Below are 52,650 nucleotides of genomic sequence, written 5' to 3'. Positions count from 1 at the left end.
CCATGCCAACGGTTAAGCCCGGTATGAAACACGCGTAGAGGCAGCAGGTGTTAAAACAAATCATCTATAAATACCGATGCCGGCAGGAGTGGTTCGTTTGGCTCAGAAACACGGCAATCATTCGTTGAGGTGGCGTACCGTGAAAAACGTTCTCACCCGAAATGCTCGGTGGCTTGCGATCACTGGCCGTTAAACCCACCCCTCTACGCCTATGCAACGAGAAGTTGCCTTAGGGAATTCACTTCGGTCTAAGGGGGGAATTATTTATACGACTTCATCAAAGCGACCATATTCACAATCATGTTAACATCAGCTGGCAATGTGTGCAGTCCGCGGCGGTACAAATTGACACCCTTGGGTACGCTTTAGTGACGCCATATTGACCGTCTCTTAGCGTTGGGGTAGTGTAGTATCTCCGTCTGGGTTGGATTCTTCGATTGCCACCTACTGGGGGTGTTTACAGAGTATCTTGACAAGTGAGATAAAATACACTTAACGCTGTAATTTAGATTACATCGTAAACAAACCATAAGCGTCAAGTTTGTAGTAAATAAACTCCCATTTCTAATAATCGGTCTACTAATGTGCGATATATGTGGGAGAATCTAATGAGCGAGTAAGCTTAGAAGATATACTTCAAGCTGTTCCTCTACTACATGAGGCAGGATAACTTTTCAACAGCTTTTCTGCCCCATGTGTTTGCTGTTACTTATCTGGAATTATGGCGAAAGCTTCGTTTGGAGGTTTGGATTGTTGATTGATTTTTGTTGATTGTTTCCGATTCTTGAGTATACGTATACGCATCGATACGTTTTATTATTTCAATTCTTGGGATTCTTTCGTGATGCTTCTCACTGAATCCTTTCCGCTGCGTATTGTTTAGTTGCGTATGCCACGATAATGGTATGAAAGATCCGAATTGTTGCAGCTTTTGTTCATGTTTTCCAAGGGCTTCCCACACGAAACGCATGATTTTGCAGCAAAAGTTATGAACTCGTTAAAACAGCAGTATTACTCATTAGCAAAATAGAGTGCATATGTTTCCTTATTACAGCACCTTTCTCTTGGGCAACCAAAAACCGGCCAGTTTGTGGTCCCACTATATCTCACCCCCGTATCGTGTGTTTAACGTCAGCGAAAAGTTTGCACCATCATAAAGTAAGCAAATTCACTGGCACCACCAATCAACATCGTGTTGTCTGCCGCAGTTAGTTTGCTTCTCGATTTTCACTGCCTCCCTGGTCGATTTTCGCCCAACTCGATTTAGCAAAAAAAAACCGCAACACATACAGGCCTCTCCCAGAACAGAAAAGAACGCATAAAAATAATCAAGCAAATTAATATCAAGAAAGTAATATTCAACACCCAACCCCTTCCCCTAATTGGGGCAGCATTGGTCGGTGGAGGCAAGGGGCCCCAGGCAGCGCACCTCCACCTGCCAAGATCTCGCAGTGTGCCGGATTTCTCCCGCCACGCCACGGTTTGGTGACAAAGTAGGAAGGACGGCAAACCACAAAATAAGTAATAATATGCATGCGAGAAAACAAAATGATCACCATAAAACAACAAAACTGGAACGGAATGCCTTCATCAGAAGGTGTTTAATTTAATGCGTACCGAGTACGGACAGGTTCAGTTAACTTTACGACCAATTCACTGATAATGGCACCATCGTGGCCGACGGGTGAAGGGGCAGTTTTATGCTTCGGTAGGGTTACCTTTTTCTTTATCTGCTTTTGCAAACCGCTGCTTCTCCTTAACTTTCGCGAGCGACATAAAATTCGCGTACCGCATAGTACGATCGAGTGTGATCATCGATTCGTTGATGCGATGAGATCGCGGGAAAACGAATGTGCTTCGCCGGACGCATCCTTATGGGGCGCTTTCCCGCCAGGAGTAACGCCCATTGCTACCGGTAATGTGGTAATGTGCATTTGCCCACCCATCTCGGGCCTGCGATCGTGTCTGACTGGCTCAACCATGATGCCATGGTATCAGCACAATAAATTCCAATTTGCATACAATGGGGCCCCCATTTATGGGCATGCTTTCCACACTACGCTTCACGCGCAGAGAGGGCAAACGCGTTTATTCTACCCCGATGGCATAAATCGTTGAAATACGTTCGGCAAAACGCAAAGGATCGACCCGGTTTTGGTTGTTGTATTGTGTGAATTTGGGGCTAATCTGAAAGTCGGTTCCTTGGTTCATCCGAGCACCGGGCAAAAGTGTGCCATACTTTCGCACGGGTGACGTATGGACACGGGCGCCCGTTTTGCATATTTTGTGCGCCTTAAAAATCGAGCCTGGCTTTAATTGCTACACGATAAGGAAAACGTGCGAACCAGCGGTTTCACCTCCAGCGTCGGTAATCAGCGAACCACTAGACCAGTACCTTTTACCACACTAATGAAAGCACGCAGTGCAGCCCTCCCCCCTTCCCCTTTTCGAAACCCGGTTTCCGGCAAGTCGAATATCATGAAGACGCCACCCCCTTTGGGGGGCTCGATGCAAGTGGGAAACGCGCCATTTTTATCTCCACCGCGTGACGATGTTTTCGTCGCCAGCGTAACCCGATCCTGGCCCGTCTGATTAAGTGATAGTCATCTTGTCGCAAGCCGTGAAAAACTGCCACAAATCCTGCAAAGTTACGAGATAAGGCACTGGCCAGATGGAGAGGGTGAAAAAAATGACCCAAGCATAATGAAAAAAAAAGAAGAAAAAACGAAGTGGGAATTTCGCGACCTTGCGAAGGAGGGTTGGTCGGCTTGCTTTTGGGTTTGGAGACGGGAGACGGGGGTTGGTCCGCTTTTTGGTATCTTAATTATCCAAATGCAGGCCCGTCAAAATGCCGGCCCTCCCGTGTACCCCCATCGATCCCTCCTATGCACCCCCGCAACGGGAATCGCGCACGCGAAAGGGGCAGCGCTGCGTTTGATCCTTTCAGCGTCCAGCGTCCAGCGGGTCGGTTACTTTCACGCCGGCACATTACCGTACCGGGCTGCAGGTTTTGTGGGTTCGGCTTTATTTTTATCCGCTTTATCCAATCAGCCCGGGCCATCAAGCCGGGGCGATCCGGGAAAGAATTCCGGGCGCAAAAAGGGGGTGCGCTGGGTTTGCGCGGGAATGGCGAAAATATTTGCCGAAATATAACAATCAGAAACTAATAATAATTTTGATTATCCGTCCCGTCACGGTCCGCGTGATGGTGAGGGTGCGGAGAAAGTGGGGCTCAATTACGGCCGCATTTTAAAACATTTTTTTCTTCGAGCATTTTACCGTCGTTCTGCTCTTCTCGGTAGGTGCATAATTTCCCAAGTACAGTGACTGCAGAAATGCTCTTTATATACTGCATTCGTTTTGTAATATTTTTCCAATGAAATCTCTTGAGAACGTATGTTTTTCACTGAGCCTCGATGAAATATTTAGAACAACTTTAATGCACATTAATTTCAAAAGACGTTATTTCAACGCAGATTGGGTAGTACAAATTCAATCGATGGCGATTTTCGGCTAGCGCTGCATGGAAAGAACTGTAAAACGAGCGCTAGTCTTAATTCGAGCCGGACTGTACGCACCCTGATCACTTGACTCGGTGCCAAATCGCAAAATCGGTGACCCACGTCCCTTCCAAGCCGGCTGGTAGGGATTTTCCTCCCAGCGACCGCTGGCACAAAACGAAGATTGATTAAACACCGGGCGTTCGGTAAGAAAAATGTAAATTTCTGTCAGTCATTTGCATAAAATAGTGTACTTTACGATAATCGTCGAGGCCCCGGTGGGTCGATTGAGCGATACACGATGCCTTATTTTCGACGGTTCGATCGAACCCGGTCCCGGATTCTGCCCATGCCGGTTCCTCTCGAAAAAAAAAAAAAACGCCGGTATGAGGACCAGGTTGCGGTTCGCGGGTTCGGTTACATTCCTGCACCGTTGGGTTAGCGCCTTATCCTTCGCGGCGACAGCACTTCTGGCACGCAATCGAAGCTAATCGTTGAAGAAAAGCAAAACATTCCCAAAAGCGCTGCTGATCCTGCGTATTGATTCGCTGCGTATTCCGTCCTGAAGCGATGGGGCTAAACGTGCGGACGGAAAACGGATCCCGCCGGTGCTGGTTTTCGCTGCGTAATAAAACATTTTACGACATTTTAATTATGGATCAATTGATTCCGGCGATCTCGTGTGCCAGCGCGGGATGAGCTACGGGCTTGGGGATGCCATTTAGCATGCATTATCTCGACTTTTTTTTGTCTCTCCCCTTCACGAAACGAATTCCCTTCGCGAGCGTAACATGAAAATGGCTCCAAAGGAGAGAAAGACGGAGTGTAAAATTTAGCAAACTAATGTCATTAATTTAGGATGGAGGATGTTTGGCGTCAGGAAAATATTAATAGCACACATATTACAGACAAGTTGATGGGTGGAGGAGTTTGGCTAATGACATCATTTTTAGCTAAAGTTAAGTTAATACAACTTGCTTGGGCAATATAAAACTGCACGAAACTTTTTAATGCATTTTGTCTGCCATGCACAGTAGTGAAGGTTTTTATCGAGCTCTCTTTTCAACCCCGATTTACCGGAGATGGGGTTTCACCCCCTGACGAAGAAAAAACACCCCCTAGTCGGTGTAACTTTCCGCGCGGGCGTAATCTGCTCTTCTTTCGTGCTTCATCTGTGTCTCGTTCAACCTATTCGGTTCAGATCGGGAAGATTGCTGCTCGAGCCGGACACGGAAGATCGCTTCCACTGGTGGTTGGGGTTGGAAAACAGGAAAACATCGATACGATGCATCGTGGCGCACCCACACGCGACGTGGAGTGATTTGTAGGTGTACGGTGTACGGCCTGTTCGCAGGATACTGTTTCCCGTGCAAGCAGGCCGAGGTCAAGTGACGATCTATATTTTATCGGGTTAAAGCACAGCTTCTTGGGAGCCGTTTCCCGTGGATTAAGAAATGTGCGATCGTTCGGATGGCATCGGAACAGTCGTTATAGTGGCGATCCGTGTAACCGTTCTTGGGAGTTTTTTTTGTGTCTTATTGAAGGCGCTTGAGCTGAAGAGCTCAAACAGCACGATGGGCATGTTGCATTGTAGATTAGTTTCTTTAGTTTGGCTTATTAACAGTTTGTGTTTTTTTAAATATTTAAATATTTTTGCATTCAATCTAGAACGAGCAATCCATGTAAAGAAGCAATAAGTTTTTGAGTCAAAATGCTAAATCATTCGCTGTAATTTGTTTGATGAAATTCCACCGCCATTTCACGCGTAAAGGAAGTACGCTCTCAAGGAAAAAAGTGAGCCGTTTGAAAGTCTTCAACTACTTCACTTTGTTCTGAAAATTCAAAGTCCAATAAATGATCCCAAAAACCGTTCTCGCTGGTTCCTCACGAGGTTTCTCCGGAGCGATCGTGAGCGATATAATAACATCGAAATTCTTTACCTCCCCATTAGCCACATCGCATTCGTAATCGATCCTCGCGGCACAGAGCCACAAATTAATTGACTGCGCGATCCGCCGGCAGCCTTCTGGGACGCAATCGCCCCCAGGGTGCAGTTGCTGGCGGCTTTCGGACTCTGGACAATTTGTTCGAGCATAGCTTTTTCCTTTTTTTTCCCGCTCGCTGCCGCCGTTCGCTATTCGCCGTTTTCACTGCGTACCTACTCCCCTACTTAGCACCTGACCGGACCTGACAGGCGGCACTAATAGAAAGCTAATGCTGCTCAAATTGCGCGCGTTAAAGCTACACTTGTTTTCGTGCCGGAGTCTTACGCGCCCGTCCGTAGACGAAGTCGCGCAGCCAGCTTCCAAATGCGCCTCAAGCACGCGCACACGCGCTAACTGGCGTAACGAAGCAGCCGGTCCCGGCGTCCAGCTTCCCAGCGTCCCTCTTCGATCCACCCTCCACCGTGGAAATGGGAGGGGTTTTCCCGAGCCTAGGACGAGTTTCCAAATTTGTCGCGTGCGCGCGCGCGCGCCCAAGCGCACACTCAATGTGCTGATAATTGACCGGCACGGAGAGTGTGCACGTGTGCATGAGGACGATAAAAGGGCGACCCTTCTGGGGGTCCGAGTCGTCTGCAAAAGGGTCGGTTGTATGGAATTTAGCACTCGCACCGGAGGCTGGAAGGCAAAAAGCCCAGCCAGGAAGGCAAATCAATGCACCCCCAATTGCATGCTGCTCCCTCTCTCTCTCTCTCTCTCTCTCTCTCTCTCTCTCTCTCTTCATCTCTCCTTTCTCTTCCTTTTCATAACCAGCTCCTATTTTGGCGGTAAACAATGTCGTGACTATTAATTTGACGCTAGAGTGTTTTGCCATGCGTATAATGTACGTGCGTGGCGGCACGCAACCGAAGCCAGGCAGAGTTTGGAATCAGCTGTTGATGTTGATGTTAAAGTGATGTTATTTTTTATGCCTCACCCTCCCCACGATCCCCTTCACGTCACACACCATTGCACGGTGGCGTTCGAGGGCTTGAATAAATAATAAATCATTGCCGGAATGACACGCCACTCCATGCGTCGCCACGTGGGGAGAATGGCGCGAAGCGATCGTAACATATCAGCCCACCGCCATCAAGGGGGGATGTATTTATTATTTTTTATGTCTATTTGAGCGGCCTCTCTGGCCACCCAGCCCCATGGAGGCTTTAATTGCGGATTTGTTGTCGGATTGGCCGTAAACAGGGCGTTATCGGATGAATCTCGTAAACAGGCGGCCGCGGATTTGCTGTCGGATTTGGATGAAAAGTATGGATGATTAGAATAGGAGAGGTCGACAAAACACACACACACACACACACACACACACACTAAAAAGGGGTGCTCCACTTCCGGTTCAAGAGCGCAGGTGAGCGCGGTGGTTCGGTGGTTCATAAATATCAACGCTTGGACAGGCGTGAATAAAGCCACGCAACCGGTTTTTTGGAGCAAGCGAGTCAAAATGTTTGATTAAATGAACGGCCGTTCATAGTACTGTCGAAGCAGGTGAGCACATTAAGTTCGTCGTTCCGTTCCACATCAATTTGGGTGTGTGGCAAAAGCATACCCTAGTGGTGCATCGCGAAGAAAAAAATGCGCTTAAAGCCATTTCAAAAAGCTCTACCCTTTCCAGTGCCGGTGCGTGCACAGAAAAGCACGCTAAAAAGTGAGCAGTTTGCACATAAATTTTACTTAATCGTGCCTCCAGCGCTAAGACCACCGCACTTCCTTTCCACGCTCGGTTGGCCGCGTGTTCGGCAAGGAAAAGAAAAAAGGCGTATAGGATAGGGGAGAGAAAAAAAAAGGAAACCGAACGGCTTCGTCGAGCTTCTGGGCCTGGGCCAGATTTTTGCTCGACCGCCTGCTACAGGTTTTACACTAATCAAGTGCACAACGCAAGTGCCCCTAATCCGGATTATCGAAAATTTATGTCGCTGTCGCGCCCGCAGCCCCTTCGGAAAACCCCGGGCCAGGCCAGTCTCTCGGTGGCGCCCTTATCGTGGGCTCCTTTCGCACCGGGAATGACTGATTCCTTCCGTTCGCCGTAGCAACACCCGGCAGGAGCAGATGCATCGGCCAACGCATGGTTGTACGCATTCGTAATACCGGACAGAAATAGAAGAAAAATCAGATCGACCCATAGTGAACCGCGGAACCTCACGGGACATTCCCTTTCGTCGAGTTTTCTCGCCAACATGTCGCGCGCCCGGGTCGAGGTAACTTCCGTTCGCCACGCGCCCCGGCGAGGCGTTGTTTATTTGAATTTAATCAACAGCATCAACATTCCCTCCCATCTGGGTGACGCGGAACGACGCGGCGAAATATTTAAAGATGCCCTGGTCTGGCCTGGTACCAGGACACCTCCTTCGCGGGAGTTTGGGAGGAATTCGCGCCGTTTCTCCGCCCGTGTACGTGCACCAAGAAGCAACAGGTGAGTGAATCGAGGGACGTTAGAAAAATATATGCTAGCAAACAAGCATGCGGAAGCATGCGCGTCTATCCGTGACGATTTCGGTATGCTGCGACGTCGCAGGCCAAGAGTGTCGAACACGATGTGGCCATTTGCTTGATTGTAATATGAAACCAGAGAGTTTAATCGTTTAAATAATTGTATTTGGGTACTAAAATGACAGTAAATGTATAAGCAAATTATACAATAAAATGATACAGAAAAAGTCCTTAGAAAAAATCAATTTTATGCAGTACAAAATTATTACACGAACCACGTGGTGTGAGATAAAATTATAGTGTGAAGCTAAATAGGGTAAAACGATGATAAAAGTATTCAAACAAAAGCCCATAGTAGCTAGTTCTGGAACACTATTTCGTCGTGGGGCGTATCGTAGGTGGAGACATTGTTGTGTTCGAACACGTTTTTGAAAGTCGTTACAGCGTTCGGGCAACAGAAATTAGACAAATGGCGGGAAAGAGCTGTCTTATCCAAAGAAGAAACTTGTTTTCATATGATATCCATATTAGAGTAGCCATTTTTTTCAGGATCGAGAGATGGGTTGACATTTAAACACATATCATAGAAATGGCATCCATGTCGATGGTAATTATCGTATACAAACCTTGCTGATTCGAGGACTATCAAATGTATGTTTCAGTATTGCTCTTAGCAAATCATGTTTCAAAAGTCGATTTGATTTTGCAACAGATGTATTTGATAAAATTATTAAATCGTTATTGTTACTGAAGTATGTATGGAACATTTGGTCTAGAAAGTTGTTCAGCTTCGTGATTTAGAAGACAATCAATGTCTAGCTTATATTTGTTCCCTTGAAGGAAGTTTGAAATTTTCCACATTAAGTGCTCTGGGAATGTGAAGCATAATCACTTATGATTCACTTTTGTAAAGCGCAATGTTGTGCAAATTATTGGCGATGAAGGTGATGAACCCTTTAAAAAAGCGTGATTGAACAACACAACATATTTTCCTTTTATCTAATAAAAATCATTCTTTTTTATTGCACCAATCACATTTTCCGGATCCTAAAAGAAGCGTGACCCCATCGCACGATGCTCGAATATTTTCCGTGCGGTTTCAGGTGCAATGAGGCCGACGTCGACTCTTCACGAGCATCACGAGCTCTGACACCACCCCCATCCGGGTGGCTGCGAGCAATGCGTTAATTTACATTAAACAAACAAAAACTCTAACCAGAAGAAATGCGACTAATGCGAGGAGGCCCACCCACTCGTGCCGCCGTTCGTTACGATCGCATCCCACACCGGGTGACCTCGCGGAGGGCCAAGTGGGGCGGAATACGAGCAGAAAAGCGCGGCCTCAGCAGAGATGATGCCCGGAGAAAGCGGCGCCGAGAGCTACGCGGCACGAGCGCACAGTGGGTCATTGGCGTATCGAATGTCCGAAAAGGAAAAGCGCCAAAAGGTTGGGACTGAAGCAAAAAAAAAACGGCCGTAAAGGTGTACGAGAATATCCCAAAGCAAATCAGCAAATAGGTTGTAAAAATCGTCTCCATATATTTCCAATTAGTTCGAAAAAACTTTAGGGCTTCACGATTTTCATCTCACCGGCTGGCCCACTGTGAGAGGCGGGATCGTGAGCAACCGGCGGACCCAAAATGCCGCCGGAACCGGCTGCTGCTGCTGCTGCCGTTGGTTGTCGATTGCGTTCGGGGTTGCGTGGTCGCTCGGTCGCAACACCCAAGTCAGTTGGAATCCGTAGGTCGTGTCGGCCGGTATCGCTTGTTCGGATGCTTTTCCGCTTTGCCGGGGTTTCCAGAGTGAGTGAAGTTCCGTTTCCGCGATGGAAACGCCATCGACGAAGCGATAGCGTGGGAAAAGTGCACGATTAGAGTGTTGCCGGTCTTTCGGTCTTTTGATTCAACGATACAAGGTTTTTTTTCTTCCTCCCCTATCCGTACATCGCTCGCGTGATAAAGCGCCGGTTCGGGGTGTGTGTGCAGCGCGAGATGGAGGAGCTTTTTATTGTCCGCTAAGGGCGAATAGAGCCCTCCCCGAAGGGACTCCCGGCGTGCGGTATGCCCAGCGTGGATCGTATTACTAGAATCACGCGCGCCTCCGCAAGGACGATGTAATTTAATAATCCGTGCGTACAACCGACGACACCATTTGTGAGAAGCATAAAGGAAGGTGGCGGGATGGAAAAACAAAAAAGCTGTCCCAAAATCCGCCACACCGCACCGGGGGCAGGATGGACACACGCATAATGACACGGCACGGAAAGAGCGCACGGATTCGGAAGCTGGTCCCGCGTGACTCGATTTGTTTTAGTCAAGCTGCGGGTAATTTATGGGCCTAGAGGTGCTGCTGCTGTGTGCCGGATTTTTTTTGTTTGTTGTGCTGCTTGCTCTCGTCCCCTAAACATGTTCGTCACTTTGTCGTTACCGTGCTCACTTGGGCCAAATTACGGCCCAGTTGTTGAAGGGAATCGGGCGCGCGCGCAAGAAAAGAAAAATAACGCGCATAAATAACTACCGAGTGCTTAGATGAGAACGCGTGGCCCGGTGTCGCGTTGTAAAGGCGCCGTTACGTGTGTTTCTTTTTGTTTTTTCTCGCCCGCCAACGATTCCGTGACCATCCGGCCAGCAAGTGGTCGGAAATTGCGTAGCTCATGGGCCACTCCGGGCCAGCCGGGTGGCTTGTGGAGAATCAGATTAAAAAACAACACCAGCACAAGAGTACGAAACTTGCGTGCGTTTTTTTTTTTGGTTGTTTTATGTGGCACGCTTTTATTCCTTCACCACCATCGTACCGGCGCGTGGATAAGATTTTGAATATTTGTGTTTGTCCGGCTTGATCACCTTACGGTCGTCGGCGGGTTGCCGAGACGATCTACAGGGAAGCGTGGCATGGTGGATGCTCTTAGACGCCATCGCCATCCACCCGGCCAGCTGCTCCGAACGCAGGCAGGCGATTGAAACAATAAAGCGCCGCTTCGTCGCCATCGAAAGCGAAAGTGAACCGCACAAAATTCGCATGCGGTTTTGCTTTATTGGTGCCGCTGCTTTATCGCCACTGAACGGACGGCGATAAGTTAGGCGAATTCTAGCATCCTGCCGGGGGGGCGGGTGCCAATGATGCCGAATGGATTTAGCTGCTCAATTTGAGAGCGCGCACAGTCTCGTAACCGCTGGGCCGCTTGAATGAACTCCAGTGGCATTAGAATGCGGTGAAGTGAGACCATTTCGTTCTGTGTGTTGCTATTTTGTTCCTATTTTCTGACGTCAGGAGGAAATAGAACCAGTGAGCTGGAGCGTGTTTTCTGCAGCCGGTTTTTGGTCGCTTGTCTTGGACCTTCAAGTGCAGCCAAGAGTTTGAGATGATTGTTAGCCTCGAAAATTTCGTTTTTCTTTCGCTGTACTGAGAGGCGGTGAAAGCGAAACGACTTTTACGCAGGTGATAAGGGAAGATACATGACTCCTGCTCCTACACGCGCCGACAGGCAAATGATGCTTGAAAAGGCACAGAATTAAAAGCAAATTTATACGCGAACACACACTGGAGTGTTGGAGGTAATTGAGTGTAGTCCTAATCAGGAACGTCAGTTTGGAGCGACTTTTTTCGATTGCAAATTAACACCCACTTGAACCCACGTGTGTGTGTGTGCGTGCCTGAGTTTAAGGAAGCGAAAAAGGCCACTCGCGCTTAATTTATGCATAATGGAGGCGCCCGGTGCCACACGTTGGTTTGAATCATTTTTGGTCGTAGCTGTCTTTCACTTTCTCTTTGAGGGGCGTCAAAATATGCCCTCTTCCTGCCCCAAATGAGCAATTGTTTTGCATATTGCTACGAAACGTTGCCGTTATTTATAAATGATGCGTCTCGCGAAAGGGATGACCCGACCCGTCAGCCCACAATGGGGCACGCTAGATTTACAACCTTTATAAACGCTTCAATCGAATCGAAAACACGCCTTAATTATACCGACACCCTCCCTGGGGACTCGGGACGGGAAAAGCATGTCGGGGGAGTGTTTTTTTATAACTTCTGCACCCATCTTTTCTCGCCCCCCCGATGCATTCCCTAGAGGGAATGCTATTTATAATGCGCTCCACATAAGATACGTTCTTTCCTTTCCTCGTAGAAGTTTGCGAAAAAAAAATTTCAAACAGCGCATCGTGGTGGTGCATTTTTTGTTTGTCTTCGCTACACTGCGATGCACTTTGGCTGCAGCCAGTGCAGCCGGTATCAGCGCGTAGTGGCGCTTGCCGTCGGAGGAGGAAAATAAAAAAAAACACTGCAAACGGTGACTGTGCAACAATAAACTGTAAACGGTGAGGTGAAAATGGTATTTATACTCCATCAACCGATGATGCGAAAGACGAATCCCTCCGTAAGCTGGGGACGCGTGTGAACTCGACCAGGAGACGCGAACGTGGTGTAGTGTTTGCGTGTGAGTGTGTGTTTGCGTGTTTTGTACCGCGTGGAGAAAGAAGATTTGCTTTCCCGGTTAGCGGTTATTCATAAACAAGTCCGTCGGGGGCTGCTTGTGGCTCCGGGACAAAGCGCATTTCAAGATCGCGGCCCGATTGCGCAGTGTTTCCGAGATTCCAGTGAACGAAAGTCATCGTGGCGATCGGGAAGGGTGATTCCTAGTACGCCCAAGTCGATAAGGTAAGCTTACAAACGGGATCGAATTGTTAAACAATTAGGTTGAAGTTCAGTTGAACCACGGAGCAAAACGCTGCTCTCGGAAGTTTCTGTCAATGGACGATATCCTGCTCATTGATAGAACAATAAATTTCGCAGAACATAGATAAGAGTGCTGCTAGAAAAACCTCTTCCATTCGCGTCGCAAATTATTCTCGTTATTTTGAGCTTGGGAAACGCAAGGATCTTAATCTAATCTTTACTTTACAAATAGCTATAGAGCTTTAATCAATTACAGTATGATCAGTGGGACGATGCTCGTACTTCTTCCAGCAAACACGTAATAAACACCGATTATTGCTTTCCGACGAAACGACATAATTTTTTTCCTGGTGAAACGCACGGCACTAGAGTGCCACCTACAGGCTTGGTATCGCATCTTTGTTGAGACGAATCCTTCGTTTGTTGTTGACGTGTACTTACGCTCCGTTAGGACTGCCGCGAGCTGTCCTTGTGTAATCAAAGCCGATGGTTCGTGGAATAACTCCGCGCAACGGAAGCCTCGTTTACTCTGCTCTGGGGCAAAAGGTTGACTTCGTTCCATGGTAGTCTAGACTTATCGTTACTGTGACTCGGAATCTTCCAGTAGATCATTACAACACCTTGCTGCTGGAAACTATTTTGTTATCTCTACACCGAGAAACTGACAGCTTTTTCCTATGATTGTGCTCTTCAACATTTCGAATTCCAGCGCCACGTGTTGCGTTAAGCCTTTGGAGCGACGTTTTTTTTTTGTGTGAGTAAACGAACGCACGGTGTAACGCGCTATGATTTTTATGCATGCTATGTTGCATGTTATTTGCAATTTCGTCCCCAACAACCAACTGTTACTGTTACTGCGAAATTTTTCTTCGCCCTCCATAGCTCAAACGGCTGTTAAGCATTTCTTCCGGGAGACGGAAATCCATCACCCGCTCGGTTCGTATCGTTCGCTTCACTTTTCTTAGATAAGGTCGTGACAGGGCGAGAATCTCAAAGTTCGTTAAATATTTGCTTTGATCCACACCGCGACAGTAGTATGGAAGGAAAAGGGAAACGTGTGAAAAGCACGGATAGAACCTTGAACATTCATCTGATTGAACCTTATGCTATGAGGCTCGCGGTAGTTTCAGAAAAAGGAAGCAATGGGAGATCAATAATGATGAAATACTGCAAGTCGAGTGGTCTAGGTGCTATGATTTCCGACTTTCCTGACTTTACCTGAACCGGTGTGCAGAAAAAGCTTGATGAAAAAGAAGTGTCTTTAAGATGTCAATCGTTGAATTATTGGTTTTCCCTTTGGATTTGTGACGGGTTTTCCCGATCTCCGCAATCAACCCAAGGCCAGCCTACCTGCTTTAATTGTTGCCGCTGAAGAGGATTGGACATTTTGTGCGTTGTTTTGTCAGGCTTGTCCGTGAATCAAGTGAAGCATCGAATCGAATCCCCGATTCATTACCATAAAGCCGTACCGTGCCATTTGATTCATCGAAAACCCTTTCGTCATGATCGGTTGATTACAGCAAAGGTTCTTTTCCCCTACCGAGAAAAACAGCCTCTTTTGTGTCACTGATAACGGCGAGGGTCTTAAAAACATGTTTATTTTTCCATTTGCGAACACAGTCTCTTCACGCTACGGGCAGCACCTTCCCAGCGCCACATTGCTAAGGCCTGACGTACGACCGAACGGACTGTGACTGAAAGGCCCAAGGAAACATTTTCATCGACCCGGTAGCGACCGCTCCATCATCACATCCCGGAAGGATCTCACTCCGTTTGTTTCTCGTTACCGAGCGATAAATTTGATATGCCCCCGATAAGCTCCAGGACCTGCTTCCTACTTACGTTGGGTAAGTTGGGAATCCCCATCGATATTTTGCTGCCCATTTTCATGGTCGCCTTTCATGGTGACCCACGCGCACGCAAGCTCTGGGAATCGCAACATTTGTTTATCGTACGACCGTTCATTCGCCACCGAGCATGAAGCTGACGATTTCATACCCTATTTGCTTTCATCCTCCGGTCGGTCGGTCGGTCGGTCGGACTTCGCATTGACCGTTGTGTCCCAATGCAGTGTGTCCTTCTCAGCTGGTGGCTTACGGGTGGCTTACTGTGTCGGGTGTCCTTTCGGTCTTTCCGGCCAGATTGCGGTCGCTGTTAGACTCCGTCGAACAAGGACGATAAACAATTAGCTACCGAGCGATGCGGGCAGTTGATTTCGACGCACGACATAACGGTCGACTTTTGGCTAATGTTAACGCGGAAGGCATCCCAGCCTACTTGATGTCTAATCTTCATTAGCCTAAAACCCATGCCAACGGTCACCGGAGTGATGGGAACGCCAAAGCCGCCACTGTGCTGGCCATTGATGTGTGCATCTCACAGAGGATGGCCACGTGACTTGCGGATCGGAGCCAATATTTACGTCTTTAACGTCTCAATACGCCAACGACGGACTCCCCGCTGATAAGGATCGCTTTATTGTGGTTTAATTCGCAAACACAGTAGACATTCCGCAGCTACGGTGCGGCGTGACATCAGCTCCGCTGTCATCGGTCATTCGGCTTCCCGCAGGGTGGACCACCGTGTGGTCGCATTCGGCCTGGCGTATTTATAGACCGGAATGTGTGGGCCGCAACAATGCACCGTTCGGTTGCGCTGATAGCACCGCGTCAGGTGCTTTAAATTATGTGCGACACGGCCCGGGGACCGGAACACGGGATCGCGTTGGTTTCGCTGCGATTGCTGGCCATTGCGCTGACTCCGGGTCCGGAACATGACCATCGACAGGCACCTCGAAGGAATGGAAAGGAACGATAAATTATTCTAAAATGGCAAGAAACGGCAATGGAAAAGAAATCACCTGCATATTTCGGTCTGCCCCAGGTTGTCTTTTTCTTCGCTGACTTGATCTCTCTCTCTCTTTCTCGCCGTTTCGTTTGTTTCGGTGTACTCTCGGCATCCCGCTTGGATGGGAATCTCGCGCGTCCATAATTTACCACCGTCACGGGGATGCCATTTCACCCACGACCCGGTCGGGCAAGATATATTCAAAATACGTACGAATATCATCAATTACGATAAGCGGCACAAAGGGGTGCAATTTGAGCCATCGGCGCGTTCGCTTCCCACATTCGTTTTGCGTCGTTGCGCTCGTTGCGCTCGTTGCATTCGTTCTCCTCCGCAGGTCGTGGCGTCGAGTGCAATTAGCACTCCGAAAGTGCAGTAAACAAATGATGGCCATTTATTTGCTGCCCCCGTCAGCGCCCCACGACAACGCTTTGGCTGGGAATTAGCTGAAAGGTGCTATTTTTTGCATACCTACCTGTCGTGTCTCAAGCGTACGACAGCAAAACCGCTAGTCTTCTGATTTCAACCACCCCAAAATGAATCCCACAATCCGCGTGTGATACCCAACTCTCCGGGTAGTCCCGGCAGCGCTACTTACCGATGACGTGTACGGGTAGTCCACATGGCGCATCACGCCACCCGATTGCTCCAGATACTTGAGCGTGTTCCGTAGCGAACCGCCTCCACATCCCTGATGAGCAACGAAAAAAACCGTTGAAAGGATACGTTTCGTATGGTGTCTTCACGGCACTACTCACCAGGTTCCCGGTCACCGTGGAACAGTCGACCATCTGCTGTTCGCTCACCAGCTCGACGCGGCCAATGTGCTTCATCAGCTGGGCGGAGATGGCGTACGCGACGCTAAAAGCGTAGCAGGAACCGCACGTCTTCTGGTTGGCTTGTTCCGTCTTGAAACCCTTCTCGCGCCAATCGATCGCTTCCGGCAGATCGTTGCTCGAACCCACGATCTCGTCCGAGATGGTCGAGCTAACCTTACGGTGTGGGTCCATCTTCAGCCGTATCAAGCGTTTCCGGTATTCGCTGTTTTGCTGGAATACGAGGAAAACCCGACCACATGTAGACCACAGGACCACAGTGGCCGCAAGCTCAGTGATAGAAATCGAGCCACCAAGCTTTGTGATGAATGCCACCTTCCGGTGGGTAGCGTTTGTTGATGGAAATAGAAGTTTCGTAGGACGACGTTGGTTGTGATGCATGAACCACAAGCCAACCAGTCAACCAGGTTGCACAATGCAGCTTCCTGGTGTGGTAATAGCCTAAGGGTGATTAAATTACACCTACTCTACCGTCTGCCGTGCGTGGGAGGATGCACTTCGTGTCCGGCGAGAGCTGTGCCAGAACGTGCTAAAAGCGAAACCATATAAAACACCTGACTAAATGCTCACGGGTGTTTTTTCCCCTGGAAAAGGTACAGGACCTGTGAGCAGCAGCGGCGCTTAACGTGATGCATATGGGCGAGTTGTGTAAATGTGTCGAGCCACCGTTCCAGGAATCGTATGCAATTTATCCAGCTAGTCAATGGATGGCGTTTTGCGCGGAGCACCAAATGCGGAACACTATTTCATGGATGCTAAATATCAACCACTTCCAAGGTTGAAGCAAACTAGTTATAAGAAGGACCCCCTCGTTATCGTGGCTAGACTTCAAAGATTGATTTCGCAAAAGATTAGTTCCACGAGCGCTATTGAAGTTTGAAAAACAGGTGCATTGTTTTTGATCACCTTCCACAAATGCTTGATTTAGCATTACGGGTAATTTCATCGCAAATCCTGTGAAGAAGATTGCCCGTGGGTGGCGTGATTTAAATCACCATAAATCAACTCGGGAACACCGTCAGCGCTGGCGGGCTGGAATAATGAGATGGCTCTATGCGAGGCATCAACAGCTGTACCTGCCCACATCCTGGGGATTGAACTTTACGAGCTAAATTGATTCCCTTTTTTTTCTCGTTCTTTGCTCGCCCGCCTGTGCTACCGTGAAAGCTCAGCACCCCTGAAAGTATGCAACCGTGGGTATGTAACAAATCCCGTTACCACCCAGGCGCCGGAATGAGCTTTCACTGCGGGGAAAAAGGATATTTCCAGCAACCCCTCCCCCGTATGCTTACCATGTCGGCGAACGCGTTCGGTCCCATACGGAATCGATTATTGCCCGCCTCGAACTCCTTGTTGTGCTCCGCGATCTCCTCCAGGTTGTCCATGTAGGCGGACCGTCTACGCTGGGCGCGATACTTCGCGTAATACTTCTTACGATGCGTTTCCTGCGGTGTCAGGTGGGTCGAGAAACATGCTCGATGATACTGGAACGGCTTCCGAAATCCCGCATCTTACCATGTACGATCGAAAGGAATCACTTTCCGTTGTAGCCGTCTTCGTTGCGGGTACGCTGGTGCTTGGAACCGTGAAAGGTGCCACCGGTGATACGGATACCCGTTCAACGGGAACCGGAACGGCCGCCCGGTTGCCTACGATCGGTCCACCGAATGGTTCCACGGATTCCAACTCCTCCGACAACGATAGCAGCCCGGCACGCGCGTACGATCTCTCGCCGACCGATTGCAGGATCGACGTTGGCGATGCCGCGTTTGGCGTGCGTTTAATTTCCACCCGGTTCGGTTGATTCCGACCCGCTGCCGGTGGAAATGCGTCGCCGGCGACACACGCCAGCCACAGAATGAGCCAGCTCGCTCGAACGTTCATGGTGGTTTCTTCGGTCGATGCTCGACGTTTACGAGCGGCTATTAAGACGGTGAGCAACTGGCGAATTTAATAACTCGACTGGCTGACCGCGAAAAACGACCGCAGGCTCGTGGTGGAAATGTCTCGAGTGTGGTTTTTATTGTTGCATATTTTTTTTCGTTATTGTGGCTCTCGTGCCGCCACCGTTTGGTTAGCCCTTTGGTCTGCAGGGACTGTGGTTCGATTATTTGTCGCTTGTTTTCCATCGCACACCTTTGTTATAATTCCGATGAGTTGTTATGGTATGGCAGAGCAAAAAAAAAAAGAGACGATTATTCGTTGGCTTGGGATTGGTTGTTTTCTGTTTCGGCAAACACTTTATTTTTATGTCTTGCTTCTTTTTTTTGCTTAGGTGCGTTAACGATAGTGTGAGTTGCTGTTTATTTGTCACGGTTACTTCTCGCATATTAACTGCAGGGTGGCTTTGTCTCATAACCTACTTTGCGACCCCGCGCGCAAGCTACCTCCGTCGGCAGGAAGACAACAAGAGACAAACCTGCAAACCGGACTCTGTGGAAAAGTGTGTTAATCATCAATTTGTCATTGATTGCTTTTAAAAATAAACTTAACACATTTTTTAACCAGAAACGCCGCTTGGTCAGCAAAAAGTGACGCACGGGAAGGAGATGGAGAGAAATTTAAAAAAAACATAAGAAGGAGACACCACCACTGGGAAGCCAAAAGCGTGTGTTTCGCTTCGTAGCTCGCTAGAGGAGGGTGCTGAATTTTCACGGAAAACAGTCGCCGCTTGTGGTGGCGTAGTGTGATCGAAATAAACCATCGTTAAATGCCCATTTGTGATTGAAAAGCGCCCGGCGTGGCTGGTCGATAATTGGTTTACGAAAATCATGATTGGGGAGGGCCATTTTTGCCTAACAAAAATCCATGTTCGCCCCACTGATTAGCGCTAATTAGAGTTGTTGCTCTTTTGCGTGTTTGTTAGACTAACGGTTGCGAAACGAGCAGTAATTAGATGGGCGCGAGAACTGTAAATATGCTACGCGGGGGCCTTGCGCGTGGGACTGGCACTACTAACCGACATCTTCCGAGGTCAGAGTGTCACACAAAATATTTCCTCATTTCTAGTCCCTCACACATCGGTGCCTCAGGCATCGGTGAATGCGATGTTTGTTTTTCAGCCCCATCCAAGGGACAGAAATAAACCACCACTCCGGATCGCATGGTTAAGAAACCACTGCGGTACGGATGTTTACCGCGCGCACGTGGTCGAAAATAAATGCATTTAAAGCGCATCAATTGACACTCGCGCAGCATAATTAGGCATAAAGGCGGAGGTTCTGCAGGGGCGGGAAAATTATGCCGCAAGGATGGTTTACCCCTTACAAAAATCATCATCATTCCGTCTGACAGCTCTGCGCGGGGGCGTTCATGCGTGTGTGTGTTTTTTAATGCTTGTTTTCGTTTCCTCCCCCGTGGGTTGAGTTGTTGCTTCGTACAACAACAAAAAAACGTATATACTCCTCGCATAGGAAACCGTCTATCCGAGCGTTCCGGAACAAACATGTGAACCGGTTCAGCCAAAACAATCGGAAGGTTGCGCAACGGAAACCCTCACGAGGAAAATTGGGTAAAAAAAAACTCCCGGCCGGGTTTTCCGGGAAACTGTCGACGGGAGCCGAGTTGTCAGTCAGAAAATATTAAACATTCTTCTTCGTACGGGCACCATGGCATCGATGGGCGGCTGTCATGTTGCGAGCATAGCTGGTCGTGTGTTTGATGTCCAACCGATTACACGAATCAATCTGAAGCTGTGGAAAACTTTTTACGTGGTGCTTCACAAAATTATGCGGTTTAATTTGTGTCAGTCTACGAAGTTGAGGCCAAACTATTTCATGATCAAACCAACGCCAAGCACAGAGGAGGGAATTTTTATTGAGGGCTTATCTACCTTTATTAAACTCTGTGCGTCCCAATGATGCATCGGTTCTTGTTCACTGCGTCAGTGAGCAAATTTCTTATGAGTAAAATTGATAAATTATTAAAAACAGGTGGCACCACCATCCGTCCCAGTTTGCAATTACCGCTACATCGAGCAATAAATCCCGATCGATTGCAACAGACGAACGCAATAATAAATGGCAGCCGGGTAAGTGGTAAGTGGAAATATATTCCATTTGCCACACGACACGGTTCAGTTAAACGATGTGGTTGTAACATTATTAAGCGAAGATTTATGAAGCACCATTTGCACACTTTTGAGCAATTTTAATATTCGCTAGAGGGAGTGCTCTACTATGATATACCAAAAGATGTTGGAAGAATGCAACTGTACGGTTTTCATAATCAAGTTTGTTTAATTAAACAGTATGGCATTTGCTTCATATTTTATATTTGCTCCTGAAGTGTATTTGTTCGAATAAATGTATCGAAAAATGAAAAGTAAAAATTCAAAACTAGCAAATAAACTGCGCATCTCACAATCAACAGGTTCCAATACATTTTATAATCTGTTTCTATGTATGTTTTTCGTTCTAATTGTTATACCTAGCTCATTTCTAACGTTCCTTACGGGCAGCAGAAAACACCCTTGCAATCAATGTTTGCAAAAAAAAAAAGAATCACAAACTCTGCTAGCAAGCATTTGCAACAGCAAAACCCCCAAAGCGTTGCTCGGCAGTACGCGACGCGATGGCGTGAAAATAAATAATACAATATTTATTTCTCGCGCGGTCTGCATGCGTTTGCATGCGGTCGGTGGTTCGGACCAGCTCAGCGAGCACTCTTCTGCTTCACCCCCAAAGCGCCGTTTTCACTAGAGGCAGGATAATAAATTCCCTTAATGATCAATCGATCAACCGCACAAGTGCACGATCGGTGCTGGCTGCCAGGGGTAAGCCAGTTTTGGAATATTTTCCCCCCTCGTTTGTGTAGCCGCTGCTTTTTTTTGCCTTCTATTTCATCCCCATCTGAAACCTACCCCCAGTTTGGATTGGCCGGTGATAAATGAAACCGAAATGAAGTGGCCGCATTTGTTCGTCGCTTCATTTGGCTTGCTGGGCCGGGTGTTAAAAATTCAATCGCAGTAATTGAAATCAACCAAAATGCAATTTATTACGCTCTGCCTGGTGTGAATACAAATTCAAACTCACGCTGCACAGCGCCATGTGCGATCGTGGTGCGGTTTTCCGTGCGAAAAGGGCACATCAGCACGAGCGACAATGAAAAAAAGAATAAGACAAACGTCATCACGTTTCTGCCGTGACAAATAAAGTGGAGCGCAAATAAATAAACAAAAAACCGACAAACAATTCGACGCACGTTCCGCCACCGGGTGGCTAATTGGGTTTAATTTATGATCTCCCGGCACGTTGCTGAACGCAGTTCGGGTGTTCACTGGAATGGCATCAGCGAAAGTGCGTTCTTGCCGTTTCCGGCGATAAGCGATTCTTTCGGCATTCTCATTATCTTGTGCGTTGCTGACTACTCGTTACATTGCACTCTTGAGGGGGCAATTCAGCTTCGCTTGTAACGCACCGAGAGACCCGGAATGTTCCATTCTTTCGCCGGGGGTTGTTGAAAAGCAATTACATCGCAATTAAATTATATGATACAGCTCGAGAGCGTTTTAATTTCTTCCCCAGTTGCAGTTGCTGGTGAAAGAGATATTTTCTTTTCATTTCAGCCAGAAACAAAATGGTGAAGTAGCAGCTTTTTTCTGGCACTATCTGGCAGAAAGAATATAGGAAAATATATCGACCCAATCACAGCATGAGATTTTGAAGCCGAGCAACTCCAAACGACGCTTGCGACCACGTGCGAACTGAAACTTTTTAGTCTCGCTGGCTTCAATACAGCGTGCACGATTTAAATCGAATTTCCCTCCACTTCCGGTGAGCGTACGCGTGCGCAGCTACCGATCGTAGTTGGTTACCAAACTGTAGTTCAGTGTGAAGCACCAAGCGTTAGAATTTCCTACGAGTGGAATACGCACGCTCGCGCTCACGTGGGCAGGATTATGTCGCGTCTGTTTTTGCGGTTCTCTGAACCTTGAACTACTTCAAAAGGAAACCCACCGGTTACGAGCGCAGGGAAAAACACACGGCAAAAGGGCTGTTATTTTAACGCAGTTTTTCGTTTTTCGAAACCATTCCGATGGCCGTGAATGCGAATGCGATCCGGCCCGGTGGTGAGGTAAATAAACGTGAAGATTATTCAACGTGATCCGCACAATGTGGCTGGTTATGGGAGCATTACTTCCGCCGGTTCGGCTGTTTTGTTACCACCGACGATGAGCGATACGGGAAAAGGGGCGCGATAATAAACTCTTCGGAAAACCGTGCTCTGGGTTTGTCGAAGATATTCTTCATTCACACCACGTGGCACGTTTTCGCAACGCCCGATGGAAAATGCTAACCGAAACTCTTGGCTTACCGCTTCTCGGGCGGAAATGCAGCAATTTTCACTCAGACCTGAGGCTGAGATCGGTAAAGCGATCGAACATGCAGCAAAAGGCGTTGTAAGGAAAAGTCAAAACGAAAGCGTTCATCATGCACCGTTGACGTATGAATTGCCACTAAGTGTTCACCAACATTTCCCAAAACCCTACTGGTCGTGGGAAATAAATCAGCGACTCAACGAAGATCGTTTCCCATTCTAGGCTGTCGGGTGGAATTTTCCCGCCCATTCGAACGGTTTGTATTTTTTGGAGCGTGGGTTTTCTGGTGCAACTTCCTTATGCAGCTCTGTAGCTCCTATGTATCGCACTTTTTCAGTTCTCGCGTGCACCTTTTAAGGCATCACTCACCCTCACCGGCACTGGCTGTCCCATTTCGGAGGAATGCTTTAAATAATAGCTCCCGATTGTTTGCGGTTTGGAGATGAATTCCGCCACGGTGCATTCGTGCCACTTTGCATACGGCACACGTCGGCGGGTGAATTAATTAAGACGTGCACTTTTGGGGCAATGAATCGATAAATCATATCGGCGGCTGCAGTGGACCATCGTCCCATACACGGACGCGGATCCTCTTCGAATCCGTGGCGTCGTGAGTGGCCTTTTTTTCTCTTGACTGGTCACGCGTGACTGGTGAAAGCGAAATGTCATTTCCGCCGGCGTCCCATTTATCTTGGCGTGTGTCCACATCGTGCTGTATGAAGCCGTTCACTCCCACGCCTTCATTCCCACCCCATCAATCGGGAACCGTTTCCACCCACCCCACGGTGGGCAGCATAGATCGCTTTTCCGGAGCCCGTGACGATCGTGTGTTTTTTTTTGTTCGATTTTTTTGCTTCTCTATTCACCGTTTGTTCCAGCGCGTTTTTCATCAGATCGGAAAGTGACGGTGGGCGTGATGGTGCCGCATCGTACCCGATTGGCAATTTATTGTGCTGAACCGTGCAGTTGCATTGGGAAATAGGAAAAGCGCTCGAGCGCGTTGGTGGATGGTGATTGAAAAGCCGTTCGCTGGGTGGTGGTGGGATATTTTTAGCCCCACTGGTGCTGGCTAGTTTGGACGTGTTCTAGTGGAAACTGAAGCGGATTTCCGGACTCGTAGCTCATCTCCGAGCTAATGCACTGGAGCGGTAACACTTTCTGCAATCGGTTGCACGGTGAACTAGGAAACTAATGCAATGGCAAGCATTTACCGTCTTTGAAGTGAAGTCATCGCGAATGGTAAGAACGGAATGCAGCTTTAACGCTGCTTTGCGTTATTCCATGATTTAGTGCTATATTTCTAGCGAAATGCCCTTATTTAGCAAGGGTTTTGTTACGTTCATTGTACCAGAATATTTCAAACCCCTTTTTAAACGTTGGTTACCGTGCGATCATGAGACAGACTTTATTCAGCATCGATTGATGTAATTGACATCCTTCCCATCGATTCTCCCAAATAATCCTGCGCATAATGTGTCTCTTGACGGCATCCATCGACGATTCGCTTGATTCGGCATGTGAAGTGAGCGCACGTGGGCAGTAATACGGTCATTTAGTTGTCCGTTAGTGTCAATCTTGTTTCTCCGTAGGACACGGACAACAACCATGTACGCTACCGGCGTTTTGGGTATCATCCCACATGAAACCAACGGTGTCAATGGCCATGGCGTATGGTTCATGCGATCCACCGATGTCATTGAAGGATGTGCGCTTTCGGTTGACTTATTTCGCACGTGACTTTAGCTCCGTTGGCGCCAGCTCCGCGAAATGGCGCCATTTCTTTCTATCGCAGCCAGCGGCGTCGTGCTCACGTGCAAGCATCACGTGTTGGCGAACGGAAGCTGCCGACCAGTCGGGGGATAGGACATGGAACTTCGCGAGGAAAAAAACGACGACTTTTCCAGCCCAGGACGCCCAGTAGAAACAGACGGAGCGGAATGATTGACAAATGATCGCAAGACAAATAAAACCAAAAAGAAAAGCACGACTCTAATTCCGCCCCAAGCCTTTCTCTTGGGAAGCTCGTTACTTCCTGAATGTACTTGCGAGGGTGTGCGGAAAGTAAAACAACGCTTAACAACTGACTTGTGTATGAAATCCGGAGTGGTCCGGGCATTAGATGTGAGTGCACAAAAAAAAATCCCTTCACACACGCACACACCAAGGAGGTCACGTTGCGATGAGTTGAGCAAAAGCTACACGGTCAAATATGATTAATGGGAATCGTTGTAATTGAAGCTCAACGAACCGTCTCCGCTGGTAACGGCAGCGGCATGACGATTCTAAATGTAATAAGGCTCATTTCACTCCCACCACCCAAACCATCGCCAACCGAAACAATGGTCCCAATTGTGGCCACCGAAGATGGACTGAGCGCGGGTTCGCCCTTTGGGGCAGGCTTTCGCCATTCTACCGTCGCGTAAACCAAGCCGTGCCGTAGCTAGCGCCGGAAGTGGGGCGGAATTACCTTAATAGGAAAATTGATTGTAAGTATCAATCAATCCCTCCCCGTGGCCTGTACTGACAGCTGCAAGTTTAGGATCGTCACGAGCGTCTTTCCACTGCATTTCTCATGCGGCACGGGACCAGAGACGTTTCCAGATGCTCGTCCGTCACCGTTGCATCGATCGGGCAAACCGCGTTCCACGCGCGCGAACCGCATGACATATTGCGTATGAATTATTCAATCTCCGGAGCGGCACCGACATGCGGCGACCCGACGAGCATAATCTATGCGTTGATCAGCATTTTGGGTGTTGCGGTTACAAAGCTGCGACCATAAATACGGCAACACGAGTAACGGTCCGATATGTGGCCAGGAGCTTAATGTTTGCCCGGTTGTGGGAAGATGAACAAAGTCACCCGCGTGACAGCTTGGTACGGCTGCATTAGCATTGCTCTGGGTACGTGCATCTGTTTTATGTGGCCACGGTGTAGCCCGCTTGCCCTACAAGCACTTTACGTTGTTCGCTGACAGAAAGTGACACGAGAAACATGCTTTACCATTACACCTTGAAGGTTCGGTTATGTGTACAAAGTCAGCTCAGGGCAACCCTGAGGCTACATCCGAGAAGGGCGCGTAGGGCTGGGCGGTGTCTTCTTCACCTTCTCGCCCGGCTTCATCGGTCAAATCAATGACCGTGACGACAGGCGTTGTTTGCCGAAGGACCGCACCGGTACGAAGGTTTCCTTTCGAGAGTCACGGGGGTCACGAAACTTTTGTGTGTTTATCACGATCAATTTATCATCGGTCGGCGACGCTGGAGAGTAATCGCCGTTTGGAAGTTTCGCTCAGGTGAAGCTGGACCGGCCAATATACCCTATGGATTACATGGCCCCTGTACGTGGTCTGTTTAACCCTTCGGGAGTGTTTAGTGAGGAACTTTTTCCCTACTGCATTAGCATATTTTGATAGTTTATTAAACGCTAATCGGATTATCGTTTTAAACCTTGTCGAGCTTACGATCATTTCTTGTCAAACGTATTGTACTGTTCTACATTCATACTCTTCAAAAACCAGGTCCAAAGAGGAATCCCTTTCGAGAAATGAACAGCACGAAGTCCTTAAAAATCAAATGTCACGTTGACATTTCACCCGGACTGTTTATTCGCTCTTCCTTGGCCACGTGTGACATTTGCCTTAGTAGACCTGCTGCGGAATGTAAGTGGTGCAATTAGCATTGGGGTCAGTTGATCGATTCAAACTGTCAAAATGATGCCTGCGTCGCGGTTCCAGCACAAGGAATGCCTCGGCTCGCAAAGGTTCAATTGTCAAGGACGAGAACACACTTTTCCACTTACTTCTACGTGCCACCCGGCCGAAACCACCGACCCGGGGCGAAGGTAGTTCGCACCCGAAGGGAACGTAAAAGAAAAGAAAACATATTCGCCCAAAAGTGAACAGGGAAATAACTTACACTTGGTTCTTGGATCGTTTGGGGGGAGGCTTAACGGGTGTTTTAATTGCCGCTGGCATTGCTCGGGACCGCGCGCATCGCACCGGCTGGTTTGCCAATAAGTGCAAAGGCTGATCGGAACATAAAAGCCGCCCGTGACAGGTATCCGGATCTCTCTCTCCCGGTAAGGAATCGGGAATTCTTTTCATCGCATCGAAATTTCTTCTCCACCGGCCGAGTGACGAGTGGGAGAAACCTCTTTTTTTTGCTTTGTTTGAAAGATTGCTCGTCCGCCATTCTCACGATTCCAGTCTACCCCAATCGCCTCCCCGAACACCATTCTTCTGCCAGCGAAACCGATCAGTGTCAAGATCGTGCTGGTGACGATAATTGCTTTATTGGCGGAACGGACGGGTTCGAAGGGAACGGGCTTATGCCGAAAACAGCCTCGCACAGCCTATCGGTTGCTTCGATCGCGGGGGAATTCGCCGGGTCTCGAAGGATTGTGATCGTGAGGCGCGTTTCGAGTTCAACCTCGCACCGAACCGCCGATCCCCAACATGCCCAACGGTTCCTCTTCATTAGTGCGCCGTTTACAACACTCTCCGGCGCGTAAATAAACATCGCACCATATACGGCGTGGCACCCTTTTGGGGTGGGGGTTGATTCGGGTTTTCCTGGCTGTGCCGTATTCGTTATTGTTTTTTTTACGGCTGATGAATTTGTTTCAGTTTAACGATTGTTTTTCCGCCACCGTGGCCACGGGCAGCGTCGTCACCGTGGCGATGCTCGTGCCTTCCACGCAAAAAAGGGCGCTCATAAATCTTCTCTTTTTTTGTCTCGCCCTCCCCGTTCGTTTCGCTCTTGTGAAGGCGGCCGTGGACGCGGCTGGTGAGGTATTAAATTAATGTACGAATTATGTAAACGGTACCGATCACCTCCGGGCGTACCGTCAGGTCTTCCGGTTTTATGTTGAACGGCTTGCTTGAAGGGCTACACCGGGGTCAAACGTCGCGCTCTTACTGCGCCCTCGATGAGTTGGGGCGGAAACGAAGCCAAAACCATCCCTTAAGCTCAAAGGGGTTTACCGGCGATTGAGACATTTTGCAGCATAAAAATATGCCGGATGGATCCCACGATCGGAGATCGCACGGAACAAGCCGCTCACGTGGATTCCCACACATATTTTATCTTGTTTTTCCAATGTTTGCCCTCGGCACGGTCCGATGTGTCAAAGTGTTTGCTTAAGCCCGTTCTCTTCTGCTCTTCGACTCTCGCCATCGGGATTGGTTTGATTAATCGCGCTGACAGATGAATGGAGCTGCACCGGTATTGATTTATGGTCGCGTTTAAACTAAATACCTTCCAGCTCATGGTGGCCCGCCGGTGGGAAAATGGGGCTGAGATTGAGAAAGTTAATTTGTTTGCTGCCGGTTTCTGGGTCGACCAAAGCTCTTGAACCGGAGCGGTGTAATCAATAGCCATGGAGTCGATATCCGAAAATTGATACCAATTTGATGTGTAGATTATCTTTTCCGGTTTCGGGATAAAAATACCCTCGAAGCAAAAGAACACAATTTTTCTCCTTGAATCATGAAAGATTAATTGAAATTAAGTAGAGTTTAAAACATCATCAATACTGCATTAAGCATAATTAACAAAACCAACTGCCTAAAAGCATAATTGAGGATAAAAAATTACAGCATGCTTAGCTTAGCAGAGCGTGTCCGATCTCTTTGTTTGTATAATGGGTAGAAATTTGATAGAAACACCAATAAACGTGCGACATTACCAGCGGTAATATGATGAAATCATTTCAACCGGCTCTCGACCGTCTCATAATCGGGTGATAATTTTTCGTTTTGGTTTCACGTGGAAAAAAATCGCCGCTTTTGAGCGTCACCGTTAAGTGATTGCCTTTCTTCGCCGTGGCAGATAGGGATAAAAATACGCCAAACTACGCCGAGGCGCCAAGCAATTAAGCACTTACAGTAATGAGCACGTAATGTCGCCGGTAATTTGTTTGTAAAGCTTTCTGCCACGGTCAGGACCGCCGGCCAAGTACACCAACCGTAACCTTCACGCTCGGGACCGCGCTTCCAGCGATTCCAGACGCGGCACGGCCTCGAATCCTACCGGGAACATGGGCACGGTTTATGGATCGTTAAAATTTACAGTCGCCATAAACAGAAATCTGGATCATCGCTAATCCCGCGCTCGTCGAATCAAAACCGGTAATTACGACCGGTAGCCGGATCAAATCCCTGCGACGGTCGCATTCCCAGCTGCTGCCCGGACTACCGGGGTTCGTTTGAAAGGGGGAAAAAAGAGAGAGAATCCAAGCCCACGGTAGCTACACCGTGTTCGACGAAACGAGCCTTGCCTGCACACCGTGCCAGGAGGCATTTTATTTATGATTTTTTTTGTATTATTCTGGTCAAATAAAATTGATTCCATTTGAACGTGACATCCGATCAATCTTTTCTCACCCGCCAATATTCAAGTGAAATCGATCAAATGTTGTTTTTTCTTCTCCTGGGGCGTGCGCTCTTCTAACTTAATTTGCATCCCTTTCGCGTCCCTTTTTTGGTTGATCCACCAAATCTAGCCGGGAACGATGGAGCAAATGGGTGTGCTGCCATTTGCATAAAGGAAATGGACGGGAGAAAATGATTGATCGCGGTGGTCTTTGGCTACGCCAGAGCGGCCAGCCATTCGCAGAATCTTACACTTTATACCCTTCAACTTCAAAACAACCCTCATAGTGTGTGCGCGCGTGCTGTTGTTTCTCAACCCCCGAGGCCGTTCCTTTGTTACCGCGCGTTTTAATAAAATGGTCCTGCTTGTTTTTTATTTACATTACATTCCCCTGCAAAACGCCAGCTACACTTTCGCTTACATTTCCACGCGTTGTTTTTCCTTCACAGAATCGAGCGTTTTATTGGCGAATCCCTGCGGGCCATCCTTCCGCAGAACACCAGCGATCCGGTTGCGATCGAATCAAAGCGCGAACCGTAACGGTTCCGTCGATTCGGCAGCACATCTAAGTGGTGCTTTCGTTGGCGCGTACCGTGGTTTGCAGCGTCGGCATCCCTATACAGCAAACTCAATCCACGTTTCTCATTAGCGTGGCGCGTATTTGCATCGCCAGGACATGATGCTACGATGGCCGCCGCTAGGACGGCTGGCGGTGCGAAAAGTAACACCGATACCGGCGGCGATGCAGATGACGACGACGACCGTCCGCTGAGTTGATGCACCGTATGCAAAGCTGCACCACACCACGGGGACATTTGCGAGCGAGCGCTTAAATTAAAGTGTTGTATCCTGCGGCTCAGTGCAAGGCGACAGGCGAAAAGCAAGTGACGGGTTTGGCAAGAAACAAAATCTCGCCCCCATTTGCGTACGGGGGTGACTTCGATCTCGATTGGAAATTCGACTTCCAGCGATGGAGGAAGTTCCACGCCCGGATGCTGACGTTAAGGAAGCGTTGACATCCGGGCAGGGACGAGCAGACGCCCGGTACGAGGACTCCGGGCTCCGGTGGCAAATGCCCAACGGAAGCGAGCTGAACACGGAGTACAAGCTGGTAAGTGGCTGTTGCACGGGCTGCAAAAGGATAACATCGTTGTTTTTGAAATGGTGTCTCGCTTTCCAATCAACTCGACGCTAGTTACAGTTCCGCCAAAACCCGTTGCATGCGATTCCTCGTGGTGTAAATTTAAACGACGCGAGTACTCAAACCTAGCGTGTGAACTGAGCTTTAACTGTCGATTTGAAATGTGTCGCATAGCAGAACTGTTTGCTTTCAGCTGGCAAGGAAATTAAAATGAGTAGCGTAGCGTGCAATAGAAACGCAGAAACTAAGCTCCAATCTTCATCACGCCACCAAAAACCTCTCCATCGAATGATTGACTTTTCCATTTCCTGTAGCTCCCCGGGAATGGTTTGTAATGTATTTTTTTTTTGTTATTGTTGTTGCAGCTCAACGATCTGATTTCCCGCAATATAAACACACACTTTTTCATCTTTTTCTTTCTCGCTCCCACAAAATGCAGCCCTTGGGTTTTCTCGAGCGATCGGAAACTGTTGGCAACATGTCGAACGGTACGACCGAGCCGATCGAAGGCCTCGAGCAGCAAATCAACAGCTTTTACTTCTACGAGGTGAGTGTGCGCCTTCGTGGCCCCGGACAGGACCACCCAAACGGAGGGAGTGAAGGAGAGATTTAATTAAAAACGCAAGCGAATAAACTACCCAACCTGTGGATCCCGTAGATTCGAAAATTGAACAACGAAACCTTCGTCTTGAAGTTGTCAAAAAGGCACTGCCGTCGGAATTCCGGCACCGGAAACGGAATGCGCCTGCTGTCGGTTGCCCGTTTCCGTTCGGTGACAATAATTGGGCGCTGGCCGAAAGAGGTGGCACAGACGCAAAGGTAGCACCTTTCCCGGCGGCCGGAATTTATCGCCACACAGCCCGTCTAGACCGGTTGATGCGATTTTTATCGACTTGCTTTTCCCCGCGGTTCTTTGCCTTTGACGCCTTTTGCCGGCGTGTCCTTTTGGGTAGGGTTTAAGAGGACGTCCTCAGTAAGTAGTTGATCCACGAAACGAAGGTGCGCTCGTTAGTTGCAGCGAATCGTACACGGCTCTGCTTATCCCTGAGAACGGCTCTTCGGCTTTTGCGGTGCTTGGATAAGTGGTTACATTAAATGTGCATGCATGCATGGTTAAGGGTTTTCCTTTCCTTTGACGTGAGTTCATTCAGGGCGCCTTTAGGAGTTTTCTTCGAGCTTTGCGCGTATTTCCAGCAGATATGTGAGGTCGCTTTTTTAATTGTATCACTGCGAGGTTCAACCGATGTACTATTCGGCTTTTGTGAACTCACTCAACACCCAAAAAAAAATAAATAATGAAACACCATTCAACCGTCTTTGAAAGGGATTCGCTTCTCTCTCAACACGTAAAGGAGAACAGCTCCATTTGACATATTTTTCACAGAGTCTATGTGAATCTCGTTGACGTTGTTTTTCTTTGAAAGAATGCCGCAGAAATAATGCTTGCTTTAGCAAGGCACATCTTTTATGATTATCACATTCCAGGAACATGTGAGACAACCCTATGAATATGGTGCCCTGTAGCCCTTGGGGTTTGCGGGTTTTCTATTTTAGTTGTATTCCATACCACCGTGTATTTTTTATTGAAATCCCCCATTGAATGGAACACCTATCTTCGGGGGAATTATAAATAACGCATTAAATAACTCCCTAGCGAGCAGGGGCGAGTTATTTACGGAAATATCTCACGTGTTCAGCCTCGCTTCATCATATGCTTGCGATGTACTTAAGAAAGGAACCATTTGTCGTGGCGCTAGCACGTGGAAGCTCGTTTGGGAGCACGTTAATTTTATCACAATCGTTTTTAACTCATTCTCACGGCTGCCTCGCACAAAGATCTGAGCAAGTATTTATAAATTTCGTTTGCACTACAACATCGCTTAAGGCGGGGCGTCGCTTCAATGACGTTTTTTTCTCTCAGCGTTTCCACCCAACGGATCCTTTATGCTGGTTTCCTGAACGCCGAACAACCGAGATGGATTTCCGTGCGTTGTCGTGCAGATTGCCGGCGAATTAGCTGCATGATGAATGCAGTTAATTTTCCTTCCTGTGCTTCTGTACCCGTTTGGAAATGCGCATTTCCGGCTGTACCATCGCGAACGCAAGCCTTGGGCAGCTCGCGCAAATTGGCAGCAACTCGGGTGGAAGCGCTGAAAGAAAAAAGTTTTCGCGTGCAGCGAAGAATGGAAAAAAGTTTCCCTCCAATGGCTTTCTCCGCCTTGCTGGTGCTATTGAATATTCGGAAACGAAACGGCATCGCAATTTGTGTGTGTTCGGTGCTTTTTTATCGACGAGAAAAATGGCACCACTCCACTACAGGAGCGCGCCACCAAGTGGCCAGCGGGAAAACGCGCGACGGTCACAGGGCCAACTGGAGCGCGAAATGAAAATACAACCCAGCTGAAGTGGACCATGTGACGCTTGCTTTTGGCACCGGGAAAACTGCTCCGTGTCGTCGTTAAAGTGCGTTCCGTGCCGTCGAACGAGTTATCTTATCCTGGCCGGCTCCGAAAGAAAGGATCTTCACGAGGACGGGGCGGTGGTTTTCCTTCTCTCTTGCCAATTTTTCTTCAACAAGCACCATAAAAAAGAACGGCGAAAAAGCGCGTGAATGAAAATATTCGCCCGAGCGCAAAAGCAACCTTCAACGAACACTCGAGAAAAACCGCCTCGAAAGGGTGCCGAAGGACAACATTTTCACTTCACTTCCGTCTCGGTGGGAATCGCGACAGCGAGAAGCTTCTTTCGTATGGGTGGTTTTTGTTTCATTCTCTCTCTCTCTCTCTCTCTCTCTCTCTGGGTTTGCGACAACTTTTCCACACGTAATCGAATATGGATGAATGAATGAAAGCACGAATGAAAGTGAGGAAAGCGCCGCGAGCTCGTGCCGTGGAAAGCGGCTGGTGAATTTCGTTCATTCCAAATCGAATGTGAGCGCGAACGCGTCCTTCCTGTGTCCTTTTGCGCCACGCTCGACAGGGTGCTAACTTGGAGTTGGAGTGGGCCATTGCGTTTTCTTTTTGTTTGTTGCTACTGCCTTTTTTTCTTTCCCAACTCACTCAAATGAACCCAACACTGCGTGCTCGGTGCCAACGGCAACCTCCGGGAAGACTAATTTATGAGCATCGATTTTATCGACATCGGCTGCGCGTGCCAGCAGGGGGTAACTTCGCCAGTTCCGGACGGCTATACGGTGTAAAATTGTTTCCTAATTTGCGACCTGCGGGAACTGCGGTCAGAATGCAGGCCGTGTTTTATCGCACCGAAAGGCGCACGTCGCTTGGAAGGAAAAAGGGGCCACTCGCGTGCGCCCGCTGGAATTGTTTTCCCACGCCGCGTTCGCGTGGGAAGAAGAAAAATAAAACGCAATCGTTGCGCGTGGTACCGATAGTCACGGTTCGATGGTCAAAGAGCGCAAACGGGCTGTGTGTTCGTGTGCCAAAAATGGTAATTTGTGGTGCGAAGCAAAACAAAACGCCACAGGGCTCCAGGAGTCAAGGATCGGATCGCCAAGGAGGCGACAAAGCTCGAGGAGGGAGTGAGAATTTAGAACAAATCGAAATCGAACGCGGAAAGCTTTCAACTGCCGTGCGAATGGGTCAGGAAACGCGCATAAAACCGAAATCATCGAAGTTTTCTTTTCATTGCTGCGCGCCCGCATTCCACGCGGTCAGTGGCAGAACCGCAAAAAGCTCCGTCTTTCATTCGCACTTTGCGTCACGTCGTAAAGCGGCTCCGTTTCCATCGTTTCCGTCCTTTGCCGCCTGCTGGGATCGGGCTTGGGGCTGCACTGGCCGTCCATCAGATCGAGCATTAGTGTCGCATCGGTGGGCCGATGCCTTGGGCCGACGCCTGGTGACGCTGGTCGAATCAATCATTTTGCCTCGTGATTTAATTTTTGGCGCATTCTCACACGTCCGCAATGGGTGGTTGTTGGCTGATTTTTTGTATCATGATTAAACTTCAAGATCGACAGACTGATAGGAGCAGCTTACATACAGGTGACATGTTCGCTTAAGCTATAGTTGGGGTGCTCATTTCGTTGATTGATTGTGAAAATTAGTTTAAAAATTGATTAATGTTTTTGTTGATGTACTAAAATGTAGTTTTTGGATAGTTTACTAATAACTATACACAGCGTTATCATGAAATATACGTTCAATATAGGTTTTATTTTTATATTCATAAATTGCTGTATTGCTTATTCTTATTAGAACTTATTTATTGCTTAAAACTTGATCGAAAAGTTGGTAACATTCTAACTCAGAAATGGATAAAAACCACGTGCGGGCAAATTATGCACGTCCAATTGACGTGCATCACTTGAAGTTCAAAGGGCGAACCGGGAAAATAAATCACCTTAAATTGATATAGCAAACTATCGCTATTTTAATCACGCCCATGCGTTTGCAGCTAAAAGCGTGTGCTATCGGAAACTCACTTTCCCTTCCAGCGCGGGCTGCAAATATACGGTGTTCTGGGCAACGTTCCAGCCCCAGCCAGCTGGCAACAAACAAAACAAAAATAAATAAAACCTTACCTACCCCCGTCGTGCGCGATAGGGCAGAGATCTGTTGAATCGTAAATCGGTTGGTGCCATTGACCCACAGAAGAAAACATGGTTGGTTTTGGATTGGGAAAAACAACAACGCGCCGGCCCTTTCCGCTTGTCCATTCTGATATGGGGTGCGTTTCCGTCCACGAAAGAGTGGGTGGAAAAGAAAAAGCTTCACCCAACCGCCCGAACCGATCGCGATACCTCGATGATGGATGTCGATGAAATGCGAATCTACTGCAGGGCGGTATCGCTCGTGATAATCGCACGGGTGTATGCTGAATCGGTCAGAGCTGCTGGTGTAATGTGCTGCTTTTTGCTTTTTCTCTGCTGTTGCCTGCAACACTCAGTCGGTGGCGCTTTGCCGGATCCCGATTCGTGACCACGTAGAAGCTTGATTTATGTCCGCGCCTTGACCAAAATGGGAAGCGCCACGTTGCAAAAGGGCGTGGGACGGAACAATCCCGATATGCGCGAACTCACACGTCCCACCGAACATGGTTTGAACGTTAAGAGCTTAAAACTATTCCAGTGTCGCGAACGTCCCCGCTTCGCAAACCCGGGTGCAGTTTTCTTTTTTTTTGGGGGAGAATAAATCTTAGAAATCCCTCCCGTCGGGGTGAAGGGCGAAAAAGAACCGTTTGACCGTACGCGCGATAAAAAGCGACGTCGCGGCCCGACGACAGGAAGCTGGCTGAGAACGCGCAAGAAATACCGATGCGCGCCACGATGCAGTTGCATGCGATGCATTTAATCGTCATTCATGCTCGCTCCGGCCAGTGACCGGCCCGTGGGGAATGTGCCATCCCGGGAATCCACACAACCCAACCCAGCGCAGACGGTTATGTTAATGCTTATGTTAATGTCCACCAGTGACCGGGCGTGCTAATTTCCAATTTCGGTTCCCCGTGACGGAACCGTTCGGTTTTGGAAGGTGCGCGTTTTATTTGCTCGGTTCGTTGCATCGTGGCATTCGTGGCCGCGAACGGACGCGTCTTCGCCCGTCTGCAAAATAGTAATTGAATTGAATTTGATCAGACCGACCGGACGGTCGCGGGCACCCGGGTTTTAAACGGCGCATAATTGCTGCCCGATACTGTGATGCAAATTCCGGCACGATCACGATGCGTCGCTGCAAGGCGCGGTGTAATTGCAGCCCGCCAGATAATTGAATTCATTTGCTGCACCGTGCGGGCCGATTAATCGTCGGCGGCGAGCAATTCGCCTTCCACCGGCACTGCAAATGTCACGGACGTGCTCCTTCCTGGCCTAATGCCTGCACGACACGCCAATCGATATCGGAGATGAGGTGGTTTTCTTTTTCATTTCCTTTGCTGCCTGCGCTTTTGCGAGTTTTGCGCGATTTTCGATGGCGTCGTACCAGTTTTTGGAAGATAGCGCCGATGGAAAATGTGCCCAGTTCACCTGGTTCTTTGGTGGCACGCATTTTGGTGGCAGTTAATGGCTTCATTTCGTCGATGAAGCTACCTTACCGGTGTAAGGACCGCTCCATCGATGGCATCGATAAAGGTCAGACGGTGTATTTTGATGTGACACGCTTGACGGGGCGCTAATTGCGTGGGTAAAACTCATTTCTCGCCCGATAGCTGTTTTTGGGATGTTTGATTACAAAAAAAACTACGATTAAACGGGGGAAAATAGTACGTTTCCATCGAACAGAAAACACTCCGAAAATAACATCAAACACGACCATACAACGCGGACGTTTCGCTTAATTTGCATGCTCCTAAATGGATCCCCGTTTATGGTTGGTCCACGATACGGGCCGCACGTGGTCAGCAAATCATTAGCAGCTCGATATCGCGGTAAGGCTACTATCGCGCGTCTAATATCTTTTTATGGATTGGACAATATTTTCCACCATTCGCCTGCATGACGTCCGAGCGACCAGACGGCGGCGATGGACTGATTTTACCCTGCGATTGCCATATTTTACGGATGACAATAATTCACTGACTTTCCCACCAAACGGCACCCTTTCGCGCTCATGCTCTCTCTCACTCTCTCCTTCTGCACACGAGTATGTTTTCCTTTCGCTTTCTTTCTCCTTATATATGTTCTTTGCTCCCGCGGTATTTTTCGCTTCAATATAAACCCCGCACAACCGCAAGGGGGTGCCGTGTTTCGGCACCATAAATTCGACCCGGAATCGAAATCACAAACCGGGAGCCATTGCCCGTGGCGCTGTGTGTTCGATGCGTTTATTGTTCTGCTCGCGGGGGTTGCAAAAACATAATGGCCATTTTCGGACATCGGCGAGGGCGAGAGAGCTGCCAATGGTTGGCCGGTTGGCCATAAATGTTTGGCTATAAATTAACACTATTCGAGCTTTTGCGATTAATTAGCAATCATCACCGGCGACACATTTGGTCTTAATATTTTGACTAATTAAATCGTGCGTCCGGTTTGACTAGGACGATGCGCAAGTTTACGTGATGAATGCGTTGCCGTTTCACGCAAATGAAATACCTTTTAAAACCTTTCAAAGATTACTAATCGCACAAATGGCTCAAACTACAAGGGGGTTATAAATTATATTGAATCGCGTATCAAGAGCCATGGTAGCTATAAATAGTTGTGACTTTGATCTTCGCTTTCACGACGGACATCACGCAACATGAACCACATGGCACTACGATCCGCGCGAGAGAAATTGTGTGATTTCGTTTTCCTGCGTCACGAGTTGATCGACACCGATTACACCGGAATAGCGCATTTTATTGTTCACTTTGGTCCGTATAGCTGTTTGGTGTAATCTCATCCGTCAGTCCGACGCATTCCTCTGTCGATGGCATCATCCGCAACGCTGGTGCGCTGGTCAAGTGCTCTTCGGAAGATAAAAGTCATCAGGCACGAAGGAAAAATGTGCCTACGGTCACAGTAAATATCGTTTCATAAAACTGTCAGCTTAGAACCTCGCCAAAGGCCAATGTTTAGCCAGCATATTTTTCCACCCTCACAACACACACACAAATACACGTTCCGCAAAACCTCCAATAACCCTTTGCAATTAAACGTGCGGCGCGATTCCGCGATTCGGACGCAACTTTTCCGGCCCAATGGCCTCCACCGGCTGCCTGGTGGCCGGATAGAACGCTGCGCGCTAGTGTTTAAGTATTATTTAGTGGTCGTAAATCGATTTATTTAATCGTAAACTGCTCGATCTCGGCCTGGTCGATGGATTGGTCGGTGGTCGGGCGAATGATCCGGGCTCGCGGGATGTGCTTCACTTTACTCACGGAGCAGCCATTCCGCGAAGGAATCTAACCGTTTGCGCAATCGTCTGGCGGATGGCGTAAGATAGTAAACCCGGGTGATGCCCAACCGTCCGGTGGAAGCTGTGATCTTGCATGCAAAAAGGTTAATCGCACCATCGGGTACGTGAGTTTGCGTCAGCGCGCGATTCATCCCTCAGGGCGTCCGTTAACGCACAAAAAATCATCTCCATTTCCTTGGCGCGCGTGTGTGTGTGTGGCTCGATGCGAAATAAAAATCCCGCCAACGAATCAAACGATGAACGTGTGTCCACGCGCGACAAATTTTCTGTGCCACGGGCTTTGCGGACTTAGGCGTCGTGTATTTGCGTCTTTCACTGCGCTTGGCGCAGGATGGCGAAAATTCGTTTTTCGTTTGTATTCCCGCGGGTGGACAAACAAATGTAAACTTTATTTGCGAGTTCTGATGAGTGTTCTCCATCACAAATAGATGATGATTCGTGTGCAAATGGAAATGATGAAAATGTGCAAAACAACATTTTGGCATTTTTCCGCGTTCAGCAAGCCATTTGATGTCATTCGTTATTTATTCGTAGTAGAAAGCAGACTCTTGGCTGGGAGCGTTTTTGTGAGAAACAAAAAAAGTAATAAAAACGCATTTCCCCTGAAGAGATTATAGCGCAGCAGCAATATTAGGTCAAACGATATGAAACGGCCTTAAATACCACGGCACTGAGTACTCAAACGGCGCATTTTGACTTTTAGCGGAATCGGAGTGCTTTCAGTCAAATTCCTGCAAGCTTAAGCAGTATCAAAACCATTCGCTACCCTGCTAGTGATTGGCGTAGCGTTTCGTCGAAGAAAGCGTCCAATTTATTGGGAAATACCTCGGCAAACTTTTGCGCCACCTCCCTGGTGGGTGAACATTGTAACATTTGTCTACAATTATCGTAACTTCGTGGCGCCTTCAGACCACGCCGGTCGCCATCATCCATCACCGCAGTTCAAAGACCGCGCGCGCACAGAGAGTGCTCTATGCTCGATAGAAAACGATAATTATGATCATCATCACCGTATCTGCTGGAGTCCGCCCTTCGGGGGCTCTCGAGTACCCCCACAGCCACTAAAGAGTGGCGGGACGCTGAGCTTGATGGGAAAATTGTTTGCAAATGTCCAGCGAAGCCGGCGGCGTCGGGATGGAGGCTGAGGGTTTGACCTACTATCCTCGTCGGCGAATGGAACCTTCGGCTCCACGGCTCTGCCAGAGTTCACGATGGCGTCGGAGCACAGGAGGCCATATGTTTGCCCGCTACGGAGCTACGGTAAGCAGTTTTGCGAGCAGAGTTTAACCGCAACGGAACCAGGAATTATGGCCGTCGTCTCCGAGCTCGCTCTTTATCGGTGAATGGCGATAATCAGTTAGTAGGCGAGTGGCCACCGGCTGGCTGGAAGTCGTAACTCGCCGGCGACGGCAGCCGCAATAAAGACGCCAACTGTTGCAGCCGGTTGCTCCGGTTGTACGGCTCCCGTCGTCCGACCGACAACTCTAGTGTCCTGCCGTTCGTTAACTGCTGCTAATTACAGATTCGCAAGGAGACGACCACGGTTCGTCTCCCACCCAGCGGTTGTTAGGTTTAATTTTGTTCCCCTCATCGAAAACTCACCGTAATTTGGGATTGGAAAATGCGTTTAGTTTCGCATCGGTCCGTTTCGCTCGATAGTGCCGCTGGCGAATGGTTGGTTGTGTATCGGACCGAAAAATGGAACACGAGACAATGCCATCACGTGGGTGGCACTTATCCCCAGGATACCGTGTGTTTGGCTTTCACCGACTGCAAGGTGATGTTGGTATCGCTTAACGTCTTTTCTGTCTGCCCTGAAACTGGCCGGAGCCCTTTTTTGTGCCCGCCAAATGCAAAACGGGGCGACATTATGCCGGATGGTCCACGTGATGCGTCCTGCGCGTTCGTTTATCAGCAAAAGTGTTCATTTCGCGCTTCAATAAGCACGAAATTAAATGCATCCGTGAAGGATGTGATTTTTTGTTGTTGTTGTTGCGCATCTCTCACCGACCCTTGCAAATTTTTTTTCTACAACTTAAGGCTCCATGCGATGGGGGTTTTGCGCGAGGACATTCGCCACACTGTGGGCGGTTCCACTTCCGATAATTCGTTTAGATAGCGCCTTATTTAGGATGCCATTAAATTAAATGACCTTTTGCCATTTTTGCACGCTGTCCTTTTCTTTCTTTTGCTGTCTTGAGCTCGCTCGCTCACTCTTCCTCGTACACTCTCTCTCTCTCTCTCTCAGCTCTCGCGTCTAATGGTAGCTTTTTCCCTGTGCCACTTCGATGCATCCTTTCAACGGCTACTTAGCGGTAGCGAACGGTTCACTTGGTTGCGCTTTTCACTGCGATTTTCCTCAACATCCTAGTACCCTCTGGAGACATACCGTTAGCTGCTACAACCAGGCATGCTTTGCGGCCGATTCACATTCCCCCTGACTGTCTCACATGCCACCGATATGCTGGGGCGCTCTCACCAGCTGTCGTTTCCGACAGCGCCTCCACATCTAACCGCTTTCCCAGTTCGAAAATTGGATTGCCCGCCGATGCGCGCAACAGGTTTATTTATTTGCTCAATCCCGCACGATAGATCGGTTAGCTGTTTCATTATTTATATACACAGCGAGCAGTGGCCCTTTTTGTGCCGCTGTTCTACGCTGCATTCGTTGCACCGATGCAATTCCGCTGCATCGCCGTACTTGACATTGGAACGTGCGCCAATGCACGTGCCCGGGCCGCACATAATCACTACATTAAGCGCAACACCCCGTGGATTACAAGTAAATCAAGCTGATTATCGCATAATAACTCAATAAAACCCCTGAGGTTTTTTTTGCGCCTCATGCGCCACCGCGTCGAAGTGGCTGCTCCGGTCCGGCGACGGACGTTATGTGAATGTCGATGGAAGGTGGCGTTCGTGAAGCTGTTCAGCTGTGCATCTGTTGCAATCGGCACAGAACGCTGCTGGGCGGATTGATAGGTAACTGAGGATCTGCCACAAAATAAGATCAATTCTTTCTTATATATTTAATCCGAATGGACGATGAAATGAAATTACTAAACTAATTTTAGTTTAATTGACCACAACGCCAACTAAGTAAGAACACAAAGATTAACGTTTGTATTTGATTACATTTCATTTGACAAAAACAAACATTTGCCTCAGAAAATTAGAAATACCGTAAGTTCAAAGAGTTGTCAATTATTGATGGCACCAGTTTTAAAATCACTACCTTCTCAGCACGTCTCGCATAAAACCGTGCAGTGACTTATCAAGCAAAGCGCTTAGAAGCTCTCCACGCTCGGGTATCGTTCTGCTAATGGGCATAACGCGACCGGTGCCACTGGTCCACGTATGGGCAAAGGATCCCGCAACAGCTCGCAAAACCCGAAAAGCGTGAGCCGTCATCTTCCTCTGGCTGTTACGAGCAAAGGAAAGCCACTCTAGCCGCAACGGTAAAGGCAACGCAAACCGGCCCTTATCTGATAGCTAGTCAATCAATTTGTCATAACTTACTGCTGTACACACAGCCCGAAGGGAACGAATGGCCGCCTGATCGATCATCATAAATCCTCACGTTGCATCGTTCGGGTCGCCCCCGAGGTACAGTCTGCAGTCTGCACTTGGCAATGGAGCCAGCAGTTGGTCCATTTCGTGTTTCCTCCGACAAATGCGCTCAAACGACACGATTGCACAAACCGTACCGTGCGGACGCTGAGTGCATGCAGCAAGGTGTCGAATGTCGAGTTCCTCGTGACGAAATGGTCACTGATTTACTTCTCGCGATCCTTCCACCATTCAAGCGAGACTGCTGATAGATGAAGCAAATAATGATTTCCTCGTTGGTCGGGGTCGACACCTCTCAACAGAGCTGAAATGTACGCAATCAGACGAATTTCCCTTGAGGGGCTAAACAACCACCGAAGGGCGTCTACGAAGAGACTCATAAAGCTATTAGCGAGATGATGAAGGCAAACGTTCGGCCGGATGATTTGATATTGTTCCACTTGGAGAATGAGCAGATATGGGTCTGGTTTGGAAACTTGGATAAGGCATTCAAGGCGGCACTATAAAACTGTCTTTATGCATGCCATTGTTACATGCTTCTCTGTGCTATGGTAAATCTTAATTTTTTTTTAATTCTATTGGTGCTCAGATAATAAAAATGAGAGAAACCAACATAGCAACCACATTTAAGTGGAACATTTTTTAGAAGGTTACGACTGTTAAATATTTTGCAGCGGCATGGAGAAACAAGCTTTCTCCTGATTCATTTCACACGATTCAATTCGTCACATCTCTTCGTTTGTACATACCATTTATGGCCACCCATTAGTTTATGCTGCAATCTTTACGATATTATAATTTTTTGCAGAGCAATGCCATTATAAATCAAACATTTTTCTTCCTGAAAGAAGCCCGTTCAGCTGTAAGGTTTATGCTTTAGTTTGGTCTATAACCGTTTGACGGGCATTCTTTTTTATTGTTTTATGCACGCCGTTGATAGGCAAGTGAAGCGTCCATCACATCGATATGGCGCAGTTCTTTGCCGTATAAAAATGGACGAATGGAACTAAAAGAGATAAAAAAAATCTCCCAATAAAAGCTGCGTGTATCGACATTTCCTTCATAGCCAACTCAGGACAAGATATGGAACTGAGCACGATCAGCAGTCGGAACTCGGACGAATAAAGGCTTGAGAATCTCATGGGCCTAGAAACTTTCGCCACGGATGCGCTCCATCTTCAACTTGACCTACATTTCTACTTTTTTCCCTAGTGGTGATGGGTAGCATTTTTCTCCCCAAACGAATGTATTTTTTTGCGGGAAACGAAGTTTTATCGCCGTCATGGTTTAACGGCGAAGTTATACGGCCACCAGACAGCTTCCGTCGAGTCGTCTTTCCGTCTTCACACAGCTCCCGGTTGGAAAGGCGACATTAAATTTGTGATTATATTCACCAAACTAAAGACGCACTAGATGCACGTTCGCGGGTGAACGCCTATCGTGTTTCCTGTGTTGGTTTCGTTGCTTTTTTTTCAATTTCCAGAAACCACATCTCCTGTGAGCTTCATTCATTTCTCTCCTTCCACGTGGCCGTCCTATTTTACTCAGATCGTTTTTTCCCTCTCAGAAAGTCTTATCAATTCGAGCTTCCTAGTTTTTTTTCTTCCAAAAGACGTCCCGAAGGACTTCCCATGACTTGTTTTTTTTTCTTTGGATGCTTCAGCTTTCGGGCAACCACATCCGTTCAAGAATGGGTGTACTATTTTTGCGTTTTCCGTCAACGGCACGCAACTTCACGTACGTTGTGGGGGTATTACGGTGGTTTCGCACCCAGGACCCAGGACCTGATGAATCGTATCGGCTCCGGTGACAAATGGGGCGCAGTTAAGAAAATTCCAGGCGTTTTCCCACCCACCAACGGAGACGGGCAGGAAGCGAGAAGGTGACACAGGAGGCGATTGCTGGTTGGCGCCGGATGTTATTACTGTGGTGGGTCGCTGGGGAGCGAATTCGGAAGGTTCGAGCTCAACAAGCCATGACGAATGACCCGGAAGTTGGCCAGCAGACGGGGAGCGTTAGTGTTCGTTCCGTCGGGAAACCGCCTAGGCAGGGGCCGATCGCTTAAGTTGACGTGAAAAATTGGGGAACCTCGGTCCAGCACGACCGGAACGGCTTTGGGATTTTTCTGGGCGGTAGCAGGGAAAAAAATAGGTCGGTTTTGGGACGAGTGAAACCGTGCGTCACGCCAGCAACAATTGAATTTTGATAAATCGAAACTGATAAACGACGCCACGAGGCAGTTCTTGCCACACTGACTTTGGTAATTTGGGCTTAAATATATGTGAATTTCGAAGCATTTTTCTTCTTATCGGATGCTTCTCTCCTTATCGGATGGAAAATCCTGTGCTACTATCAACAAGAACTCTTCGCAAACCACTGCTCTCTTTCGTCGGCCCAATGTACAGGAATTTGAAGTCTTTCCCCGGTGGTGCTTCTTATCCTCTCGGTATCCAGGTCAACAGCGTGTGTGGTCTGCTCCTTTCCCGAAATTCTTTGCGGGTCAGCTATATCTATCATCATTCCCGCACGAAGCTCAACCCCACGTCCGACGAATGGAACGGATCCTCCTATTTCACTCTCATTACATCCCGCCTGATCCAGCTGCCAGGATCAACTTCCGTTCGAGGAACCGTCCAAGATGAGCGTTCATCCTTTAGAACGTACGTTAATAAACGCCCCAAAGCACGACCGAACCAGACCGGAACCTTTACTAGACCTGCATGGGTAAACCGGTGGTGTGGTTTGGGGTTTTTTTTTCTCATCCGGCTGGGGAAAGTTAATGGGAAAACCGACCCAAACAAAGTCACGCATCTGGAATGCGGGTCACATGGGTTGTGCGAGCGTGAGAGAGACATAAATTTTTGCCGTGTCCGTTAACCGGCGTTTCGCTTCAATTTTCCACCCTCAGATTGAGCCACCCCTGAACCAGGCGAAGTAAGTTGTCCGTTAGCTTACGCCGAGCGCCTCTTTCATCCCACGGGACTCGGGAAAGTAGTTAATCGTAGCGAAAACGACCGGAAGTGGAGTGTGCTGATAGAATTATCGCTTCCGATTGGAATCGCTTTGATTTATGGGGCTCGTGTTAGATGGGCGCATAAAAATTGGCGCAATAGGCACAAAAATTGATGTAAACAGTGCCGGGATGGGGCGTACTTTTCTTTGTTATTTCGTGTGTTTCTTACATTACCGGACGGCAGCCTCCGGAGAACGCTAGTGTTCGTAATCAGCCGTGGAAAGCATAAACATGTTGCCGTTTTACGTCGTCGTCGTACACGTAAAATTGATGACGAACGACTAACCTATTGTTCTTTCGGTTACCAAGTTCTCCATTTGCTAGAACTAGGTTAAGTAGTTTTATTATTATTCCTTGTATTCCTTGTGGATCGAAAGCCAAACGCCAGTATTTACTACCCACGGCTGATGCAAACAATCGGTCTAAAGATTGCGCCCTGCCAGGGATAAACGCCCTTGCCAAGGGTGGTCCGGCAATGCCATCGAAAAGGGAAACACCAATTTGTCCAGCCTTGGCTGCATTGTCCACTGTAAACTGATCTAATTGCACGCCAAGTACGGCGTGCAGGTACGTTATGGTCAGCACCCACCGGGTGCTGCTGTCCTCCGTACGTCAATGTCAAATCTTTGCTCGGATGGAGAAAATTTTGCGCCTTAAACGCTTCCCAAAAAGCGAAACGCCTTCGGCTTGGGGGTTTTCTAACGAGGCAACATTCATCGGCGTTCGCTTATGTAAACGGTCGTCCATTTTGCGAACGCACGTCCCGTTGCCGCGCACCATTTTGTCTCCACTTTTCACCCCACGACCCGACTACAGAGACGGCGAGTGACAGGTAAACAACGTGCGCGCGCGATGGCGTGGTGTGGTGTAATTCGTGTCAAACTGACATTTGTAAATTCTGACGAATTTCCTAATTGGTGTCCGGGCATCCCCCGTGTCCATGTTGGGTGCGGGCACGTGCCACCCGGGTGGCCGCAGTTTACGAAAGCCAATCCGAACTGTCACTCGCCCGGCCAGTGGGCCATCGAGTGGCCGTTCTTATCGGTCTTTTTACCAGAGCAGGCTAAACGAATTTTCCTCCTCCGATGCACGATGCACTCGGTGCACTAGGTTGCGTGAGTTATGCTTCCTTACGGTCAACCCAAGCTCGCCCTCTTACCCTCATTAGCTTGGCCAGTATTGCGATGGCCTCTCGGTCGACGCTATCGCCGGCTTAGCGTGGCGGCTGTTCGTGTGGCAAAGCGTTTTTTTTTCCGGGACGGTTCCACACGCACCAGGTGTCCAGGTCGGCAAAATATGGTCCCGTAAATTATGGCCAATCAATTGATAAAGTTCGGCTCATTAGTGCCCGCCAGCGTGTGGTGTGGTGCCATTGGGTGTGCTGTTAGATTGATCATCGTTAAATTGATGCACTTTCGGGCACCGGCGGGTCACCAGCTTTGCACGCCAAGAAGCCCACCGGTTGACCGGCAGGGCCAGAGATGCCATTGGGCGAGTGCTCGCACCGGTCCGGACCAATGGAGCAGCGATCAGGTATTTTGATTCGATTAATTATTTATGAGAATGCGAAGTAGCCATTTATGGGACTGCTCATAAGTCGCTGGGCGAGCAATGCCTAAGCGGCGGTTACACAGTTTGCAAACGGCGATGCGAACTCGCGCACCCGTCCGTTACATGTTACCACCCTTTGCCATATAGGCCGATCCGATCCGGGTGTCTAGTTCGATCGTGAGCGCTCATAAAGTGCTTCCACTTGCTGGCTGGGACCGAATGCAGGCTTGGGCAGGGTGGCCCGGTTTGTAATGTATATTTATGTTCGATGCAATCGATCGACAAGTGCGCGACTCACGCCGACGAGCCGAGGGAGTTGTCAAGTGGTCGGAATTGATCGTCCAAAGGTGTGAGGCACGCCGTTTTGACTGGGAATTGAATTAAAGAAAGCGGAGCGATGCACGATGGGAATTATCAGTCGCACGCTCATGCATATGGATGATTGGGAAGGTAAAGAAAGCGACACGATTAAACAAACAGACAAATGTTATTTTAATTGCTGTTGTCATCATTTACACCGTAAGGGTTTACTAGTTTCCTGCGATCATGCGACATTGGAGTCCTTTTTCGAACACATCTGATTGTACAGACATTAGAGTCTGTTTTACGAACATATTTGATTGTACAGGCGGACATGTCCAAAAGAAATAATCAGTATAAAATAGGCTCCATCTACATGATATTTTTGTGTAAGTCTACATCCGATAAACAACGGTTATTTCAGCGTATCACAAGATTGACTCATTCATGCCATTGGAAGAAAATATCGCAAAAATCAGCTCTCTTGAAGTCGTGCACATTGTGCTCGATCAACACGTGGCACAATCAACGATGCTTCTGTTGTGCCATTAAAATCAATCAAAACACGCCACGTCCCATTGATTCGTTTAGGACTGCCTCATTACAATAATTGTCCCATACGAGCAGCATGATGGAGCTGGACGGCTAAATGAGTTTAACCTTTTGCCTGCTTTAAACCCCCATTTACCACACTCCATCTCCGGATCGTGCTGTTTTCCTTCCCGGCACAAACAGCAAACGCCATCCAACGCCGGCCGCAGTGCCAAATTTAGTATGGAAACTCTTCGCCTAATGAGAAAACGGTACGGATTATTATAATGATGATTACTTGAAACTCTCTCCACCGTCCCGAGTGGTTCCAGCGTCCGTCAGCGGGCCCTCACGTCGGGACGATGTGCAACGAGTGTACACGCATGCGATAATCAACCACGTGTTGGGCGTTAAATGGGGCGCGTAATTTCGTTGCCCGAGCTTTGCCCACCGAAGGTTCCTGTTTTATTGCAATTTTATTGACCACCGACATCTCTGGGCCCCGTAATCGATCGATTAGAATGCAATTCCACTCGATTAGTGTGCAGCCCGGTTAATGGGAGGGTTGCATTAAGCGATGCGATTAAGGGGCTGCAAGCGAGAGCCATTTTACCGGCGGCACCATGTCCGGTGGAATTGAATTACTGCACGAGCTTTTATCGGGTGTACCGTTTAAGCAAAAAATTACCGGTTACATTTTAGCTTGCAAGTGGAGATATTGCATACTTGCATCATATGTAGGGGGATTTAAGGCGAAAACCATATTCAGCTTGATTGAAGTGTTTTATATTAAATTTTAACTTTATTTTTTGTCAATGGCGAAATCCATTTTGCTGTTTTCTTTTTTTTTACCGGTATTCGAGAGAAACGTTAATTATCGTGGAATTTTGCTTGGTTTACTCTACGCCGGGGTTTTTCTCACAAAAACCCAAATTGGAATAAAACATGAAACACTCACCAAATTCCACTCAGACACGAGCGAAGTGACAGCTCGTCGACAGAAACCGCCCGTCAGGCGGTAATCGATGCCTGGCGTTCTTCGCTTTGTAGTTTTCCTCGAAAAACTTTCAAACCCACTGGCACATGGCATACTTGGATCATCATGCAGCGTGGAGAAAAAAAACGGTGAAAGATTTAAAAACGTCTGACACCTCAAACGCGCGGTGTAAAGCGTCCTTAGGGCAACGAAAAAGAGCTCGAGCTCCGGCAAAGACACACGTCAAAGTATCGTGTCGCCGTGTTTGCAGGCCGAAGAATGTGATGCTCGTTTCGCCTCGTTTATCGACTAACCGGCCCTAGGGGGACACTCAAATGTGACCATCTGAGCGGGGTTTGCTGGTGCTGACGCGAGAAGTCGGTCGCAATTCGTCGCAACGAGGGTCGACCGGGGAAAAATCAAGCCATCTCAAATAAGAAGCGTGTCGCGTTCGGGGGCCACTTCACACCGGTGTGTCGAATCCACGGCCGAGAGCCCAAAGAACCAAGGAGCAAGTCTGTCCGATGTTAATGGGCCATTCTATGCAGCGGGATGGCGTTTGGCGCTTGAAGATGTATTTTTTTGTTAGAAAATTTTCGTTTTTCTTCATGCAAGTTTCGTCCGTCTACTCCGAAACCACTGCTTGATGGGTTTGCTTTTTTTTGGTCGTTTTCCTTTCCAGACTGAACAATTTGCAGTATTATGGATATTATTTGTAGTGATCGTGCTCGGCAACACGGCCGTGCTTGTGACGCTGTTTCTCAACAAAAACCGCAAATCGAGGATGAACTTTTTCATCAAGCAGCTCGCAATAGCAGGTAAGATCGTGGAGCATTTGTTAAGTAGAAATAAAAATGCATTTTCGTGTCGGGCGTCGGCTGGTAATTCGTTTCATTTGCATCACGCTTTCCCCACAGATCTCAGCGTTGGGTTACTGAGCGTCCTGACGGACATCGTGCAGCGAATAACGATCTCCTGGCTGGCCGGCAACGTCGCCTGCAAGCTGATCCGCTTCGTCCAGGTGTGGGTGACGTATGCTTCCACGTACGTGCTCGTGGCCCTCAGCATCGATCGCTACGATGCCATCACGCATCCGATGAACTTTTCCGGCTGCTGTAAGTGTTTGAGCACGCGCCCGTATGCGACACCAAATTTGCATGTGGTTCGTTTTTTTTTTGTTTCTTCCATTTTTTTTCCTATTCGCACATTCTTCTGTGTGTACGCGCGGCTGGGCGCCTCCATCGGTGGGTGGCATGTTGTAGGGAAACGCGCGCGTCGGCTTGTGGCGGCTGCCTGGGGCTTCAGTGCCGTTTTTTCGTCGCCTATGTTCTACCTATACGAGGAGCGCATCATACAAGGTGAGTTTGCGTTCCGACCGGGTATTGGTTTCTATTTAAATACCTTCGCTTTTTCGCTCCCGACAGATCAGCTGCAGTGCTGGATCGATCTTGGGGATTCGTTTCGGTGGCAGGTTTACATGTGCTGGGTGGCCGCGTCGCTCTTCGTCATTCCGGCGTTCATCATTTCCGCCTGCTACGTCATCATCATTCGGACGATCTGGAGCAAGGGTTCGATGCTGGGACCGACGCCGGTTGGGCCTGGTGCCAACGGAGGCAAGCGTAAGTACCGACAGTATGGCCACTCGCGGTGCAGTGGTCGTAATCGAATTTGCGCTACAAACTCAATTTCGGTCGGCCCACCGTAAGCGAGGCAGTGGACTGCCTCGCAAGACCGGGATATGGGTGGGATAGCAACTTTTTCCTGTGAGATTGGAGGGGACTGAACTTCGCTGGGTTATTCATAACGTCGTAGAGACGCAATTTTGAATGTCAACAATTTTCCATAACAAGATTAGTTCCCAGAGATCAAGGGGTTGGGTGAAGAAAAACACAACATTGAACATAGCTATTAAATTCGTCTTGTAGCTCACGTGTTTTGGTTGAGTTTTCTTCGACCTGAAGCCATAGCTGTTTACAGAAGCTAGGAATAAATATGAAAAATAGCTCTCTCACTTCTTGCTATTAAATATTAAATATGTAGCTTATTACAAACACACCCCAAAATAGCGTTCATCCTAATTCCTCTGGGATCGGTATACGTACGGATGCCATTGAGCCCATGAATGGAATTCTTTTCCTTTTCATGACTAAATTAATCTCGACGTGAATCCTGTCCCATGAGCGATTATTTCTTTCGTCATGTTTTCTCTCACATTTGACGTCATATATTTTTGGGACCTTGGAGGATGAGCTGTGTACAGTTGCAGATGGATGTGTTGCTGTAGATTTAGTAAGAGGAAAAATAATCCCCCACATGCATGATTTTCGTCTGAACAACTCTGGAACAAATGCTGCATCCAATTAGGCGGAATTAAACATGTTATTAGCCACTGATGCTGTATCTCAAAAGAGAATTATTTTAATTTGTATCAACAGTTCTTTGTTTTTTAATAAAATAATTTTACATGAATGTCAGCAGGAATACAAAATGCTCAAAAATAATACTCACTCCAATTCATCCTCGGTCCAACTATAAAAAGCATTATCAGTGTTCAAATAGATTTAAGTTAACCAGTTTTATGATCAATCTGCTCATTTATGAACCAAAAAATTCATGTCGACATTCATGTTTTTATCTCTCCTCAGATCGACCCATACGCAATGGTGGTGGCTGTGCGGAGTTGGCAAGCCGGCGGGCCAGTTCGCGAGGCATTATCCCACGCGCCAAGGTGAAGACAGTCAAGATGACGATCGTGATCGTGATCGTGTTTGTGCTGTGCTGGTCACCGTACATCGTCTTCGATCTGCTGCAGGTGTTCGAGCAGATCCCAAAGACACAAACGAACATCGCCATCGCTACGTTCATCCAGAGCCTAGCTCCGCTCAACTCGGCGGCCAACCCGCTTATCTACTGTCTCTTTTCCACGCACTTTGTGCGCACACTGAAGTAAGTGCATCCGGTTGCCATTTCCACGAGTGACAGCTCTCTCGAACAGCGCGTCAAATTCACGTACCACTTCAACTAATCGCTTCTCTTCGTTCGACCATTGCAGAAGACTTCCACCATTCCGATGGCTGCTGTCATCGCCATTATGCTGCGCCAGCGAGGAAGACCGCTCGGAACGGGGCCGTTGTGGCACGATCTCGAGTGGCAATCGCAACCTGCGCAACCAGCATAGCAGCAGTTCGATGCGAACGCTGACGACTTCGCTCACCGTATCGACACGTCGCTCGACGGCGACCATTTCGACGAGGGGTGCGAGTGGACCAGCCGCAGGGCGGTTGCTGGTGTAGCGAGGGGCGGTGGGGAGCGGGCAGGTGGGTGGACCACCTCCCGGTGCCACCCAGGTCTATCTCGACACCGATGGCAAGATATTCCTCGTGCACAAGACCGCTCTCCGCCAGCATCGCCTTGCGTAGGGTGGGAAAGGATCTCGATTTCGAGCCTTTTCTAATCCTGCCCTTCGGTGCTTATCTAGTCAGGATGTGGATTTTGAGAAGAACAATTTACAATGAACCAACCGCCAAAGCTATCGCTACACAACGAAGAAGCGCCACCGTCGTCGGGGTTCCACCTTAAGGACTTACCAACGACAGGACGAGTGACAGGAGTTGTGCATAGAATCTTTGGGTCGAAGGTGACACAGACTACGGCGTCCAGCGTCGTAAGAACACAAAAACCACCTAACCCGTAAGCTAGGAAGCGCTTGAACCACAGGGCGACAGATAAGAACATAATTTGTAATTTGTAACTTGTCGCTCGAGCCAAAGAGCCTACACTCCGGCACTCGGTTGGCGCGAATCCTTTCTACGTTGGTTTACAGCGCCGGAGTGAACCCTTAAATGTGCTTCGTCCTCGCGGTGGACATCTCGTATCGTTTTAGCAGTTTTTAAGAGGTTCAATGTTAGGTTAGATGCCCGAAAGCACGGGTCGGTGAATTTCATCGCCGCAGAAAGAGCATACAATTACTGGCCCCCAGTTTTAACCCATCGATGTGCTTTGATAAGCTTTATCTGTTTCATAAAAGGCTGTTAGGAAGATAGTCCACGTGCGTGCTGGTCGTTACAGGACCGTTAGGATCAATTAGCGTTTTCCGACCCACCATAGCTCTCTGGTTACCAGTTGTTTGCTATCGTTTCAGTATCTGCGTTGTGATTACGTGTACGTTGCTATGTACAACCATAGGCTCATGGAGGTAGTAGGCATTTTTTGTGTGTTTAGCAACGCAATCGACGGGCACGGGCGAAGCCTTCGCAGTGTGCATTCAAGGATTTTCGGCCGTGACCTTGCACCGCAACTTCCTGACCTCGTGTAATCCAATGCTCTCGCACCGGCTAACCCTAAATACAGGCGTGAATGAGCACGACAACGATACCTGCGAGGTTTTCTTGCTACCGAGTCGTGGCAAAACGAAACCAAAAATTTCGTCGAAACGTGCACCGCACAATTAGTTTCAGCCACATGTTCACGAAAAGGTTAATTTACAACGAAATGATTCGAAAAGGGCCTATTTTCGTTGCGCGGTTTACGCTGCATTCACCTCACTGCTTGGGAGCCGGTACGAGGAGACTAGAGCATAGCTACGTTTACGGTTTCTTTCACATTCTTTCCTCTGTTAGACTGATGATGTTTAAATCTTGTACATAAAACCTACAAAGAAAAGAAATGTGACAAAAGTAATGTATAACAACCATTCTTGTATACCTGTTGATGATATATATATATATATATATATATA

General features: G+C 48.3%; 2 protein-coding genes across 2 annotated transcripts; one reads left to right on the top strand and one right to left on the bottom strand.

Moving 5' to 3' along the window:
- Positions 1-4,683: 4,683 nt before the first annotated feature.
- On the bottom strand, positions 4,684-18,168 carry LOC128732117 (procathepsin L-like). The gene is made up of 5 exons (XM_053825286.1): positions 17,800-18,168; positions 17,577-17,729; positions 16,207-16,497; positions 16,047-16,139; positions 4,684-4,746 (listed from the first exon to the last, which is right to left on the bottom strand). Exons 1-5 carry the CDS (start codon positions 18,166-18,168, stop codon positions 4,684-4,686), a joined length of 969 nt encoding a protein of 322 aa, XP_053681261.1.
- Positions 18,169-29,947: 11,779 nt separating this feature from the next.
- LOC128732109 (cardioacceleratory peptide receptor-like) lies at positions 29,948-51,205 on the top strand. The gene is made up of 8 exons (XM_053825274.1): positions 29,948-30,088; positions 30,558-30,665; positions 48,595-48,730; positions 48,830-49,027; positions 49,175-49,270; positions 49,337-49,531; positions 50,558-50,858; positions 50,965-51,205. Exons 1-8 carry the CDS (start codon positions 29,948-29,950, stop codon positions 51,203-51,205), a joined length of 1,416 nt encoding a protein of 471 aa, XP_053681249.1.
- The last annotated feature ends 1,445 nt before the right edge of the window (positions 51,206-52,650 follow it).

This window comes from Anopheles nili, chromosome 2 (assembly GCF_943737925.1).
Source record: "Anopheles nili chromosome 2, idAnoNiliSN_F5_01, whole genome shotgun sequence".
NCBI classification, from domain to species: Eukaryota; Metazoa; Arthropoda; class Insecta; order Diptera; family Culicidae; genus Anopheles; species Anopheles nili.
This window is presented reverse-complemented; position numbering and strand designations above follow the sequence as displayed.

Bases quoted from the DNA above. Each gene is read 5' to 3' on its own strand.
- LOC128732117 (XM_053825286.1), bottom strand. From the start codon at position 18,168: ATGAACGTTCGAGCGAGCTGGCTCATTCTGTGGCTGGCGTGTGTCGCC. The intron at 16,498-17,576 runs GTAAGCATACGG...CTCGTATTCCAG, and splicing joins CGAACGCGTTCGCCGACATG to CAAAACAGCGAATACCGGAA. The intron at 16,140-16,206 runs GTGAGTAGTGCC...GTTGCTCATCAG, and splicing joins CCACGGTGACCGGGAACCTG to GGATGTGGAGGCGGTTCGCT.
- LOC128732109 (XM_053825274.1), top strand. From the start codon at position 29,948: ATGGAGGAAGTTCCACGCCCGGATGCTGACGTTAAGGAAGCGTTGACA. The intron at 49,271-49,336 runs GTGAGTTTGCGT...CGCTCCCGACAG, and splicing joins CGAGGAGCGCATCATACAAG to ATCAGCTGCAGTGCTGGATC. The intron at 49,532-50,557 runs GTAAGTACCGAC...ATCTCTCCTCAG, and splicing joins TGGTGCCAACGGAGGCAAGC to ATCGACCCATACGCAATGGT.